The 70301-nt window shown below is 46.7% G+C and overlaps 7 protein-coding genes and 5 pseudogenes across 7 annotated transcripts; 7 read left to right on the top strand and 5 right to left on the bottom strand.

Moving 5' to 3' along the window:
* Positions 1-19787: 19787 nt before the first annotated feature.
* LOC125534055 (FCS-Like Zinc finger 3) lies at positions 19788-20525 on the bottom strand. Its single transcript, XM_048697356.2, has one exon. It carries the CDS (start codon positions 20440-20442, stop codon positions 20149-20151), a length of 294 nt encoding a protein of 97 aa, XP_048553313.1. The 5' UTR covers positions 20443-20525; the 3' UTR covers positions 19788-20148.
* Positions 20526-24410: 3885 nt separating this feature from the next.
* LOC147986682 (uncharacterized) lies at positions 24411-24934 on the bottom strand (annotated as a pseudogene).
* Positions 24935-25614: 680 nt separating this feature from the next.
* LOC125534052 (uncharacterized) lies at positions 25615-27491 on the top strand (annotated as a pseudogene).
* A 5290-nt stretch (positions 27492-32781) lies between these two features.
* Positions 32782-34690, top strand: LOC147986681 (uncharacterized). Its single transcript, XM_087542110.1, has 3 exons — positions 32782-32839; positions 32935-33849; positions 33939-34690. Exons 1-3 carry the CDS (start codon positions 32782-32784, stop codon positions 34688-34690), a joined length of 1725 nt encoding a protein of 574 aa, XP_087398236.1.
* A 180-nt stretch (positions 34691-34870) lies between these two features.
* On the top strand, positions 34871-36324 carry LOC147986680 (uncharacterized). The gene is made up of 2 exons (XM_087542109.1): positions 34871-36184; positions 36277-36324. The coding sequence occupies exons 1-2, from the start codon at positions 34871-34873 to the stop codon at positions 36322-36324; spliced, it is 1362 nt and encodes a 453-aa protein (XP_087398235.1).
* Positions 36325-36358: 34 nt separating this feature from the next.
* Positions 36359-37282, top strand: LOC147986679 (uncharacterized). The gene has a single exon (XM_087540118.1). The coding sequence runs from the start codon at positions 36359-36361 to the stop codon at positions 37280-37282; it is 924 nt and encodes a 307-aa protein (XP_087396244.1).
* A 2391-nt stretch (positions 37283-39673) lies between these two features.
* On the top strand, positions 39674-42329 carry LOC147986678 (uncharacterized). Its single transcript, XM_087540117.1, has 11 exons — positions 39674-39829; positions 39909-40085; positions 40175-40300; positions 40383-40516; positions 40749-40824; positions 40901-41205; positions 41283-41469; positions 41541-41672; positions 41739-41980; positions 42064-42139; positions 42216-42329. The coding sequence occupies exons 1-11, from the start codon at positions 39674-39676 to the stop codon at positions 42327-42329; spliced, it is 1725 nt and encodes a 574-aa protein (XP_087396243.1).
* Positions 42330-44428: 2099 nt separating this feature from the next.
* Positions 44429-45881, top strand: LOC125537832 (uncharacterized). Its single transcript, XM_048701146.2, has 7 exons — positions 44429-44496; positions 44571-44700; positions 44779-45046; positions 45126-45222; positions 45331-45455; positions 45549-45620; positions 45736-45881. The coding sequence occupies exons 1-7, from the start codon at positions 44429-44431 to the stop codon at positions 45879-45881; spliced, it is 906 nt and encodes a 301-aa protein (XP_048557103.2).
* Positions 45882-48849: 2968 nt separating this feature from the next.
* LOC125537831 (pectinesterase/pectinesterase inhibitor PPE8B pseudogene) lies at positions 48850-49581 on the top strand (annotated as a pseudogene).
* A 614-nt stretch (positions 49582-50195) lies between these two features.
* Positions 50196-50534, bottom strand: LOC147986677 (uncharacterized; annotated as a pseudogene).
* A 6547-nt stretch (positions 50535-57081) lies between these two features.
* On the bottom strand, positions 57082-57890 carry LOC125539669 (FCS-Like Zinc finger 2 pseudogene; annotated as a pseudogene).
* A 5052-nt stretch (positions 57891-62942) lies between these two features.
* LOC125539667 (FCS-Like Zinc finger 8-like) lies at positions 62943-63752 on the bottom strand. The gene has a single exon (XM_048703173.2). The coding sequence runs from the start codon at positions 63575-63577 to the stop codon at positions 63287-63289; it is 291 nt and encodes a 96-aa protein (XP_048559130.1). The 5' UTR covers positions 63578-63752; the 3' UTR covers positions 62943-63286.
* Between the last annotated feature and the right edge of the window lie 6549 nt (positions 63753-70301).

Below are 70301 nucleotides of genomic sequence, written 5' to 3'. Positions count from 1 at the left end.
CGTAGCATCACTCTTAAGCTGTGTTCTGCGAATGTGGCTGAAGGTGACAAAGTCACCTATGCTACCTATCACCTGGAATGTCCTGCTAGTATTTGGTGGCAGAGCTATGAGGCTATGCTTCTAGCTGGCCAGATTCCTACCTGGAAGGATTTCATCGAGGCTTTTCGTGAGCACCACATTCCTCAGGCTCTCATTGACCGCAAGAGGGAAGATTTCTGTAGTTTTACCTAGGGTAAGCTGCCTGTTGATGCTTACAGTAGAGAGTTTGGAAACCTCGCCCGCTATGCTACAGAAGAAGTGTCCACGGATGTCAAGAAGCAGGCTAGATTCCGGAAGGGTCTCAGCCCCAAGCTGCGTCGTGATCTCCACCCGCACCATTGTGATACATTCCAGGCTCTCATGAACAAGGCCATCAATGTAGAGACAGCTCAGCTCACTTACGAGGAGTCTCGTAAGCACAACCGTGATATGGGTTCTTCCTCCCGCTCTGGCTCTCAGAAGCGGCGGATTTGGATTCCGAACTCAGCTCTTCCACCTGGTTATGCACCGAGGCCATCTGATGTGGCGCCTCACCCAGCTCAGCAACGTGCTCCGCCCAGGCCTATTAGTGGACCACTTACCAAAGTAGGTCCACGTCCTACCTCAGGAACTTGCTTCACCTGCGGAGAACCAGGACACTATGAACGTGACTGCCCTCAGTTTAGTTATACTCCACCCCAGTCTGAGAGGTCTGTTGGCCGTGAAAAGCCATTAGGCAAGATGATCAGTACCAAGCCAGCCACCACTGAACGAGCATGTGTGCACCACGTCTCAGCTATAGAAGCTCAAGATGATCACAACGTCGTATTGGGAACGCTTCTTGTCAATTGTCACCCAGCTTCAGTTCTGTTCGATAATGGAGCATCTCACTCCTTCATATCTGAAGGTTATGCTCGGTTGGATGACATGTCATTTTGTGATATGCCAACTCCACTAATAATCCAGACTCCTGGTTCCAAATGGCAAACCTCCAAGGTAAGCCATGGTAATGAAATCCTTGTTGATAGACTGGTATTCCTTCCTTCTTTTATATCTCTCAAGTCTTCAGATATTAACATCATCTTGGGCATGGACTGGATGACAGCTCATCATGCCAAGATCGATTGTTACACTAGATCTGTTCAACTTACACATCCATCTGGCAAAATAGTCACTGTCTCCACTAGAGTTGCAAGGCGTCAACTTTATTCTCTTAATGCCAGCCCTCTTCCAGACCTTGAAGATATTCCGGTAGTCCGTGACTTCCCGGATATCTTTCCAGAAGAACTGTCAAGTGTCCCACCTGACAGAGATGTAGAGTTTGTCATAGAACTTATCCCAGGAACTGTTCCAATCTCTAGGAGAACATACAAGATGGCACCTTTGGAGTTAGCCGAGCTTAAGAAACAGCTTGATGAGTTCTTGCAAAAGGGTTTCATCTGTCCCAGTTCTTCTCCTTGGGCTTGTCTTGTCCTCTTCGTCAAGAACAAGGATGGTACGGATCGGATGGTTGTAGATTATCGTTCCGTTAATTTGGTCACGATAAAGAACAAGTATCCGCTCCCCAGGATCAACGACCTGTATGATCAGCTCGCTGGATCCTCAGTCTTTTCCAAGATGGATTTGAGGTTAGGCTACCACCAAATCAAAATCAGAAACGGGGACATCCCCAAAACGGCCTTTGTCACTCGTTATGGTCAATACGAGTACACCGTGATGTCTTTCGGCCTAACCAATGCTCCAGCTACTTTGTCCCGCTTGATGAACTCGATTTTTATGGAGTACTTAGATAAGTTCTTCGTGGTTTACCTCGATGATATTCTTATTTACTCTAAGAACGAGGAATAGCATGCTGAACATCTTAGACTTGTGTTAGAAAAACTCAGAGAGCACCGCCTTTATGCCAAGTTCTCCAAGTGTGAATTTTGGTTGCCAGAAGTGACCTATCTAGGCCACGTGATCTCTGGTAAGGGCACTGTTGTCAATCCCGACAGAGTTAAATCCGTTCTTGATTGGACTCCACCCGAAACGGTCAAACAAGTTAGGAGTTTCCTTGGTCTAGCCAGTTATTGTCGTCGCTTCATTGAAAACTTCTCCAAAGTGGCCAAACCCCTCACGGAACTTCTCAAGAAAGATAAAAGGTTTGAGTGGACCCCACAGTGTGAGCACAGTTTTCAGGAACTGAAAAGACGCCTGACTTCTGCGCCCATACTCGTGCCACCGGATTTCACTAAAGACTATGTTATCTATTGCGACGCTTCGCATCAAGGACTAGGTTGCATTCTTATGCGGGATCGTCATGTGATTGCCTATGCATCTCGACAATTGCATCCACATGAGGAAAATTATCCTACACATGATCTAGAGCTTGCAGCCGTAGCCTATGCACTTAAGACTTGGCGACATTACCTTCTTGGTAACCATTGCGAAATCTACACTAACCTTCAGAGTCTCAAGTATATCTTCACCCAACCGGATCTGAATCTCAGACAGAGACGTTGGTTGGAGTTGATCTCGGATTACGACTTAGGAATCACCTACACCCCAGGCAAAGCCAATGTCATGGCTGATGCTTTAAGTCATAAATCCTATTGCAACAACCTCATGTTGCAACAATTTCAGCCACCCCTCCATGAGCAATTCTGTAAGCTTAACCTTCACATAGCTCCTCATGGTTCCCTTTCTACCTTGGTGGCGAAACCTACTGAGGGAGTCCTGGATTATGGGGTGTTCGGGTAGCCGGACTATACCTTCAGCCGAACTCCTGGACTATAAAGATACAAGATTGAAGACTTCGTCCCGTGTCCGTATGGGACTTACCTTGGCGTGGAAGGCAAGCTTGGCGATGCGGATATTCAAGATCTCCTACCATTGTAACTGACTTTATGTAACCCTAACCCTATCCAGTGTCTATATAAACCGGAGGGGTGTAGTCCGTAGGCAATCAACTCCATATACAACAATCATACCATAGGCTAGCTTCTAGGGTTTAGCCTCCTTGATCTCGTGGTAGATCTACTCTTGTACTACCTATATCATCAATATTAATCAAGCAGGACGTAGGGTTTTACCTCCATCAAGAGGGCCCGAACCTGGGTAAAACATCGTGTTCCCTGCCTCCTGTTACCATCCGGCCTAGACGCACAGTTCGGGACCCACTACCCGAGATCCGCCGGTTTTGACACCGACATTGGTGCTTTCATTGAGAGTTCCTCTGTGTCGTCACCTTTAGGCCCGATGGCTCCTTTGATCATCAACAACGATACGGTCCAGGGTGAGACTTTTCTCCCCGGACAGATCTTTGTCTTCGGCGGCTTCGCTCTGCGGGCCAATTCGCTCGGCCACCTGGAGCAGATCGAAAGCTACGCCCCTGGCCATCAAGTCAGGTTTGGAAGCTTAAACTACATGGCTGACATCCGCGGAGACTTGATCTTCGACGGGTTCGAGCCACGGCCAAGCGCGCCGCACTATCTCGAGGGGCATGACCTAGCTCTGCCTCCGGACAGTGTCCTGGAGGCCGCACACGCATCGGTTCCGACCCCTAACTCGGAGCCTATTGCGCCAATCGAGGATGAGTGGTTGTACGTCACCTCGGGGGCTTCGATCTCAAAGGCGATCGAGCCGAACGCTAGCCCCGCACTCTGCATGATCCGTGACTCCGAGGATCCGGACTCCTTTCCGAACTCCGAACCCCCCGCGCCCCTGCCGATCGAATCCGATTGGGCGCCGATAATAGAGTTCACCGCCGCAGACATCTTTCAGCACTCGCCTTGTGGCGATATCCTGAACCCTCTCAAGTCTCTCTCCTTATCAGGAGAGCCCTGGCCGAACTACGGTCAGCGAGGATGGGATACGGACGATGAAGAAATTCAAAGCCCACCCACCACCCACTTGGTAGCCACTGTCGACAATTTAAACGACGTGCTCAACTTCGACTCCGGGGACATTGACAGCATGGATGACGATGCAGGAGATACCGACGAACCAACGCCCATAGGGCATTGGACAGCCACCTCATCTCATGATGTGTACATGGTGGATACCCCTAAAGGAAGCGACAACGAGGAAAAAGGGGATGGGACGGGAGATCGACCCCCCGAAAAGCAATCAAAGCGTCAGCGTAAACGCCGACCCAAGCCCCGCCTCGACACAAACCCAGCCATAGAGCAGGACGAGCCGGTAGACGATGAGCAGGCCTTAGAGCAATCGTCCGAACAGGGCAACACGGATAGAGAAACCGAACGTCCCTCCTCTGACGAAAACGGCATTCCAGACGACCTCACGCCGAATAAACCTATGGAGCAGAAGAATCTCCACGAGAGGCTCGTTGCAACTGCACGCAGCCTAAAAAAGCAGAAGCGGAAGCTAAAACAGCAGAAGATGCACTCCAGATTAGATGGAGCAAAGTAATCAATACCACAGATAAGTACGGCGACAGTCGCCGCACTAAAAGCTATCCGAAAAGAAAGCTACTGCCTGAATTCCACGAAGAGGCCCTAGAGCCCTCACATTCAAAAAATGAAAAAGCCACACGGTCGGATAGATGACCCCATAAAGCGGCAAGCGGCGCCGCACCTAAATCGGCATGCGACCCACTTAAGGATTCGCATCATGGCCCAGTCAGGTCCATTATGGGCCAAGAAAGCAAGCTCTCGTAAGCAACGCTATGAAGCCGTCATCAGAATCCGGCACACCCAAATACAGGGGCGCCGCACACCCCCTATGTTTCACCGATGAGGTCCTGGACTATGAATTCCCAGAGGGATTCAAACCCGTAAACATAGAGGCATATGATGGAACAACAGACCCTGGAGTTTGGATCGAGGATTATATCCTCCACATACACATGGCTAGAGGAGATGATCTCCACGCCATAAAATATCTACCCCTTAAGCTTAAAGGGCCAGCCCGGCATTGGCTTAAAAGCCTTCCCGAAAACACAATTGGAAGCTGGGAAGAGCTCGAGGATGCTTTCCGAGCAAACTTTCAAGGGACCTATGTCCGCCCTCCGGATGCAGACGATCTTAGTCACATAACTCAACAACCCGGAGAATCAGCTCGGCAGTTCTGGAATAGATTCCTCACTAAAAAGAATCAGATAGTCGACTGTCCGGACGCCGAAGCCTTAGTAGCTTTCAGGCATAACGTCCGAGACGAATGGCTCGCCAGACACCTCGGCCAAGAAAAGCCAAGAACAATGGCCGCACTAACAAGCCTCATGACCCGCTTTTGTGCAGGGGAAGACAGCTGGTTAGCAAGGTGCAGCCCCAGCGACCCAAGTACATCCGAAACTAGGGATGGAAACGGAAAACCGCGACGCAACAAGGACCGTCGCGGGACTAAGGACAAAAGTCCGAAGAGCACGGCAGTCAATGCCGGATTCAAAGGCTCACGACAAAATCAGGAAAAATCGCCCCCCCCCCAGGATAACAGGGACGATCCATCCAACCTAAATAAAATCCTGGACAGGATATGTCAGATACACAGTACTCCCGGGAAGCCTGCTAACCATACCCATAGAGATTGTTGGGTTTTCAAACAATCCGGCAGACTCAATGCCGAACACAAGGGGCTCGACACACCAAGCGAAGACGAGGACGAACCCCAAAAGCAGAGCACCAGGAAACAAAAGAACTTCCCACAAGAAGTAAAAACAGTGAACTCACTTCACATAACAAAACGTGCGGCGCCCGTAAAGGTACGCACCACACGGCCCATCCCCAAAGGGTCCTGCCACTGGTTGTCAAAACCGATCATCTTCGATCAGCTAGATTATTCTAGGAATATCAAGAATGTAGGCTGGACTGCCTTGATACTCGATCCAATAATCGGCGGACTCCAGTTTTCAAATGTCCTTATGGACGGCGGCAGTGGACTAAACCTGATATATCAGGATACAATCCAGCATATGGGGATAAACCCAGCAAGAATCCGCCGCAGCAAAACCTCCTTTCTAGGGGTAATACCTGGTCCGGACACCCATTGTATGGGTTTTCTCCGGCTCTGCCGATAACCTCCGCCGCGAAAAGCTGACCTTCCATATCGTCCCATTCTCAAGTCGCTATCAAGCACTACTGGGACGCGAAGCTTTCGCTCGCTTTAACGCAATACCGCATTATGCATCTCTTATGCTTAAGAGGCCCGGTCCACGAGGCATCATCTCTTTGAAGGGGAAGCACTAAAGTGCACCTCCCCAAGCGGAGGACTATGCGGCCGCTTTGACAGCCCCACAGCAAAATGGCCTCACCGGCCAAAAAACTTCGAAATAGGTCATTCAAGACCACGAACGCGGATAGACGAGTTCGGTGCAAAATCATCATTGATGCAGGCCTAGAAGCCATATACCCCCGCACTAGGGGATCCACGCATATACAATAAGAGACAAAAAAGCTCAATATTATATATCTTACTTTATACTTTGCTTATTTTAAACTTTTTCGGCACGACCCGTTTTCAACTCAGTTCCTCTCTTTTACAGATGGACGTCGTGCGGCCCCTGTCCAGGATACGGCACAACGGAGACACGGGCACAGACGTGCAATAGGGACCCGTCCTAAAGGATTGTTTTTAGATTAAGACCCTGCGTAAACCTTTTTTTACTGTCTCTTGTTGCTACACATCCCCTGGTTTTTTCTTTCTGATATAACCAAGGAGGAGGCTGGCGTCTTGGCATGTGGCCACGTCAGAATTTTTGCACGTACCTAGACACTAGGGGCTTTTTTAATAAAGAGTGTTGTTTCGCCCGCACTCATAAAGACCGAGCACCTTAGGGAGTGTTCGGCGTCGCGAGTTTTGGCATTATATGCATCAGCTCCGAATCATGTCTTTGGTCAAATGTTGGGTTGCCCGGCTCCTGAGTTCGGCTACCTTACGTTCCGCTCTATCGGCTAAGGTAGCACCAGGAGAACTACTGCGATTGTGCCCCGGTTCGGCCGGGCGAGCACCTCAGTAGAGAAAGCCGAAAACTGACTGTCATGATGTAGCGTGAGACTAGTCAGCCACTCGATGACCTATCGGAATCTATCGGATTCCTCCGCTTTAACGAAGGGCCACTTCCCGGTCAGGCACATACGCGCCCCGAACTCGGACGAGCGCAGTTGCCACCAAGGGGCTACCTAAATAGTCTCACCGTCAAACTCATATGGCTAAGTGAAAGTGTTAAAGCATTATAGTCCGGTTGCCTGGCCTGCTGCGCTATCACCTCCTTTGTAGGACCAAGACGTTGGGTTAAGTGTGAAAATGCGTCTTCTGCGAGCACCCCCGCACTATGTGCGTGGGGGCTGAAGCCAACGATTGCCATCTTTCAGATTCTATATATATCTTAAAACGGCCGCACAGGAGGTGTTCCCAGTACTTGGAGGCACAAGTATAAAAAAGGCCACTACAATTTATCAAAATACTACTTTATAATTACATATGCTATCATAACATAGCATCTTTCGGGCACTGCGTCTCTATTACACGAGCGCCTTCAAGAACTTCCAGAAAATAGTGCTCGGAGGGTACTCGGCTTTTGTCCGAATCTCGGGACGCAACAACGGTGGTCTCCATCTCTGCCCAGTATGTCTTAACATGGGCAAGAGCCATCCTAGCGCCCTCTATGCATGCTGACCTCTTCATTGCATTTATACGCGGCACCGCGTCAAGGAATTGCTGCACCAAGCTGAAATAACTCTTCGGCTCCGATCTCCCCGGCCACAGGTGACCCATGACGTACTTCATGGCGAGTCCAGACAACCTATTCAGTTCGGCCCATTGAGCCAAACGATCATCCACTGCCAGTGGATGCTCTGGATTGTGAAACTGCGACTAGAAAAGCTTTTCCACTTCGCGATCTTTCTGATCTCGAAAGTGTTCGGTCGCATCAGCAGCACTCGCTGCCAAGTCCAGATAGGTATCCTCCACACTCCACATCCGGTCCAACGGAGCAAACTTCGGATCACAAAATTTCCTTCGCAGCATAAAGGGCTTTCCAGCCACAATCTGTTCGGCCTGACGCAGCTCCTCCTTCGCATCTCTCATCGCAGAGCGCGCGTCCTTGGCATTAGCAATGGCCTTCTCTAAATCCGTCTGTTTCGCCTGGTCTTCTTTTTCAAGAAGTCTGCAACGGTCTGTAGCGCTTTTTAACTTTTCGGCCATCTCTTCCTTGCTTTGGCAATGAGCAGCCTGTTCGGCTCTCAGCTCTTCAAGGGCTTTCCTGGTGGCCGCATCACTTTCGCTGGCTTGTTCTTTAGCTCGGGCAAGTTCTGCCCTAAGACTCTCCACGGCGGCCGCACCATCTGCGTCAAGCACACACATCGTAAGACACAGGCATAAAACAGTTCTTACCTGATGCTGCCCGAGGAATTACATACCTTGAGCCTCATCAAGCCGCTTATTGACAAGCGTGATGTCGGCATCTGCCACGTCCAGTTGCCGCTTTAGTTCGGCAAAATCGTCAGTTTGGCTCGATTCCGGACACCCTGCCGCCTACATTTAAAGGCGACATCTTAGACCTGGGATTATGATCCTCCGCGTGCCGTCATTTCTTGACGACGCGCAGAGTCTCAGGGGCTACTATCTACACAGGGCGCATCTTACTCATGCGCAACTGACAAAATTATACATTATCTAATGTACCTCGAAACCCGTCAGTAAACTTTTGACGGCCTCATACAATCCGCTCTCTACGGATGAAATCCTTTCAATCACCGTGCCCAACAATGCGCGGTGCTCCTCTGAGATAGAAGCTCGCCCCAGCAGAATCTTTAGCTCCTCCGGCCGAGCACCAGACGGTGCTGGGCTCATCCCATGACCTCTTTCGAAGGCCGGACGCGGAGAACCTCGGGGGGCCGCATAGCCACCTTCCGCCCCTGCCGGATTTGGAGAAACCCTCCGCGACGACACCTCAGGGTCGCCCGCCTCACTAGGCGGCACGGCAGGGGGAGGCGTCCCGCTCTCCATCATCTCCGGAAGGAGATCCCCCGAAGACAAGCTCTGCTGAGAAGGGCTGAGGTCCGAGCTACAAGATAAAGGTTTGGTTATCTTCTCAGATATAAATCAAGGACTTCCCTCATCCCTCAAAAGGAAAATCTTTTCTCCACTTACGGCTTGCTGGAGGGCTGATCCCCTTGAGGGCGTAGTCCGGCCGAGGAACTCCCCGACGTCGGACCCTCTGACGAGGATTTTCTCCCCCGTTTCGAGGCCATGGTTTCCGAGTCGTCAGAGGCGGCTCTCTTCTTCCCCTTAGGGGAGGAATTGTCGGTTCCTCCCTTCGGAGCAGCCTCCTTCGAGGAGGCCATAGCTTCCTTGTCCTCCCCCTCCAAAGGCATTATCTCCAGCATCCTGACCAGCACAGGATCCGGCCTGGTTTCAGGAAGGGGAGCCGGACACCTGATCAGCTTTGCCTTCGCTATCCACTCCTATTTAAAAGGACGGCTCTTTTAGGGGCAAGTTTATGACAATTATACGGATAGAAGGTCCAGGCACAAGGTTGCTTACTTGAGTATCCGGGCGATTGCAGCTTAGGCCTGCGTCCTCAGTTAAATCCGGACACATCTCTTGTGATCCGAAGAACAGTCTATACATCTCCGCGGGCATTGCGCCCATAAAGTTCTGGAGAGCTCGCGGTCCCTCTCGATTAAACTCCTATAGGTGAAGGGGGCGACGTTTGCCGGGCAATATTCGGCGAATCAGCATGACCTGCGTCACCTTGACCAAGCTGAGGTCTCCTTCCAAGAGATCCTTAATTCGGCCCTGTAACAGGGGCACGTCTTTGGGAAAACCCCAATCTAACCCTCTGTAAACCCATGACGCTAGCCGTGGTGGGGGACCCGAGCGAAAGGCAGGAAGCGCCACCCACTTGGTGCTCCGGGAAGCGGTGATATAAAACCACTCTCGTTGCCACAAGCCTAGATCCTCTTGAAAAGAGCCCTCGGGCCATGGAGCATCAGCATTTTTGCTTATAACAGCGCCTCCGCACTCTGCGTGCCGTCCTTTGATCATCTTCGGCTCCACTTTGAAAGTCTTGAGCCATAATCCGAAGTGAGGGGTAACACGGAGGAACGCTTCGCATACAACGATAAACGAGGAGATATGGAGGATGGACTCCGGAGCTAAGTCGTGGAATTCCAGCCGGTAATAAAACAGCAGTCCCCTCACAAAGGGGTCCATCGGGAAGCCTAACCCCCGAAGGAAGTGAGAAACGAACACTACGCTCTCACCGGGCTGGGGACTAGGGATAGCCTGCCTTTGAGCAGGCAACCTGTGCGAAATTTCGGCGGTCAAGAACTTAGCCTCTCTCAACTTTAGCACGTCCTCCTCCGGGCATCCATCGGCCTTGAAGGTCGGAACCGGACATTGTCGAAGGTCTGAGGCGCCCGGAATCTGGAGCCTAGGGTGTTGGAACTCGAGGCGACGGGCGAACTTGTTTTGGGATTGGAGAAAAGGAGTAAGGCCCTGGTCTCTTTATAAGAGGTTGAATACCAGGAGCCCTGCCCATAACCGTTTGGGACTCGCCTTTAATCGAGAAAACATGCTAACGGGCACGATTGGGTTACCCACGTCCGTATTGATGAGAATCCCGTAAAAGGGGGGCACACGATCTTTGCTTTGACAAGACGTGCCAAGGAAACCGCCTCGCAAAACACGCTCAGGTGGAAAAGTGAAAACGATTCGAATGAAGGACTTGGCTGTAGTGTGATGACGCACTGCGGAATACGTCAGCAGATTTGATTTGTGTTAATATTATTCTCTCTAGGGCAATATGCGGAAGCTTATTTTGCAGAGCCGGACACTACTCCTGGTGTTTACAATCTTCTATGAAGGACTTGCAGGAGGAACCCGCCTTGCAATGCCGAAGACAATTTGTGCGCCGGACTCGTCGTCATTGAAGCCTGGTTCAGGGGCTACTGAGGGAGTCCTGGATTATGGGGTGTTCGAGTAGCCGGACTATACCTTCAGCCGGACTCCTGGACTATGAAGATACAAGATTGAAGACTTCGTCCCGTGTCCGGATGGGACTTTCCTTGGCGTGGAAGGCAAGCTTGGTGATGCGGATATTCAAGATCTCCTACCATTATAACCGACTTTATGTAACCCTAACCCTATCCGGTGTCTATATAAACCGGAGGGTTGTAGTCCGTAGGCAATCAACTCCATATACAACAATCATACCATAGGCTAGCTTCTAGGGTTTAGCCTCCTTGATCTCGTGGTAGATCTACTCTTGTACTACCTATATCATCAATATTAATCAAGCAGGACATAGGGTTTTACCTCCATCAAGAGGGCCCGAACCTGGGTAAAACATCGTGTTCCCTGCCTCTTGTTACCATCCGGCCTAGACGCACAGTTCGGGACCCACTACCCGAGATCCGCCGGTTTTGACACCGACACCTACCCTTACGGATCAGATCATAGAGGCTCAAAAGCATGATACGGGAATCTCCTGGATCAAGAAAAATATTTCCAAGGGATTTGCTGGTTGTTTCTCTATGGATGAACGAGGTGTTGTTTAGTTTGGAAACCGTTTGGTGGTTCCCAAATGTCAACAGATGCAGCAACTAATCCTTAAGGAGGCACATGAATCTCCTCTCACGATTCATCCCGGTAGTACAAAGATGTATCAGGACCTACGCCAGAGGTTCTGGTGGACTAGGATGAAGAGAGAAATCGCTCAATATATTGCCAACTGTGACGTTTGTCGTCGCGTTAAGGCAGAGCATCAAAGACCAAGTGGAAATGGGACAAAGTTGGTATGGACTTCATCACCGGCTTTCCCAGGACCAAGAAAGGAAATAATGCTATCTTCGTAGTCATTGATCATCTTTCCAAAGTGGCTCACTTCCTACCTGTTCGAGAGAGTATCACTGCTAGTCAGCTCGCTGACTTATATATCTCCCGAATAGTGTCACTCCATGGTGTTCCACTAGAGATCAATTCAGACCGTGGCAGTTTTTTCACCTCTCATTTCTGGGAAAGTTTCCAGAATGCCATGGGAACCCATCTTTCTTTCAGTACCGCTTTCCACCCTCAGTCAAGTGGTCAGGTGGAAAGGGTCAACCAAATTCTCGAAGACATGCTTAGAGCTTGTGTTATCTCATTCGGTATGGATTGGGAGAAGTGTCTTACTTTCGCCAAGTTTGGTTATAACAATAGCTATCAATCCAGTCTTAAGAAAGCTCCTTTTGAGAGTCTCTATGGACGAAGATGTCGAACACCTTTGAACTGGTCAGAAACCGGTGAAAGACAATTCTTTGGACCGGATATGATTCAGGAAGCAGAAGAGCAAGTTCACATCATTCGTGAGAATTTGAAAACAGCCCAATCTCGTCAAAAGAGCCAGTATGACCGTCATCATAAGGAAGTGGCTTATGAAGTTGACGACAAGGCTTACCTTCGGGTTACTCATTTAAAGGGTACCCATCGTTTCGGTATCAAGGGCAAGTTGGCTCCTCGTTACATTGGCCTTTTTCACATTCTCGCTAAACGAGGAGAGGTTGCCTACCAGTTGGAACTACCCCCACATCTTTCTCGAGTTCATGATGTCTTTCACGTCTCCCAACTCAGGCGTTGCTTCTCGGATCCCAGCCGCGGAGTGGACCACGAAACGCTTGACCTCCAAGATAACCTCACATATCGAGAGCACCCTGTTCGCATTCTTGATCAAGCAGAGCGTGTCACTCGACGTCATAACATCAAGTTTCTCAAGGTTCAGTGGTCTCATCATTCCGAGAGAGAAGCTATCTGGGAGCGAGAAGATCGTCTTTGACTTGAGTACCCCGCTTTCTTTCCGCCGACTCCTGAATCTCGGGACGAGATCCTTCCGAGTGGGGGCGAGTTGTCACATCCCTAGTTCTGGTATGATCTAGGCTTGCTTTGTGCATCATGTTTAAGTTTCAAATGAAATTGAAATGGGGAATGTTTCAAACCCTAGCACCAAAGCAAATTCAAATAGATTCAAATTAAAAATGGAATTTCAATGAACCCAAAATGCTTTTCAAAAATGTTCATGATCTTTGGAAAATGTTGGAAACAAATACCAGAGGTGCTGCACATTTTTGCTAAACATTTTGGATTTTTGAATGAACCCATATGTATCTGAATTGGAGCTGTTTAAAATAATATAAATATTTTAAAGGCTCCAAAAATGTTGGAAATTGGTGAGGGCCTCTGGTATATTATAACTAGTGGTCACAAGGAATCCCAACATTTTTAGATTTGTGCTAGTATTATTTTAAGTCAAAAACAAATGTCGGAAATAGAAAAGAAAACAAAAAAAGGGAAAACCCCTTACCTGGTTCTTACCTGGCCCAGACTGTAGCAGCCCACTCCACCGGGCTCGTGCCAGTCATCTCCCTCCTCTCGCCAGGAGGACGAGAGGCGTGTGCCCAGCGCCTGCGGCCACGCGCGCGCCGTGGCCACCTCCTCTCTCCCTGCCTGCTTGTCCCCTTCCCGATGCCACTATGGACGCCACAACCCCCTGCACCTCTCCCTCTCTCTCCCTCGAGCGCCCTCCCTCCTCTCTCTCTCTCATGCGCGACCAGCCGAACGCGCCTGTCGCCGCCGTTCGCTGCCCACGTGCTCCCCGCCGTCCCCTCGACCGCCCATCATGCCCAGAAGCTCCGCCACGTCGCCGGCTATCTCTCCGTCAAGCCACGCGCCTCGGGAGGCCCTAGAGCGCCTCCATCAACGTCGTCTTCATCCCCGGCCACCGGAGATCGTCTTCGCCGCCCCGCCGTCTCCAGTGCGTCCCCGAGCTCGCCAAGACCACCGTCGACTCCGCCGTGAGCTCCTCTTCGTTTCCCCCTTTCTCCCCGCGCGTTTTGCTCTCCCTAGCCACGTCAATCGCCAGAGCCGTGAGCTTCCAGCCGCCGTCCATGCCGCCGCCGTGGCCACCGTAACCGAGCGCGCCACCGTGCTCAGCACGTTCCCAGGAGTCGACCGCGACCACCCGCGGCTCCTACTGTTCCCTGCAACGTCGTTTCGCTCGACAGCCGAACTCCGGCCTCCGCACTCGTCGTCGCCGACGCCACTCCGGCCACTCCCCGGCCGCGCCACCACCATGGTTGGATGCGGACGAGCGTTCGCACCCCATAGTTGCGCTCCGCGTGCCAAATGGCGCCCTGTAGGCAAAACCCGCAGCGCACCGCCGCGTCTGGACTCGCCGGCGGCTAAACGCCGGCAACCACTGACCGTTGACCGGCATGGGTTGACCCCACTGCCCAGTTTGACCTCGCCCTCTCTCTCTCACTAACTTGCGGGCCTCGCCCGACTAATTACTCTAGTTAGCACTAATTAACTAGTTAGGTTAGTTATTACAGTCACTGACTAGTGGGCCCTGCCCAGTTAGTTAGGACTAACTAACTCAGTTGACTGGGTCACTGACCAGTGGGACCCATTGGTCAGGTTTGACCTGGTCAGCCATGTTGACTCGCTTACGTCATGCTGACGTAGTGCTGACGCAGTTATTTATTTTCTGGTATTAAAATAAATTAGGAAAATCTAGAAAATGATATAAACTTCTAAAATTCATAGAAATTCAACCGTAGCTCAGAATGAAATAATTTATATATGAAAAATGATCAGAAAAATGCAAGGAATCCATTTATGCCAGTTTCGTGCATGAAAAATCAACTTATACATGCTGTATAAGTGAAAACATAATATGGGCATGTTAAATGCTTCATTTTGAATTGCATTTGAATCTTTGATTCAAATGGGCATCAACCAACTTGGTAGCATCTTGCATTAGCCCAAACACTAGCATTTGCACATGTCATGTTCATGCATCATATTGTTGCATTTGTTTGTGTATTGATTGCCGGCACCGTTTCTTCTTGATAGGTTCCACTCCGGAAGGTGTTCCTGAGTACCTGTCAGAGGAGCAGTGCCCCTTCGTTGATCTATCAGGCAAGCAACCCCCTTGAGCATTTCGATAAAATCCCACTCTCTCGCTCCTGCTCCTTATACTGCATTAGGACAACAATGATTCAACTGCTACTTTTCTGCTGCGGTAGTTGAACCCATTCCTCTGCATGACCTGTCATTGCCACAGTAAATAGTTGAAACCCACTAGCATGAGTAGGAGTTGTTTGAGCCTTGATGTGCCTGCTCATCCATGCTTGTTTTCTTTATGCCAGCTATGCTTAGAGTTGTGTCAGGTCTGATTCATCGGGAATGAATCGGAGTGGTGAACATGTCCTACTGATAAAGGCTAAGTGTGTGAACACGTTTTGGTAAAGGTAGCGATGAGAGGCCATGTAGGAGTACATGGTGGATTGTCTCATTGGAACTGTCCCTATGCACTGAGTTCTGTGTATGTTATCCAAGTCCAGTTACTACCACACATTGGGTTCCGGTTATCCGGCCCCTCTCGGCTTATTAATCTACTTGATCTCTGTCCAGGAGTTGCAACTAGTTTCTGGCGTTTGTAGGTAGTGCTAGTTGTCTACCAGGTGGTGTCCGACGGGACGGGCTTAGGACAGACTAGGCACCGTGGCACGGTGTACCAAGTGGCACCCGGATGGTGGGCTTGGGAACCCTGCACACATCGTTTGGGGCCGTACTGGAGACTTCGGCCGAAACTCCTTGCGGATGGAACTCGAATAGGCGATAAACCTGGACGAGAGACTTGTGTGGTTAGTCAGGTCGTGCCCAACACCCTTGCCCGGCTTCCGCTTGAAGGTTGCCGAGGTACATGACGTGTACATGGCGATAAGTGGCGAGAGCGTGTGTGAAGAAGTACACCCCTGCAGGGTTATCATTATCTATTGGAATAGCCGTTTCCTCGGATATGGAAAGTGGAGGACTTATATAGTACATAGACAACTTGAAGTTGATACTCTAAAATACGCAATATAAGCGTGAGTGCTATGGATGGCCTTCTTGTAGGGAGACGGGAACGGATCCATAGTGGAGTTTTGACATGGTGAATATGTGGACTCGTGTGCGTCTTCTCACCTCAAAGAAGTTTCTGATACTCGTAGTATAGGTTAGCCACTCAGTCAAAGCTGGCTTGCTGCTGTTAAAACTCCACCACCCCCTTTGTTGATAATGTTGCATATGTAGATAGTTCTGATGTAAGACTTGCGGAGTACCTTCGTACTCACGTTTGCTTATTTATGTTTTGCAGTTGGTTACACTAGTGACTTCGACGAGTAGCTTGTATCCCAGCTACGATCTTGTACCCTTGGGAGGGTCTTATAGATAGTCAGGCTTCTCAGCCTTTTTCTTTTGTAGTTGTCTATACTCAGACATGTAATGCTTCCGTTGTTTGTATGCTCTGAATGATGGGTCATGAGACCCCTGTTTGTATTGAATGCTATGTGGCTCTTCTAGGCCTTTATCTATATGAGTTGGAGTTATGTTGTGATGCCATGTTGTACAGCACATACTTGCATGTTATGCGTACGTGTAACGTGTATTGCTATGTGTGGGATCCGACAATCTAGTTGTTTATCCTTGGTAGCCTCTCTTATGGGAAAATGTAGTCTAGTGCTTTCACTGAGCCTTGGTAGTCCGCTACAGCCCGGTTTACCAGAGTCCTGCTAGCCCAGCACTACTGCTTCGGAACACTTAGACTCGCCGGCATGTGATTCACTTCGTTCATGTGTCTGTCCCTTCGGGGAAATGTCACGCGGAGACATCCGGAGTCCTGTTAGCCTGCTACAGCCCGGGTTCCCGGAGTCCCGTTAGCCCAGTTGCTATAGCCCGGATTCATACGTTGTTGACCGACATGCTCGAGGTTGATTCATATATGCATGTCCCTGTAAGTTAGTGCCACTTTGGGTTCACGACTAGTCATGTCGCCCTGGATTCTCTGTCATATGGATGCTAGCGACACTATCATATACGTGAGCCAAAAGGCGCAAACGGTCCCGGGCCAGGTAAGGTGGCACCCGTGGGGATACCGTGCGTGAGGCCGCAAAGTGATATGATGTGTTACATGCTAGATCGGTGTGACTTAGGATCAGGGTCCCGACAGGAGAATATCAGGTGCTACGGGAGTTGCTAAGCTCGTGTGCTGCAGGGCGAGCTCAGCCGTGGATGTGAGATTCAACGGTCAAAACACAAATAAATGAATACTAACATTTTGACTTTTGCTTTTTGTGACACCATTTATGCTGATTTTTTTCCGTTTCTTCTTTCGTGTTTCAAATCTTGATTTGAATTTTTCACAATTTGTAGAGACATGTCTTGTGAACACTCATAATTTTTTTGGAATTATTTGAAACATTTAGATGTGTTTATGGAAAAGTGATAGCATGATAGCACCTAATGTGTGGTAGCACCTGATATTCCCCCAAGGAGGCTAGACGTCCACTTTTTTGGTTATGGCAAGGGAAGTATACAAGGTTGTATACTGTGTAGTATCAATAGGATACAAAACACGATGAGCACATACCTGACCTCTGCACGACTAGAATGACCACAACTAGCATTAACGGAACATAGAAAGTACTACACCGGTAAAAATAAAGTTATACATGGCTGATGGAATGCTTTGACGTGCAAAGAAAAGAGCAATGATGATCCACATCGAGCAATTACAGCTAACGGAACTACTTGTGTGATGTGTTGCTTTGGCTCTAGGGTAGATAGAGATCATTTGTTCTTTCAATTTAATTTTAGTATTAGAGCCTGGAACTACTTGCAAGTGGATTTGCAGTCAGAAGATGATATGAGGAGTATTGCTAGTTAGGCAAGGAAGGATTTCGATAACAAAAGTGCCCTTCTGGTCCCAGGCGCAAATGCACTTGCACTTGTTCGAACAGTAAATTCTGAAAAATGGCAAAAATATCACAAAAAATTGTAGACAAACATTCTTGAGTGTTCTTCCTATGTATAAATTTTCTTGAAGAGATCACATTCACAGAATTTTCAGTAGAAAAACAAAACAAGCAGCCCAAAATGCTTAAAAAACACCTTTTCATGCTACTGTTTTTTTTTTCTGTTATGTGCACATGGAATGTTATTTCTTCGCGAAAATTTGCGTGGGAGTAGAACATTCCTAGATGTGTGTTGTAAAAAGAACCAGATTTTTTAAATTTATATTAGTATTGTTTAGCAATTTACTGTTCATCCAAAACTGCATATGCTCCAGGCAGCAAATATTGCATGTCCTTAAAAAACCTTTCTTTCCTGAAGTGGTTTTCCTATCTTGCTGGAATATCTGGATCGCTAGGAATGCAAAAATCTTCAGAAAAAAGAGGCCCGCTTTCTATAAGTGGAAGAGGGGATTTGTGCATGACACAACCTTGCTGGCGCATAGAATTAAGTCTAGGTTCAGGGATAATTTGTTGAAATGGGTTTCTCACCTTCCACCTTAAAGCGTCAGTTGCACTGTAGTTCTTGCTCTTATTCCTTTTTCTGATATAAAGTTGTATACTATGTACCGTTTCATGCTCTACATTAAATAAAGTTGCAAGGCTGTGAGCCTGTGAGGTTTTTGCCCTATGGTTCATAGTCACAAAAATAAATGCTGACCAGCAAAGACGATGTAAGTGCATACAATGCAAACTGAAATCGTCCGAACACCAAGCAGACAGTCCAACCACCGAGAGTCAACTTTGGAGACAAGAGCATCCGTCGACACTTGTCCATAGTTCGCATATGAATTGTCGAGAGAGCTGACCACTAAAATCACTAATTGGGAAAGCTTACGCAATCTCGTGCCTACATCGCAAATGTACGCCGGTGGTAAATCTGGACATGACAACCTAAGTGTGCCATGTTGTATGTTCATTACTTTTCCAGCATGGAAACTTGGCTCGAGTGGGTGGTGTCTAAACCCAAACGTTCCACTGAGTTGATATTAGAGTGATACAGATAATATGATTTAGTTGAATAGGCGACGACAAGCTTCATCATTTCCTTTCACTTGTTATGCCTCAAAGTGCATTAACTCAACTGCGAGTAGATCAGGGTTAGACTTCATCGGCTCATATCTAACTTTTAGGAACCTCGTTGGCGGGCAACCATTTTTGTAATTTTCATTGGAGGAAGCGAGTCGGTCCAGTTTATGAGGAAAATAACAATCTAACCTTAAAACTTAACAAAATTTGTTTGTTTTAGTAAACTTGAGCAAAAACCACCCACACACTCTCACTAATGGGTGAGGAAGGGGGGACTGACAACACAGGACGGATGGAGCAGCAAGATCCAATGTGAATCGGTTCTAGGCCTTGTCGACCCATCAAGAAAGACAGATCGCCATGAAAATGTTCGACGTTTAGCCTAGGCATGACAAGATCGTTCTCAATCTTAAAATTGAAATTGTGATTAATTATTGCACCCAAATTGGGTAAGTTTGACTTATATTCCAAAGGAAGAAAAATCACAATGGTAGAAATTTTCGGGAAATATCCTTGAGATATAGTAAAACTGTAAGGTTCACCCATGTGGGAAGCTCAAGGTAGAAGCACCAAACCGGCCAATTCACTTACACACAATCACTTCCCCCATTCACAAATATAAGATGTTTTGAATATTTTCATATATAGGCTACACACGGAATGAAATGAGTAAACGAACAGACTAAAATTATATGGATAAAATCCCGGCCGAAATCATATTGGCATATCACTAGCAACATTAGAGACGCTATAAATCCAAAAAAGCATAACAACAATTAGAGGCAAGATAATCTGTAGGTCGATTGCCATGTTGTTTTTACAGTGACAGTGCTGTTGCACAGTGTCCCTAACATGTGGTACCCAAAACCAAACAGCATTCAATCATTAAGCGAAACAAAACAAGAGGGCGCTGAAGAGCGACCCGAATAGAAGTTAAAACAAAATGTGAATCATGTTTGATTGCTTTCTTCAGATCCATGGCCTTTTCTATTCCGGTTCGAACCAAATCAAATTCATGGGCACAGCGCAGACCGGCCGAGAACAAGTACAGATTTCCCACCATCCGCGCAGCTTAATCAGCTTGCGATGGAAAGATATGGGAGGCTACAGACACCTATGCTTGGTGCCGCCTGATGATGCTGCCTTGCCTTGCCTCCGTAGCTAGTGGCTAGGCTAGAGCACCAGCCGGAGAGACGGAGACATCGATGGTTCTTCAGAATACAGATGTTGTTTCTTCAGAATTCCGATCTTGTCGATTCAAACAACACTTTCCTCGCCCACGCGCTCCGGCCAGTTAGCTTGCGACGGACACCTTCTTCCTGGAGTGCCGCTGCCCACGGTGGGATTCCGTCTCCGCCGAGAACCTCTGCAGCCTCCGGGCGGCCTGCCTGGCGCAGACGGCGTCGAGGTGCATCTCCTCGTGGCGGCACTCCTCGCTACAGTAGGGTGTGTCCCCTCTGTACATGAAGACGTCGCTGTCGCGCGCCAGCGGCTTGGCGCAGAGCGCGCACGCGTCCATCGCCGGCATGCCGGGCTCGCCGAGCTGCTCGGCGTCGAAGAAGAAGGAGCAGGCCGCTGATGCCGCCATGGTACGTGTGTGCAGGTGGCTTTCGAGCAAAAATGCTTCTTTTGGTGCTGCGGGAGAGGGAAGAATATAGGGGAGCGAGCGAGTTGGGTGGAGAAAAGAGTGGGAGGCTCAGGTATATATGGTGCGTCGGGCAAATATCTTATCGCGCGTCGGACGGCCGTCCCGGGAGGAAAACGACGGGCAATCATCGTGCTATTTCCGGGCGAGGTCGACCAGGAGACATCGCTCTTGAAGGTCACTGTTGACGCAAGTTGTGCTATTTTCTTCCTGCAAGACATAAAAATTGTGCTATTTTCTGAAGAGTGGAAATGTAGCTGTACTTGAAAACTCTCAAAAATGCTACAATTATCAAGCTATAGAAAAGTTAGTAAATTCTAGGAGTGTTTTGTAATGTGACAGCTTGTCATTCTATAGCCGATTTGTGAACTGTCAGCTTCTACTAGACTGGCACCTTATCATACCAAAACATGATACATGCCCCGCCTTTTAGTATTCGCGTCTATAAGCATTGCAGTAGACTCCGTCGTGCATCTAGTCGGAAACTTGGGCACCAATATATTCCGGCTGTACTTGTGTGAGTAATAAGATGAAGATTAGGAAGATGTTTGGATACTCTCTAGTCATGTGACTAGTAGTAGTCAGACTAAAAGTTTTTAGTTAGGCCCTGTTTGAAGGTGACTATTACTAGTCAGCATTAAATGTCTCAGTATTAAATTCTTCTCTCTCCCTTTCATTTATCTCTCTTCTCTTCCTTGTGCAACAGCAACTACCACTATACTCCCACGCAAGGAAGGAAAGCAGCAAAGTCCTGTTCCTTTTCTCCCTCACGCCATGCAACAGCAGCTCTCAATACCTTTTTTTTCTCTCCTCACGCAAGCAACACAAGCACCAGACTATCCCTCACGAAATTGTCCTATAAGGAAATCAAAACTGTCCACACATAAGAAAACTAAAATTGTCCCATAACGTTACATGTTGGAAACGAAATAAATAACATCAGAAATTTCTCAACGCCTGTTGAACAAACCATCAGCAATCGTATCTCTCACTCGATTCATATCCACTGAATCTAGCTCCATTTCTTCACCCCTAGTGTTACGACGCCTCCTCCTCCTTGTTTCCTCAAGGAGAGGTTGATAACTCTCATCATTGTCACACCTATCGAATTCCTTGTCCGCCAAATGACTTTCACGAATAAAATTGTGCAAGGCCATGCATGCCACAATAATTTTTGTTTGCTTGCGTAGAGGATAACTTGGTACTTTGAAAAGAATCCTCCACTTATTTTTCAAGACTCCAAAACAACGCTCAATGACATTGCGTAGTCTAGAATGAGTATAATTGAAGTGCTCCTTTTTACCTCTCGGCATGGTGCCTTGATGGAACTCTTGAAAATGATGCTTTTGGCCCCTATACGGTGCAAGATAACCCTGTTTGTTGGGGTAGCCCGAGTCAACAAGATAAAATTTCCCTGTTCATGGCAATGCATTTTAGCAAATGTCAATGTAAGGCATAAAACTATTGTACTGAGTATCAAGTTTCGTACCTGAAGGTGGATGTGGAAACTTGTGATCAAACCGGCTAAGAGCATCCTTGAATGGCCTCATATCATGGACCGATCCAGGCCACCCCGCAAGCACAAAAGTGAATCTCATGTCGAAATCACACACAGCCATAACATTCTGACTACAGTAACCATGTCTGCTTAAATACTGTGGAACCCTGTTTGGTGGCACCACAACCGGCACATGAGTCCCATCTATTGCTCCAATGCAATCATTGAACCATGGGTACCACTGAGCACCTCTTAACCTTTCATGGACAACTCTAAATTCAGGATCTCGTGGCTTAATGATGTCAATGGAAAGCTTAACCATACATTCCAAAACTTTGTTAAACTTTCTACTGACTGTCTCCATGGACCTGATAAACCGATTCTCAGCATGTCTAACAGATTGGGGAGATCCAACTATATATAAAAAGAGAGCTAAACTCTCAACTGATGACATTTTCTTGGTTGACTTCAGTCCATAAGACTCCACTAGCAGATTATGTAGTTTATCAAACACCGGTGGGTACATCCTAAACATTTTGTAGCAATCTGTTCTGTTTCCTAGAGTTCTCACTACCCATTCATATCCAGACTCTTTAGCTTTTAAAATTCTCCTTTCCCCTTTGACCATGAAACGATCCATGTAGTACATACCAAACATGTGAGCGACCATACCTAGTTTGTTGAGCCTCTGCCGCCTCAACTGAAGTAGTGCTAGCACTCTATTGGTCCTTGTATATTCTTCTTCCTCATCACTAGAGTCATCATCTTCATCAGTCCTGTCCTCATCACTAGACTCATCATCTTGGTCTGTACTGTCCTCATCACTAGATTCATCCTCATTCTGCAAGAAAAGCACAAACAAATAGAAATCATGAAGTCTACAGACATAATGAACATATCATCAACACATGCAAATACACAGATCGGTAGATAATAATTTGTCTAGAAACATAATGATTAAGGCCACATTAGTCCACAAATCATGTCATCCACGACTCAAGACACAAGAGGACACACATGACTCAAGACACAAGACTAGCTGACACAGATCATTCTGCCTTCATATCTCGCCATCTGCTGCATACATGTTCTTTGCCCTGCACCATCTCTTCAACCATATCAACCTAGCTTCAGGGGTCTTCATGTTCTAGAAGACAGTTCTGTTGTGTTTCTCCTTGAATAAATCACAAGCAACAAAGTACTCAACTGACTCTTCTGATGCTCCACACTCAATGGCAAGGTTCTGACAGTTTTTTACTGACTGAGCACGTTCCTCACTTCTCCTAACCTTTTCATTGCCTTGGTTCACAAGAGCCTGCAAAATAGAGTCTGTTTTCTCACTTTCCTTCTCCAACTTAGTTTCAATGTCCTTCATATATTTTACAAATGGACCCCGAGTTTTGCCTTGAGTACGAGGCATGTTGTCTAAAGTTTTGCTTCTCTTTGAAGGACTACTAGCTGTACTCCTTAACTCTGAGCGGCTCCCTCTCTTTTGAGTGTTGGTACTCATAGGGCTAGACACAAAGCCTTCATTGCCATCCAGGTCATCATCATTATTTAACTCCAAACAATCTTCTGTCCCAGGAACATAAGCAGATGAACCATCCACAGCGACCTCATGAAATATCTCATGTAACAGGGGCATATACTCAGGGTTACCATTTCTAAATTTCTTGAGATTTGGTATTATCCTGAAAAGAAATAATAGAAATAAATCAGCATATATATCTTCTGTCATTGGAACATAAGCAAAAATGAACACTTGAAGGAGAGGGAGCAAGAATATAAGCAAAAATACCTTGATTTCTTTCTCCCACTAATCTGCAGTTGCCGTCACTTCGCCATCTAAGCCGCGGCCGCAGCCGGTTTGCTGCTGCAACCATACCCAATCATTGTACAAGCCCTTCAAGTTAGTTATTTTGTTCCTAAATTCCCTGCCTGGATGCCACAGCTTTGCCCTTTCCCAATATTTCTCCCTCATATTCTTGTACGCCTGAGGGCTCCAAACTCTACCAGCGTAATTGCCAGCATCTATTTCCTTACAAGCTATTTCACATAAAGTCAATGTATTTATGTCTGTCCAGTTAGCCTTGCTTTTTGGCCTCTATTAAAAAAAATATGAGAAAACAGAACAAGTACTATTTCAGATATTGTACTATTTTTGATAAATATGACGGAACAAGTAGCATGAACAAGTATTTCTTTCATTTGTCCAAACTGAACACCTTGCTGTAGTTTCTACTTTCTACTTTCCACTTAACAAGCTGTAGTTTCTACTTTCTACTTTCCACTTAACATACATTCATTCAAGCAAACACAACAATTGGAAAAATATTGTACCTGGATATGCTGGTTCAGCATGCTGTCGTCTTCCTCTGCCTGAACATCTTCTTCAGCTGGTTCATCTTCTTCCTCAACATCTTCTACCATGATCGGTGTTGCCTGCCGCTGCCTGCCGCTGCCTGAGCGACTTGAACCAGCACCACCTCGTCCCGACGTCGCGACGACCTGCTTGGCACGACGATCTGGGGCCCTCACTGGGGGGAGACCTTGGCGACGTGGACGACCCTGCCGCTGCGCCACGCCGTCCGATCTGGTCCGCTGGAGGGGCACACCATGGCCGGCCGCACTCCCGGGATGAAAAAGGTGCATGTACATGCCCATGTTGGGGTAGGAGGCGGCGACGGCGGAGTTGCCGTTGAGGTCGATGTTCTCCAACCCGATGGGAGCGCGGAGCCCCCCGGCCACCGAGCCGCGGCCGAGCCCCCCTGCCACCGAGCCGCGCTCGAGCCCCCCTGCCACCAAGCCGCGGCCGGCGGATCCCCGGAGACGAGGGGGCGTCATCCCCCACCCGTCCTCGTCGATGTGGTGCACCGCAGCACCGGAAGACGCCGTCTGCGAGAAGAACTCGAAGGGGAGTTCGCCGTCGCCGTCCATGGTACGGACGCGGGAGCGCGGCGCGGCGGAGCGCTGCGGGCGCGGCGGGAGTACGGACGCGGGAGCGGCGCGGCGGAGTGCTGCCGCGGCGGCGGAGTGCGGCGACGGCGGTGGAAAGGGAAGCGGTGGAGTGGAAAGGGGAGCGGCTGCCCCCTGCCTACGTGCGAAGGGGATGGGGCGGCAGATGCGTCGCCCGCAACAGGATGGGCCCGCCAATTAATTAGAGGAGAGACTTTAGTCACTTTTAGTTGGGGTGGGGTGACTAGGGACTAAACTAGTTTTAGTCACCCATTAGTCAGGGGTGTTTGGAGGTTTACTGACTAAAAGTGAGTACTACTAGTCTCTAGTCTCTAGTCACTAGTGATCCAAACACCCTCCTAGTTTAGTCCCTAGTCACCCCACCCCCAACTAAAAGTGACTAAAGTCTCTCCTCTAATTAATTGGCGGGCCCATCCTGTTGCAGGCGACGCCTCTGCCGCCCCATCCCCTTCGCACGCAGGCAGGGGGCAGCCGCTCCCCTTTCCACTCTGCCGCTTCCCTTTCCACCGCCGCCGCCGCACTCCGCCGCCGCGGCAGAACTCCGCCGCGCCGCTCCCGCGTCCGTACTCCCACCGCGCCCGCAGCACTCCACCGCGCCGCGCCCGCAGCACTCCGCCGCGCCACGCTCCCGCGTCCATACCATGGACGGCGACGGCGAACTCCCCTTCGATTTCTTCTCGCGGACGGCGTCTTCCGGTGCTGCGGTGCACCACATCGACGAGGACGGGTGGGGGATGACGCCCCCTCGTCTCCGGGGATCCGCCGGCCGCGGCTTGGTGGTAGGGGGGCTCGAGCGCGGCTCGGTGGCCGGGGGGCTCGGCCGCGGCTCGGTGGCCGGGGGCTCCACGCTCCCATCAGGTTGGAGAACATCGACCTCAACGGCAACTCCGCCGTCGCCGCCTCCTACCCCAACATGGGCATGTACACGCACCTTTTTCATCCTGGGAGTGCGGCCGGCCATGGTGTGCCCCTCCAGCGGACCAGATCGGACGGCGTGGCGCAGCGGCAGGGTCGTCCACCTCGCCAAGGTCTCCCCCCAGTGAGGGCCCCAGATCGTCGTGCCAAGCAGGTCGTCACGACGTCGGGACGAGGTGGTGCTGGTTCAAGTCGCTCAGGCAGCGGCAGGCAGCGGCAGGCAACACCTATCATGGTAGAAGATGTTGAGGAAGAAGATGAACCAGCTGAAGAAGATGTTCAGGCAGAGGAAGACGACAGCATGCTGAACCATCATATCCAGGTACAATATTTGTCCAATTGTTGTGTTTGCTTGAATGAATGTATGTTAAGTGGAAAGTAGAAAGTAGAAACTACAGCTTGTTAAGTGGAAAGTAGAAAGTAGAAACTACAGCAAGGTGTTCAGTTTGGACAAATGAAAGAAAATACTTGTTCATGCTACTTGTTCTGTCATATTTATCAAAAATAGTACAGTATCTGAAATAGTACTCGTTCTGTTTTCTCATACATTTTTTTAATAGAGGCCAAAAAGCAAGGCTAACTGGACAGACAGAAATACATTGACTTTATGTGAAATAGCTTGTGAGGAAATAGATGCTGGCAATTATGCTGGTAGAGTTTGGAGCCCTCAGGCGTACAAGAATATGAGGGAGAAATATTGGGAAAGGGCAAAGCTGTGGCATCCAGGCAGGGAATTCAGGAACAAAATAACTAACTTGAAGGGCTTGTACAATGATTGGGTATGGTTGCAGCAGCAAACCGGCTGCGGCCGCGGCTTAGATGGCGAAGTGACGGCAACTGCAGATTGGTGGGAGAAAGAAATCAAGGTATTTTTGCTTATATTCTTGCTCCCTCTCCTTCAAGTGTTCATTTTTGCTTATGTTCCAATGACAGAAGATATATATGCTGATTTCTTTCTATTATTTCTTTGCAGGACAGACCAAATCTCAAGAAATTTAGAAATGGTAACCCTGAGTATATGCCCCTGTTACATGAGATATTTCATGAGGTCGCTGTGGATGGTTCATCTGCTTATGTTCCTGGGACAGAAGATTGTTTGGAGTTAAATAATGATGATGACCTGGATGGCAATGAAGGCTTTGTGTCCAGCCCTATGAGTACCAACACTCAAAAGAGAGGGAGCCGCTCAGAGTTAAGGAGTACAGCTAGTAGTCCTTCAAAGAGAAGCAAAACTTTAGACAAGATGCCTCGTACTCAAGGAAAAACTCGGGGTCCATTTGTAAAATATATGAAGGACATTGAAACTAAGTTGGAGAAGGAAAGTGAGAAAACAAACTCTATTTTGCAGGCTCTTGTGAACCAAGGCAATGAAAAGGTTAGGAGAAGTGAGGAACGTGCTCAGTCAGTAAAAAACTGTCAGAACCTTGCCATTGAGTGTGGAGCATCAGAAGAGTCAGTTGAGTACTTTGTTGCTTGTGATTTATTCAAGGAGAAACACAACAGAACTGTCTTCCAAAACATGAAGGCCCCTGAAGCTAGGTTGATATGGTTGAAGAGATGGTGCAGGGCAAAGAACATGTATGCAGCAGATGGCGAGATATGAAGGCAGAATGATCTGTGTCAGCTAGTCTTGTGTCTTGAGTCATGTGTGTCCTCTTGTGTCTTGAGTCATGGATGACATGATTTGTGGACTAATGTGGCCTTAATCATTATGTTTCTGGACAAATTATTATCTACCGATCTGTGTATTTGCATGTGTTGATGATATGTTCATTATGTCTGTAGACTTCATGATTTCTATTTGTTTGTGCTTTTCTTGCAGAATGAGGATGAATCTAGTGATGAGGACAGTACAGACCAAGATGATGAGTCTAGTGATGAGGACATGACTGATGAAGATGATGATTCTAGTGATGAGGAAGAAGAATATACAAGGACCAATAGAGTGCTAGCACTACTTCAGTTGAGGCGGCAGAGGCTCAACAAACTAGGTATGGTCGCCCACATGTTTGGTATGTACTACATGGATCGTTTCATGGTCAAAGGGGAAAGGAGAATTTTAAAAGCTAAAGAGTCTGGATATGAATGGGTAGTGAGAACTCTAGGAAACAGAACAGATTGCTACAAAATGTTTAGGATGTACCCACCGGTGTTTGATAAACTACATAATCTGCTAGTGGAGTCTTATGGACTGAGGTCAACCAAGAAAATGTCATCAGTTGAGAGTTTAGCTCTCTTTTTATATATAGTTGGATCTCCCCAATCTGTTAGACATGCTGAGAATCGGTTTATCAGGTCCATGGAGACAGTCAGTAGAAAGTTTAACAAAGTTTTGGAATGTATGGTCAAGCTTTCCATTGACATCATTAAGCCACGAGATCCTAAATTTAGAGTTGTCCATGAAAGTTTAAGAGGTGCTCAGTGGTACCCATGGTTCAATGATTGCATTGGAGCAATAGATGGGACTCATGTGCCGGTTGTGGTGCCACCAAACAAGTTTCCACAGTATTTAAGCAGACATGGTTACTGTAGTCAGAATGTTATGGCTATGTGTGATTTCGACATGAGATTCACTTTTGTGCTTGCGGGGTGGCCTGGATCGGTCCATGATATGAGGCCATTCAAGGATGCTCTTAGCCGGTTTGATCACAAGTTTCCACATCCACCTTCAGGTACGAAACTTGATACTCAGTACAATAGTTTTATGCCTTACATTGACATTTGCTAAAATGCATTGCCATGAACAGGGAAATTTTATCTTGTTGACTCGGGCTACCCCAACAAACAGGGTTATCGTGCACCGTATAGGGGCCAAAAGTATCATTTTCAAGAGTTCCATCAAGGCACCATGCCGAGAGGTAAAAAGGAGCACTTCAATTATACTCATTCTAGACTATGCAATGTCATTGAGCGTTGTTTTGGAGTCTTGAAAAATAAGTGGAGGATTCTTTTCAAAGTACCAAGTTATCCTCTACGCAAGCAAACAAAAATTGTTGTGGCATGCATGGCCTTGCACAATTTTATTCGTGAAAGTCATTTGGCGGACAAGGAATTCGATAGGTGTGACAATGATGAGAGTTATCAACCTCTCCTTGAGGAAAAAAGGAGGAGGAGGCGTCGTAACACTAGGGGTGAAGAAATGGAGCTAGATTCAGTGGATATGAATCGAGTGAGAGATACGATTGTTGATGTTTTGTTCAACAGGCGTTGAGAAATTTCTGATGTTATTTATTTCGTTTCCAACATGTAACGTTATGGGAAAATTTTAGTTTTCTTATGTGTGGACAGTTTTGATTTCCTTATGGGACAATTTCGTGAGGGATAGTCTGGTGCTTGTGTTGCTTGCGTGAGGAGAGAAAAAAAAGGTATTGAGAGCTGCTGTTGCATGGCGTGAGGGAGAAAAGGAACAGGACTTTGCTGCTTTCCTTCCTTGCGCGGGAGTATAGCGGTAGTTGCTGTTGCACAAGGGAGAGAAGAGAGATAAATGGAAGGGAGAGAGAAGAATTTAATACTGAGACATTTAATGCTGACTAGTAGTAGTCACCTTCCAAACAGGGCCTGACTAAAAACTTTTAGTCTGACTACTACTAGTCACATGACTAGAGAGTATCCAAACAACTTCTAGTTTTAGTCACCCATTAGTCAGGGGTGTTTAGAGGTTTACTGACTAAAAGTGACTACTACTAATCTCTAGTCTCTAGCGATCCAAACATCCTCTAGGTAGTGTATACGCTTAGTGCTGATAATTAGCGCGCCAGGCTTTTTGCCAACATACGAGACAGGTGCCCCACATGGTTAGCCCGCGCAATCTCTACTATTAAAGGGGGATCGAACGTCGTGATGGTTCGACCTCGATCGATCCCCCCTCCCTTCGTCGCCCAAACTCCCACGCGCACGCAGCAGCCCACCAACTCAGCCCACGTACGAAAAATCACCAACTCACTCAGCCCACGTACGAAAAATCACCAACTCACTCAGCCCACGTACGAGGTCCACAGTTCTACACACGAACGACAAGTCTATGGAACCCCACGATCGCGCCCAGTCAATAAAATCGTGATGGTTCGACCTCGATCGATCCCCCCTCCCTTCGTCGCCCGAACTCCCACGCGCACGCAGCAGCCCACCAACTCAGCCCACGTACGAAAAATCACCAACTCACTCAGCCCACGTACGAAAAATCACCAACTCACTCAGCCCACGTACGAGGTCCACAGTTCTACACACGAACGACAAGTCTATGGAACCCCACGATCGCGCCCAGTCAATAAAAAAACAGCTCCACAACCCACGAACGAGGACGAGGTCCATCAACCAAAAATCAAACTTCTTCGACCCGACGAACGCCAGTTCTTCCTGGCCGACGTCCATCGAGACGCCACGCGAGCTGTGGGAGCTGCAGACCTCTGCTGATCGCCTCGCTCGACGGCTCTTGCTGCCTCATCTCCTGAGCCCGCCTACCGTCTTCTTCCTCTCCGACGGCAAAAGGACGGATATCCGCCCTAGGTTTGCCATCCTAGACTCCTGTTCAAAACTTCATAATGTTAGTACTCAGACTTCTGTTCGCACGGTTCCGTAATGCAAAAAGACTGCAGATTCATTTTAGTAAGAACATGTGTTGAAATTGCAGTATAAGATTAGGTAACCAAGACCATGTTTAGTTGGTTTGCCATCCTAGACTCCTGTTCAAAACTTCATAATGTTAGTACTCAGACTTCTGTTCGCACGGTTCCGTAATGCAAAAAGACTGCAGGTTCATTTTAGTAAGAAGAACATGTGTTGAAATTGCAGTAAGATTAGGTAACCAAGACCATGTTTAGTTTTACATCATGGGAACAAACATGCCTCGGGACAGGAATAGTGATAGAAGGAAATACTTTCATTTAAGCTCACCTCCAGAATCCTTTATATTCCAGAATCCTGTATAGTCTTTTTTGCACCACGTGGAGACAGACATCTTTCTCTCCACTCCTTCCCCTCCACCTTCATTCTTGTCGCCATGTCTGAGCCCTCTTTTACTCTGTTGAACTTCTAAAAAATCTGGCACTTTATAAACTGAAATATACAAACTTCAGCCGTCAACACATAATAGTACAATCATTTTACTTTGGAAGAAAACCATATGCGAAGAACATGTCTATGAAAATGAACAAGTGAGACCTAAAAGCCTGTTAAATGAGTCACCAGAGGTCATATCATTTTTGTAATTCAACTGCAGGTTTATTTAAGCTTCTATAGGACAGAAAGATGTCACAGGACAGAGAGCATCTCTATGATAAAGGAAAACAAGGTATGTGTATGCCAATCACATGTCTGCACATAAGGTACTCAATAAGCTTCACAACATAACTTACATTGATCTTATCAGTTGTCGAATATGAGAGGACACCCAGATCACAACTCACCAATACACACCGACCACCATCTGGTTTTTTCATACGCGAACAAACAGGCACTACTAACTACAGTGTTTCGTCTTCCGATGATGATGACAATGTGCCCACGCAACTGCCTATGATGATTCCTATAGCCGGCAATCTCAAGGCCTTTCAGCCAGTGCCGCATGTGGAAACATCAATCGGTATCGCCCTTACACACGACTTTTTTCAGTTTGCATTTATACATTTGTTAAACAAAATGGTTCTTCAGGAAATCATTCTCGTGAAGGCACTTACTATGATCACCATGCATCACTTCGAGGAACAGACAGAAGCATTGATCATAATATTGGTTCAGACATAGCACTTGGACTCGACACTGAAGACACTGTCCCCGAGCACATTGCTTCAAATGATATCATTAAATCAGATAGAAAACAGAAAAGGCGAGACCAATATATGGCACGGCGAAATAGATTAACACCTGAACAGATGGAGGAAATCAATGCATGTCGCAGAGAAGCTAGGAAAAAAACAGAGGAGGAGAGGACTGCCCGTCAAAGAGAAGCCAGGCAACGAATGACACCAGAGGAGAAGCAACAGAGTAACACCCTTAGAAGAGCGGCCTACCAAAATATGTCAGTCCATGACAACCAACAGACAAACACCCGCCGAAGAACACGTCTGCAAAACAAATCACCTAAGGAGAAGCAGAACATGCTAGCTCAGCGCAAGAAGAGACTCGCGGCTAGGCGCAACACCCCTTGCGCTGAATCCATCGCAATGCCCCGCCCTGATGCAGGTACCTTAGCTACACCCAACCTGATGTCGAGCACTCATGCGTTGGCATTCAGAGAATCCGAAGCTTCAGCTCCTGCCCCTGCCCCCCGGTTTGCGAGTAAGGCTGGGAACAACTTTGAATCAGACGGTAATCCTTCCATCTTTACTCTACTTGTTCTGTACATGTGCATTGGACCAGTATTTAACGGCTCCACAACGGTGCAGGCGAGTACCTTAGTCGTACCCTGGATGATAATGATGCCCCGAGCGAACTCATAAATCCCTCGCAGCAAACCAATGATCACCAAATAGACGACCAGCAGAATCAAGCCCGGGAGCAGAGGCAGGAGAGCAGAGCACAGCGTAGGGCTTGGGAGCGAGCTCACAAACAAAGTATTACAGCAAAGAACATTCAAGGGAGTGCCTTAAAACGAACAGCGCGCGGGAAAAGCATACCAGAAGGTGAGAAGTCAGCTTTGCTAGATCGTCGTAATGCAAGCTTTCAAAAAAAGCGGAGGCCTCCAGGCCCAGATGCAAGTACCTTAGATGTGAACAGAGCAGCAACAAGCTCAGAAGCACCGCCCACAGGAGTTGCTTCACCGGCTTCCTCCCCTTCATCAAGCATGCCATCGTACACCATCGGAACCAATGGTAACCCTCTCATGTTTACTCCCCTCCTGGTGTGCACTCACAATAAAAACCATTACTTACCGGCTCAACAATGTTACAGCTGACATGGATGCCTTCCTTAGCGGCATCATGGATGATGAGTACTACCTATTTGCCGGTGAAGGTACTCCGAGGCGCCTTTCGCTACTCATCCCTCTATATTATTGGTTTATGATGTGCATCCCATCGTGACTTGTTATATCTCCACAATGCTTGCAGCATCCGACACTGATAGCACGGACCTCGATGAGCCCGTAGAATCCTCCAACACAGGATCTATCGACCTAGATCCTTTCGACTATGTCTACTCGAACATCCCAGACAACACACACATCCTGAAGCACGCTGCAAACTGCGAGCATTGCAAGGCCAAGAAGTTCCAGTACGAGACTGACGGCTTCTGCTGTCGGAACGGGGAGATTGAGCTAGCTGAACCCGAGCCTATCCCAGAGCTGATGAGGTTATGGTCTAGCACGGATGCAGAATCTTGGCATTTCCGGGAGAGCATTCGGTTCTTCAACGGGCACTTTGCCTTCACTACCCTTGGCGTCAGCCTAGACAACAACTACACAAACATGAAGTCCGGGGTGTACACGTTTCGGGCACATGGCACTATGTACCACAGGGTGCACTCGTTCGGTCCAAGATCTCGCCCTGAACATCTGCAGTTGTACTTCTACGATGACGATCCCAGCTTAAGCCATCGAAAGGAGGCCACCAAGCAATTGGACCAGCACGTTGTCAGCAAGTTAGTGGACGTCCTCAGGGAAAACCCCTACTCCCAACAGTTTAGGAGTTTGGGTGCCCACAAGGAAAACCTCGAGGAGTACCGGATAGACCTCAACATTGACCAGAAGCTAGACCAACGAAGATATAATAGACCCATGTCATCCGAGGTGGCTGCGATTTGGGTCGAGGGAAGCGATCTAGCAAACAGGTTCAACCGCAGCATTACACTCTATGGGGACAACAACGAGAAGTATAGTATACATGCCACAGATGGCTGTTATGACCCGCTCTCGTATCCCCTCTTTTTTCCAAGGGGGGAGCTTGGTTGGCATCCAAATATCCCTAAGCACAATGTCCCTTGGGAGGTTGCACAACAACCAAGAGGAAACCGTGATAACGATTCAGGTGCGCCTGGTTGGTATGCTTATATGCCAGAAAAAGTTCTCTATCCTTCCATATGGTACCTAACCTTCTTCTTTCATGTCTTTCCACAGAGGGGAACAGCCGGTTGTGTGTCTCTGTCAGGGACTACTACTGTTACCGGCTACAGACGCGCCCTACGATATTCAACCCCATACTACACGGAGCACGCCTGTTTCAGCAGTGGGGTGTCGACATGTTCATCAAGATTGAGGGATGTAGGCTGAAGTGGATCAGGGACCACCAGAGAGAGATACGTGCCGATCTATACCAAGGCCTTGTGGATAGCATCGCGGTTGGGGAGATGCGAGCGAGCGCTGTTGGGAAGAGGATCGTGCTGCCAGGGACGCATCAAGGAAGCAACCGAGACATGAAGCGGAGGCAGATGGACGCCATGGCACTGGTGCAGACATATGGGAAGCCTGACATCTTTTTGACTATGACATGCAATCCTAGCTGGGAGGAGATACTGAATGAGCTGCTTCCTGGCCAGACACCCCAGGACCGACCAGATCTTGTTGCACGCGTGTTCAGGGCCAAGCTGGAGACCATGAAAGAGATGTTGTTCAAAAAGCACATCCTTGGTGTTGTGGTAGCGCATGTGTATGTCGTCGAGTTCCAGAAGAAGGGCCTCCCCCATGCACACTTCCTGCTGATCATGAATTCAAATTATAAACTCGTGGTGCCAGAGCAGTATGACCGCATCATATCTGCAGAGCTCCCGGACAGGCATAAGTATCCAGAGCTCTATGCCATGGTCGTGAAGCATATGATGCACGGCCCATGTGGCAATCTTAATCCCAAAATGTGTGCATGCAAGACTTGAAGTGCAAGAGCAAGTACCCACGACCGTTCAACCAGAACACCTTACAGGGGAAGGATTCATACCCGGTTTATCGACGGAGGGACGATGGTCGTCAGGCTAAGGTCCGCCGTCAAATGCTGGATAATAGATGGGTCGTGCCTTACAACCCTTATTTGTTGCGGATGTTCAACTGCCACATAAATGTCGAGGACCAGCATCAAGGCCGTCAAGTACCTTTACAAATATGTATACAAGGGTCATGATCGAGCTTCATTCAGCATTGACCAGCCTGATAGCAATGGGGTTGTAGACGAGATTAAAAGGTACGTTGATGCAAGATGGGTTACTCCACCGGAGGCGATGTGGAGGATATTCGGCTTCAACCTTTCTGAGAGTTTCCCGTCGGTCCTACAGTTGCCGCTTCATCTCCCTAATATGAATAGTGTCACGTTCAAAGCAGGAGAGGACCTGATCGATGTCGTCGCCCGTGATACTGCATCTAAGTCAATGCTGACAGAGTATTTCCTCGCTAATCAGCAGCACGTGTGGGCTCGGGATATCCTGTACAAGGACTTTCCGGGAAGTTTCACATGGCAGAGACAGAAATACTGGAAGCGGAGAGAAAAGCAGCACCAAGTAGGTCGAATCGTGTCAGCCCATCCAGCCGAGGGGGAGCGGTACTTTCTGCGAGTGCTGCTTAACCACGTACCAGGCAAGACATCCTTCGAGGACCTGCGGACCGTGGACGGAGTGCTATGTGATAGCTTCCGTGAGGCTGCCGAGAGATTGGGCCTCATTGAGGCCGACAACACACTTGACGAGTGTCTTACAGAGTCAACACAGTTTGCAATGCCAGCCTCACTCAGGAGGCTCTTTGCAACTATCTTGGTATTCTGCGAGCCAGGTGACGTGCGCGGTCTATGGGATAGGCACCTAGACGCGATGTCTGATGACTACCGTCGAACACACGCGTGCTCAAAAGCAGTGGAGCAGATGGTGTTGCTTGACATCAGGGGCATGCTACAGTCCATGGGCAAAGACATAGCGTTGTTCCCTCTTCCGGACATCGACCAGACCTATGACACTACTGGAGGTGAGGCCAGAGAAGTCACCGAGGAGTCCGCCATCGAGGTTGACGCGAACGACGCTGATTTGGCGTCCTCGCTAAACCCTGAGCAGAGGCTTGCATACGATGAGATACTGGCAGCAGTTGATGCTGGTGATGGTGGTGTATTCTTTGTCGATGGCCCGGGAGGCACCGGGAAGACCTTCCTATACAGGTCACTTCTCGCAAAGGTTCGAGGCGAGGGCAAGATCGCGCTAGCTACAGCGACGTCAGGCGTCGCGGCTTCCATCATGCCTGGAGGAAGGACAGCCCACTCGAGGTTCAAGATCCCACTCAACATTGAAGATGGGGGGTCGTGCAGCTTCACGAAGCAAAGTGGGACGGCCAAGCTCCTGCACATGGCTTCACTCATCCTATGGGACGAGGCCACCATGACGAAGCGGCAAGCGGTTGAGGCACTAGACAATAGCATGCGGGACATCATGGGACGATGGGACCGACCATTCAGGGGAAAGATAGTTGTGTTCGGTGGGGACTTCAGGCAGGTGCTTCCGGTCGTCAGGAAGGGGTCACGGGGTCAGATAATTGATGCGACCCTGCGGAGTTCGTACCTTTGGAACGGCATGCGCCAGCTAAGGCTCGTCACCAACATGAGGGCGCATAACGACCCGTGGTTCGCAGATTACTTGCTACGGGTAGGTAACGGGACCGAGGAAACTGACGAGGAAGGCAACATAAGGCTCCCCGAAGATATTTGTGTGCCGCCAACAGGAGACGGCGCTGACCTAGAGAAGCTAATCGACCATGTATTTCCTGCTCTGGACGACAACATGGCTGATCCAAATTACATGACATCTCGAGCGATCCTCTCCACCAAGAACGACAACGTTGATAAGATAAATACGCGCATGATAGAGTGCTTCCAGGGCGAAGAGAAGATCTACCACAGTTTTGATAGTGCAGAGGATGATCCACACGGCTACTATGCCCCCGAATTCCTTAATAACCTGACTCCCAACGGGCTGCCTCCGCATGCACTCAAACTAAAGATAAATTGCCCTGTTATACTGTTGAGAAACATTGATCCAGCTAATGGGTTGTGTAACGGCACAAGGCTTGTGGTCCGGGGTTTTCAGAGGAATTCCATTGATGCAGAAATCGTGCTAGGACAACATGCTGGTAGGAGGGTGTTCCTTCCTCGGATACCTCTCTGCCCATCCGATGACGATATATTCCCTTTCAAGTTCAAGAGGAAGCAGTTCCCTATTAGGCTCAGCTTTGCCATGACAATCAACAAGGCGCAAGGGCAGACCATCCCAATTGTCGGGGTGTACCTACCGGACCCGGTTTTCTCTCACGGTCAGCTCTACGTCGCATTGTCTAGAGCCACAGCGAAGAGGAACATTAAGATTCTCGCCATCAAGGACAATGGCAAGGGTAAGGGCAAGGGTAAGGAAGAAAGCAAGAATTCAAAGAAGCGAAAAAGATTTGAGCCCTTATTAACGACCATGAAGAACATAGTGTACAAGGAAGTCCTTAGCACATGAAGTCACCGGATCAAATTATAGCAAGTCAAGGTAAAGTATGTTCATTTCTGCATTACAACCACATAACTATTGTAGATTTTATTAATGCACACTAACCTGAGTTTGTTGCTGTGTAGTACTCAGGCATAGTCAGTCTTCAGAAACCATGAGTATTCCTTTCGCGACATCTACCCGTCCTGTACCTGTTTAAGCTGGAAATAACAAGAGACAGCGTGAAATTTCAAACAGATGCAGGAGGAAGATGTTTCGATAGTGACTTGCTAAAGAAGAACAAAAATACTAAGGTGTCGTATTTCTTTCTAATGCATATGTTCTTTAATATGATCAAAACCTGTGGCATCTAATCTCATATATAGCAATATAAAAACTGACTTAAACTTCAATTGCATAGAATCTCTTGTTAGAAATACATGGACAAGGAACTATGTATCTGATAACTAATGAAGAACCCAAGCTGAGTGAAGCCATCAGTGATCTCCTCATATCTCTACTATCTCAACTATTAAAGGATGAGTTTTTCTAGGCGACAGATACTTCGATATGAAGTCTAGGAACATAATCCGTTGATCTGCTTTTTTCTATACCTCTGTGATAAGATTTAGCACGCAGCTGTCCTTAATTTCTAACACGTTCTTAAACATCAATTTCAGGCCTCAAAATTCAATGAAGAAGGTGATTCCAAAGTACCATGTACAGGATTAGTAACATCAACCTTAAGCTATTTGCCAAAAGATGCAGACCAAGCTTTGCATTCGATTTTTACAAATGGTACATTAGTATGACTGTCACCATTGTAGAGTACTGACTTTTATGTCAGGTTACCTTGCATAAATCTGTATGATTCTGACATTGTGTTTGGCTTTGTTTAAATGCATTGCGGGTCTGTACAATTCGAAATTTGGTCAGGATTGGCAGATCGAATCTCCAGGAAGAGGAAGCTAGCATCCTTGACCACAGTTCTTTGCCTGTTCTACTAAAACCAAGTTTTACTAATTCTGTTCCTAAAAAAACTATAATTTTGGGTACGCTAACAAATTTCATGTGAAACAGAATTGGCAAAAAGTCCGTATCCAATCCAAACAACCCCAAGAAAGGTTTAATCCTCATCTCACTAAATAAACAACCTTATCCTAACCGTATACCGATACTACACATCTAGCTAGCCTTATATATATAGGAGAGATTCAATCTACCTCCAGTTTTTTGCTTCACCGGCGGTGCCAATCCAACAGACCTACCAATGCAGAACGCGGAGGGAGAAAGGGGAGTCGACCGTGACAAGGTAAGATTCGTGAGCACCTTCATCCTGATGCACAGGGAGGGGAGCAGAGCTCGGTGGCGAAGAGAAGCCGTCGACGTCGTGGTGCACCACGGAATCCACTCCTGCTCGTACTCCGCCCATCCGGGCGAGCACGGCTTGCTCAGGGTCTCCTCGAGCTGCACGGCGCGCGCCGGTCGTCGGGCGTTGCCAGCAGAAGATTCCGACCGGCGTGTCGCCGTGGGGGGGGCAGGGGGACGCGGGGCAGGGGGCGCTGCGCGGTGGATGCCGCCGCCCAGACTGCGCGCGCGTCCGCGAGAGCCCTGCCTGGCGGATCTGGCCGGACACCAGGGAGTGATGGGAGTGGGTGTGGGATGCTCGCGAGGGCGCAGCCAGGCCGTAAGAATGGTTCGGAGGCGGGGGCATGGGAGGTTGGGCCAGGGATTGGTGCCTCGCACCGTCGCGCGCCGTGCGGATGCGCCCCATGACGCGCCGGCGGCTGCACAGGGGAGCTGGGTAGGTGGTAGCTGAAGGGAAAAGGGATAAGCGGTGAGGAGAAAGTGAGAGCGGTGAGGAGAGAGTGAGACTGAGAGTCACGGCTGCACTTCCTTGGTTCCTAAATACGAAGTATACTTTTTTATAGAGATTTTAATAAAAGATTACATACAGATGTATAAGACATACTTTAGAGTGTAGAATTACTCATTTCGCTTCGTATGTAGTCGATGTTTGAACCGAGATATTTAAGAACGGAAGGAATAGAACTAAGGTATTTAGACAGTCTGTCACTGCTATCAAATTTCTTAGATGTCTGTCTTTTTAATCTTTTATTTTGCATGTTGCATATGAATTATTATACTATTCCTAAAAATAATATGGCAGAACTATATTTAATTCATATATTTCACTATGCAGAATGTGCCGCTGACAGATATGGATATTGTTAACCATGAAAAAGAACCTATCAACAAGATCGGTGTGCAGATAGAAATAATAGCAAATTCGCGTCATAACAAACCAAGAAGAGCAAATACAAATATTACACCACAAGGTATTTACTTTCACAGTGATTATCAGCCTTATCATTTCATTGACCTTTTTTATATGTAACTAATTTGGCTTCATGTTGTCCCATGACAGATTATATTTGCACAGCGGACGATATTTCCATTATTAAATCAATCATGTCCTTACATGAAAAAACAAAATTGGTGCACATCAGTGATGCATTATTAACGAACGCTGAGATGAGATGCCTTACGCATGATACTGTGTTTTTGCATGATGATGTAAGTCAAACCACACAAACTCTCGTAATTAAACATCAGTGTCTCAAAATTTAAATGTATTATATCTTTGAAATTATAGGTAATAAATGCATACATATACTGCATAAGTGCCCAGGAGCATCTGCAAAATAGAGCGGATGGAAAGGTACACATAGCAAGCACGTTTGTGTCTTCCCTGTTTAAGAAAGATAAGATAGACCCGGCAACACATCGCCACATTGTAAAACGAGTGAATACTTTTCTGGAGCATGACATGGTCAGTCTTAACTCACTACACTTATAATATATGAAGCACATCTTTTTACCTGAAAGTGGTTACGTGATATATAATATTTATTACTTCAGGTATTCCTTCCAGTTAACATCAGAAAATGCCACTGGTATCTATCAGTAATCAATGCGAAGAAACGAGAGATACAGGTACTGGACTCGCTTGGAGTTGGAATGGGCCGCAGTGACCTCACTATGACGGTAAATGTCTGCTTCTTGTGTTTTCCTCTATACATTACATTCTCTTTGCTCTAATATGTAGTGACAATTTTCCATTTAATAGTTACAAGGACTTGACAAGCATTTAAAAATCGCATGTGATATGCCGGAGTTTAAGAGAGGTGATAGGTGGCAGGACCTCGATATTATGAATTGGACAGTCGTAGACAAGTTCCAAAAGCCAATCCAAACAGATAGGTATGATGAACACATCTCATAATCTGAACTGAATTATAGAGAAATTTATGATAGAATAGTCTTGTGAAAACATTATTGATGCAAAAATATGGTCTTATTTGTTAGCCAAAACATTGAGGTAATAGATATACATTGGACAATAAATGGAGACATGTACAATGAACATTATTACTTGTTTAAATACTTTATTTATATTGAGATGAAAGCCTAAGGAAATATTTTGATATTGTAGCGCGTCATGTGGATTGTTTATGTTAAATTGTATGGAGTATTGGACTGGAGATATTTTGTCTGATAATTTCACTCAGGTATCTCTTTTTTCATAATAGCAGATTTCATCTCAATGGTGCTTTTTAACAAATTATTTTTAATTACTATATGTAGAAGGACATGAAAGAATTTCGACGAAAATTAGCTGTCATATTGTTGGAGACAGAACTTAATAAGTTAAAAGGAAGTCCAATATATTATCGGGCTGACAATGAAGAAAATGTATCTGACAATGAAGAAAATGTATCTGATTCTGATGTTGAGTTTTTGGAGGACCGAAAGCGTAAGCGGCAAGATTCCCATGATGGAGCCGAAGACAAAAGCCCCCTTCGGAACCCCATCATGGCCGCGGACCCGCAAGATTTAGTTGATGAACTATGCCACCACATCATGTCAATTAATGATGCTACTTCCTTGGAGTAAGGAGCATGTCTAAGAAGTATAAAGTTTCAATATACACTATTACAATGTTACAATTATTAACTTTTATCTACAGGAAGGAGTGGGTGCGAAGTTCTAAACCACATCTGATAGGATTAAGTCTTAGAAGGATCCAAGGTATACTCCGCAGGGACCAGCCGTTGGACATTGATTGTTTCAACATGGCTATACGTATACTTGCAAATGACGAGGCCTTACTGACAAGAGATCCTCCTGTGCGCTTTATGGATCTACAATTTTGTGTAAGTTACTGCACATCACAAATTATTATTATCATTGTCACCATCATGTTCCTTAACCATTTTTTACCCAGACGGCCGTGATTGAAGCTGCCCTCGCTTCCGCACGAGATTTAGATTCGCGGGTACAACCAGATATTCAGGCGCTAGCATCATTGCTTCGTAGCTCGACTGAGATAGACCACACCATCTCATCATGCAATTGGGTAAGTTTGGTCTATTTTATATGGTAGTCGTGATTAACATTTATTCTAAATGAGTGTTGCTTGTAGATATTGCTTCCTCATGCATTCCTCGGCCACTTCATCTTGTTCGCAATCAACAAACATGCCCGTCAAGTATCTATTTTGGACCCACTTATTCCGTCCTTATCTTCAGAGAGATATGCATTAAAATTTCAGAGGGTTGTATTCTACCTGAATGATGCACTCGAATTAGCACAACCGGGTTGGAAGTCTGATACATTTTTCTGGCCACGTAAATCACCAATTGATGTTCCGACGAGCGTAGACCGGTAAGTTACTCTGAAAATCAATATGTACATTTTATATTTATTGTCATAACCTCCCAAGATAATGATAGTGTATTCATCTACAGGAATGAATCTGGTTATTTTGTTTTCAATTTTATGCTCTCATGGCATGGTAACAAATTTGTTCGTCCAATTTGCACGGTGGGTATTCTATATTACACGTTCATAAAAAGTTTGAAGCGAAATTGCATGCTAACATCATACATTGCACATGCAGGATGGTTATGAGTTGAGAAAGAATTTGTTGATACACTTGCTCGAGTATCATGCGAATGAAGCTGAAGACAACATCCCGTATGATGTACGAGAAATTCTCAAGTGCCTCAAGTAGGAAGTTAATAAGAGATAATAAACTGGACTTGATCTCTACGCATCGGTGGTCAGACTATAGTTTTTTTATCAGAATTTATTTGTTCATCTCCATGGATTTGTTTTCCGTATTTGCCATATGTTGTGGCTATTTATTTATAAGCTTTTGCGATGCAATATGTATTGGAGGGGGAAAAGGTTAAGCTTCGTCTGAATACAGATGCACTCATTATCTTATTTTCAATTTTATGCTCTCTGGGATGGTAACAAATATATGCAAAGGCATGTAATTTTTTTCCCTCTGTTATAAAACTCTCCGACACAATATTTACTCTTTGAAAAAAAAGTCTTGGGGAATATATGCACTTAGCCTACAAATCGCCCGCAAAATGCAAAGGAAAACCGAAACAGCTTTACGCATGATACTTGTGCCCGACCTGTGCACGACAAGCAAATCCAGTTACTACTGCTGTTCTCAGTCGTGTGCGGCTGGATTCCATCGTCGTCCAGCTATCGTGTAATTTTTGTCGTGTGTAGCACCTCTAAAAAAAGGCTCGGCCTGCGAACCGATTAAAAAAAGCCCGTCTGCCGCCGCATGGCGATACGCGTCCCGGTCTGCTTCCCCGTCCGCCGCCGCAGGCCGATCTGCTTCCCCTCCGCCGCGGCCCCTCTTTCCCCGCCCACCCCCCTCCCCCGATTTCCTCCATGGCAACTGACGGTCAGCTCGAAACTGGCAACCGCCGGTCAGCGTTGTTATGTGATCGTGGAGATCGTCGATGGTGGAGCTATGGCAGTTATCTCCCCACCCCGCATGATAAAAAGGTGCAAACCTCCCTTGTCTTGAGTTCTCCCTCATTCTCTCTTCCTTTTTACTCATCGGGCCACCGCTGCCGTCTTCACCTCGCGCCGGCATCAGCGGCGGCAGTGGAGCGGACGACGGCTTCGTGCCTGCCCTCGGTGCGTGGTGAAGGGGCGGTGGCGGTCGACGTGATTCGGCTGGGTGCGCGCGACACCGCGTGTGGCGCTGCTCCGACTCGGCGGCGCGTGGACCAGGCCAGACTCGCCGCATTCCGGTCACGACGCGCATCCAGCTCTGCTGCAACTGCCGCTTTTTATCATCCACGGTCACCTGCGACATTCCACATACAGGCCAGGTCTGAACAGAGAAGTTACCTGCCACACAACAAGGTAACATACATTCCCGCCAATCAGTTTCTTTGGATGTAATGGAAACAAATAATGCATGAGAGAGATATGGAGCTCAACTCCTTCCTTTAGCAATCTATGCTTCTCCCAGTAAATCCTTGCATCTTAGAGGCTTGAACCAACGTTGCTTCATTTCTTGATAGCAGTTTTCTTTTAAATATTATACTACCTGAATGCCCGTGGTTCAGTCGTTATATTCATACTATGCATACATAAATTCAGCCATTAAAAAAATTAATCTGAGAGCCAGCATGTGCATACCTTAACAATTATTCATTGATTCTTCCTGCTAAGCTTTATTAGCTGCAAGTGAAATGGTGGGAGAGCACTTGTCGCCATGGCCGAATCTAGCGACAAAAGAACAATTTTCACTTCTCAAAGAGCAATTTTCACTTCTCAAAGATGTTCTTTTACTTTGGCAGCTGCAGGCCACATATATATTAGTAGTCCTGTTGTACAACTTTGATGAATTTTCCTTTTCCAAGTTATTGTTGGTCCAGTTATTGGCCTCTCTAAAAACATTTGTTTTCACATGTCCTTTGCTCCCAGGAAATCTGGTTCAAGCTCTACTGTTGTTTTATAGAAGAAAGTTGGAGGCGGCATTTGAAAATCCAGCAGGTTCTTCTTCTGGGTATGAAAAAAAAATGACTATAGATTTCGTGGTCTGCCATTGCTTTTCTATTTCTTTGTGTTCTTGTTGTATCGGATGGCATGATTGGCATCTATTTCAAAAAGTCCATATACTTCAGCAATTGACAGATTTTGCTATCATACAAGTCAATAACAATAGGCATCGATTGCAAACTTTAGAGGTACTATGCATGTGTGTTAGAATTTTATTGATTTGTATCTATCCTTATTGCCACTCTGTTGCTTCCAAATTTAAATGTGACATATTTTGTTAAACTGTATTAGATGGCGCCAATTAACCTTAGACGTCAGCGGACATTTGCAAACTTCACAAAAAAACCAGTTGAGCCTAGGTAAGTTTAACATGCTTTCTCATATTTGAAAGAAAAGGAAAACCCTGTTAGCTAATTTAAGCTATTTGTTATAGATTCATAGACTTCGACGACATCGAATATTCTGATACATTCAGGACTTGTAGCATCTGCGTGAGGGTAGATGTCAAATTCCCGGTTAATCCGAGTGGTGATAAGCTTCACTTCATTCTTATGGACAAAACTGTAAGTCTCAAGCATGTTAGATTGCTAAAATAGACATTTGTTTTATCATCATCTAACATTTCCTAAAACAATTCTAAGGGTGCCAAAATCGAGGCTATAGTTGCCGGAAAAGATTTAGTGAATAGATTCAATATTACATTGCACATGGGTCGTAAGTACATCATTCATGGTGTTACTATGCGGCCTAACTTTGAAGAACTGGAGTGTAGATACATTCAACACACATATGAGTGTTCCTTCAGCGCAAGGACATTTGTTGAGTCTCTCTCACTTCAATTTCCAACATATCCCAAGCATTTGATGTCGTTCCAAGAAGTTCAGAGGTGTCCAAGAAACACTTTCGTAGGTATGCATTCAAGCATATAATACTTACTAACATAGAGATAATCTTGGTATATAATTTTGACTAATGATAATTGACACAGACATAATTGGCATAGTCGTTCATTATGATGGACATGAACGCATTGGGGGATACCCAGGTGCTGAAATATATAGAGAGGTCACCTTCATGGATATGTGGTATGTGTACTTGGTACATAATAGTTCCAACTCTTTTATACCGAATAATCGAAATTAGTTCAAAAAGTCCTTGACATGGTTACCATTTTAAAAAATTCCACATTGTAGGGGCAAACTTATAGTTGTTGGGATTTGGGGTGGCAACTTGATTCAGAACTCATATAGGTGGTCAACAACTGAAGGCAATAAATCTATTGTCCTTGCCACTATGCTTCGTAAGGATTGCAAATACGGTAATTGAAGCATCTATACCAATACATGTATTGCATATTCTAAGGAAGTGTATTGTTATGTCAACCTAAATATATTTTTTATCTTGGCAATAGGAAATCTGGAAACTTCAAATTACACCACCCTTGCATTCAACCCGGATCATACTGCAGCACGCGCACTTGATGGTGAGTAGTTATGACTTTTATTAACTAAAAATCAATTACTTACGATTGTTATTAACATATGTAGACAAATTTTAAATATTATTAAATGCAACATTTATAATATATATTTTTGCAGATATTCACCAGAAAATAATAGGTGGGTTGATTGATATGAAGTTTGTTCAGCAATTTATTGAGTGGAGGTGGGCTTTCCTAGCAAGCAAGTTGTCTACAAAGGATCCCCGACACAGGATGTATACAAAGAAAGCTCGGCGCATGTAGTAGAGATAGTAGACATTGGTTATGCCTATTACGCATAATTGTGTGTTTCAATTTGTAAGTGTAGTTATCACGTACTTGGTTTGTATGTACTATGTAGGTGACTGTTTCGTCATATTTGTTTGTGTCTATGGTGTTTTAAGGGATGTGCTAATTTCACGGATGATTTAGTTATTATCTACATTTAAATGCAAGTTTGTCCATGTTCATAGATTTTGAATTACCTATGACATTGTTTTTTTGTCAAAATATATTCTATAAAAAGCACTCATTTAAAATATCCAAGTCCATGCTATCACTTTGTCGAGTAATCTTTTCACATCATATACTTCATATTTTGTGTGTCCGTGACAACGCACGGGCATTCAACTAGTAATAGACATAAATGCCTATCGTGCAGTGTACTGTGTGTTATTTTGTTTATACTATCAGACAGGAGATGAAGAAAAGAAAATAAGAAAAAAAAACAAAATCTCAAGGTCCCCTCTTTAAGTTAGTGTCATCAACTCATCATACGGGAGGGAATGTTGAGGGAGGCGTGTGAGCGTGCATGCACGCCACAGCAGCAACTTGTGGAGAGTGGACTGGCGCACACACTTGCAGATACTGTATACGCTCATGCCCGTGCGCCGCTGAAGCGCGTGCACCAGCTTGCGGCAGCTGCAAGCGATGCGTGCAGCCATTTGCAGTCTTAAAAACTTCAGGCTGGAGGATGCTGCCAGCCAGTTGCAGTTGCGGTTGAGCGTTGAAAGGATCAACTCAAGGATTCCGTTGGCACTCACCTCGCAGTCCACCGTTGTTTTCTGCCGGCGAGGCAGGCAGGCAGGCTTCGTCCCGGGGTGCAGCTTTTCTCCAGATCTGCGCGCAGTTTGTTTTTACAGCTTCCTTCCTCGAGTAGTAATCATCGGAGTACGCGAACATCGGGAGACGGTCGACATCTTTCTCTTTCTCCGGGAGAAGAGTGAAAATATTGGAGTACAAATCACTGGCACGCACGGCGATCTCTTGGAAGTATTCGCGGTCGACTGCTGATGGAGAGCCGGACACAGCCAACCTCGGCTGCGGAGTGTGGAGTACGAGCAACGTATTGGAGGCTTCCGAAGAAAAGAGAGGACGTGCACGATATCTCTTGCTGCAGATTACTCAGTGAGTCACGCACGGGCTACTTGATGGTGAGTGGTGACGCGGCACATCATTGCTCGTCGTATGCCGACACCAACGAGTGCGCCAAGCAGCCATGGTGCATCATCTCCTGGTGGCTCTGACTCAGCGATGGGTGGCGAGAGAGACGTACACAAAAGAAAAAGAACATACGGACGCACGCGCTCAGCCAATCTGACGTGTGAATTTGTGATATATTTCTCCCCTCGGCCCTTCAGGGCCTGTTTGGTTCCAATAAATCACCTAACTTATAAGTCAGGTGATTTAAAACCAGTGATTTATAAGTCACGCCTGTTTGGTTGTCAACTGACTTATAAGTCACCTGACCACATCTTTTCATTTTGTTTTTTTATATAAAGATGATGTGACCCACGTAAAAAGGGGTGACTTATAAGTTTTAAGTTGGGGTGGAGCAACTTATGACTTATAAGTTTGGATGATTTATAAGTTCGGTCTGTTTGGCAAAATAAATCAATTTTTTTCACTTTTCGACTTATAAGTTGATGACTTATTTGAAATCAAACAGACCCTCAGCTTGCTCGACCCACGCATTGCAAGACTTGCTTCGATTAGCTTTCCACAAGTGATTGGTAGTGACGTACGAACTTGCTTTTACCAAAGGTATAGTTGTTGTTAACTCGTGAGTAATATGAAAACATGAAGGACAGGGTCAGAATGCTTTCCTTTAGAGCATGAGCACAATCAAATTCAAGCACAAACATGGAACAGTAAATTTCATTTTGTTAGCGAAAAGTTGAGTTGTTCTTACTGACGGTGCCAGGACTCACTTGTTGCGATGTCAATTCTCCACTGTGATTCAAACATGCGACAATTAATCGCCAAAATTTAAAAGGAATCAAGATTCTTCTGCAACGCGTCACAGCTTTGTGCGTAGCACCGCCACTCACAACAAAGTTTACAAGATTTAAATTCAATAGTATGAAGGGACACCAATGAGGCTAGACCTCCATTTATGTAGACTGGCTAAATGCCAGTGCGTTGCCAGGGTATATAAAAAGTATACAGACACACAAACGTTTATTATACTCCTCCCGTTTCTAAATATTTGTCTCATTAGAGATGTCAAATGGACTACCACATATGTATTGTATATAGACATATTTTTTAGAGTAGATTCATTTATTTTGTTCCGTCTGTAGTTACTTGTTGAAATCTCTAGAAATATAAATATTTAAGGACGGAGGGAGTAGTTCAGGAATATGTCTTGAACATGACAATATGATTTCAGTTCCGAAGATTTACCTTCACTCTAGCATCTTGTTTCCCTTGTTGGACTGTATGACACTTCCAAAAACAACAAGGTTAGCTACAGATTTTTCTGATACGATGGTTGCAACGTCCTAGTGCAAAATACTTAAACTATAGGCACGGAGCATCTAAGGCCATCTCCAACGGCAACCCGTAAATTTCTCCCGCATCCGTCCGCGGATATAGATGCAGGAGACCGCCATCCAACCTTAGTCGCATACATTTTGACAACTACTTGAACCAATTGGACGAAATTGATCAAACCAGGTGAATTTTCATATAAGCGCGGCCGGTTTCATTGAAACTGAAATAATTTGTACATAAAACCAAACGATATTTCGTCCAGTGAAACTTATGACCTTAAAACAAAACCCTGGAGTACAAAAAAGATGATTTCCTTAACAAAAAATCAACATGGACAGGGGGCATATGCCCCCCCCCCCTTTTCTAGGTCTATTTGTACCTCAATCGCACTAGGGCCTCCATAATGCTAGGGCCGGCCCTATCAACATTGTAACCCAGTCATTTCATATTCATAGGTATGATTAAACACCTGACCGGCCTGACGTATGCATGCATTGCAGCGGTGGTTGGTCCGGGGTTCATCACGCGAGACTTGACGTTCGAGAACACGGCGGGGCCGGAGAGACACCAGGCGGTGGCGCCACGGAGCGACTCGGACCTCTCCGTCTTCTGCCGCTGTGCCTTCGAGGGCCACCATGACACGTTATACCAGCACACGCTCCGCCAGTTCTACTACGACTGTCGCGTCACCGGCACCGCCCACTTCATCTTCGAAGATGTCATGGCCGTTTTCCAGATCTGCCTCCTCCTGGTCCTCGACCCGCTCCCGGGCCAGAAGAACACCGTCAAGGCCCAGAGATGCGTCAACGGCTCCTTCAACAACGGCTTCTCCTTTCAGTTTTGCAACGTCTTCGTGCAGGACGACCTCCTACGTGCGCAGGCCAACCAGACCGACAAGGCCACCGCCACGCATACTTTCCTGGGCCGGCCATGGAAGACGTACTCGTAGGTGGTGTTCATGTAGATGGAGTCCTACATCGCCGCCGTGGTGCAGCCCGAGGGGCGGCTCGCGTGGGACAAAAACCAAACCACGCTCAGCACGCTCTGCTTCAAGGAGTACATGAACACGGGCAACAGCGCCGACGTCTACGGCAGGATGAGGTGGACGGGCTACCACGTGAATATGAGACAGGCCGAGGCCAACAACTTCACCGTGGTACAGCTCATCGGCATGAATGCGGGCAGGTGACGAAGGGCGAGAGCGCGCACGGGAAAGGGGAGGGCTTTTTTCGGGGGTCAGAAGCGGGCTTGGGAGCGGTCCGGATTCCCGCAAACCTCCCTCGTTTTTGTCTCCGATTTCCGGGAGAAATCGCGTCCGGACCGCTCAGCGGACAGATATAAGTCGGCGTTGGATGGTTTTTCCGATCCAGACTGTTGCGAGAGGTTTGCGGGTCCGTGTGGAGATGCCCTAATAACATTAGACAGCTTTGCTTAAACTAGTGTATACACGTAATGCTGATAATCAGCGCTCCAGGCTTTTTGCCAATACACGAGACAGGTGCCCCACATGGCTAATAATAGACAGAAATGCCCATCAAACACGAGACGAAGAAAAGGAAAGAAAAGAATAACAAAACGTAAAAAACTAGAGGTCACCTTATAAGTTAGTGTCATAAGAGCATCTACAACTGGATATGTCAAATATGACTCTCAAACGCCTCCGAATGCACCTGGGCGCTTGCGGGCAATGACCAGACATGTCTCAAATTTTAGTAGTTGCACCCGGACATCTCATAACAAATTCTTAAATCCATACAAGGACATGCAAATGAACTAAACCTACATACTACATCGATCACCTAACTACTCATCGTCGGAGATATTGACGATCTCTGTGTCCGGCACCGGCAGTATGGGCGGCAGCTGCAGCTCCGGCTCCTCCCGTGCCTCCGACTGCTCCGCTCCAGCCTCCTCCGCCTCTATCTCTGCGTCGAGTTCGGCGAAGAGCGCGTCGGACGCCATTTGCTCCTGCCGGAGGAACGCCCGGTTGGCCTCCACATAGGCGTCATCTTGGATGGACTCCAGGATGGCCTGCTGCTCCGCCATCTCCCCTGACTAGGCAACGGCGAACTCCGCCTCCACCTGCTCCATGTTGAAGCCTGGTAGCTCCTGCTCCAGCTGCTCCGCCTCCTCCACCTCCATCTGAGCCAGCTCCTCTTCCTCCTCTTCCCCCGGCTGCTCCTCCTCCTCCTTCGGCTCCAGCGAGTCCGGAGGCAGCCCGATAGCGATGACGGTGGCGCGTGCAGCTTGTCTCGCTCGGATCTCCTCCTGGATCTCGTACCGACGCTCTGGCGTGAGCATTGCGTAGTAGGTGATCTTGCTCTGACCATGGTGGAGCGCCGGAGCATGGACAGAGCACCGGAGCGGGAGAGGAAGGAGGTGGCTGATTTCAGACTAGCAACGCTGAGAGGGGGGTGGATGTGCTTCGGTTGCGGGACGCCAGTCGGGTTAAATAGGCGGACTCGGTCTCAGGCGGTGAGCCGGAGCGGCGCCACACGACGACGAAGGAGGCGTCCATCAGACCATCGGGTTTCCGAGCGAGTCCACATGAGACCCCTTCGTCTGTCCTACATGCCTTATATTTAGACTAGATATGAGGGGTACTGGTCAATCCGGGCGTTTGCGGCCCGTTTAAGGGGTCATCTGAATCGAAAAATCATGTGACTGGTGAGTGACTGGCGGCCCGCCCAGCTATAGGTGCTCTCACATGGGAGGCAATCTTTTTTTTAACAGCCACACGAGAGGCAATCTTAGGGTGTGTTTGGTAGCATGTATGAACCTAGCCTAGTTGTTCTCATTTCATACATGCTGAGTGTAGACATGCTGAGTCCATGTAGTTGCTGTTGTTTGACCATGATGTATGCGCTGAGACATGCTGAACTGAGATTTTGTTTGGCAGCCTGCATGTGTTTAGACATACTGAACAATTTCGAATTCTGAATATTTTTTTTGAATGATGAACAAAATCGAAAAAATGTCAACACAAATTTAAACATATTTTGAAAATTTAAATAAAATTTGATATTCTAAACTTTTTTGTAAAATTAAAATAAATTTCGAAATTCTGTTTTTTTATTTGACCATATCTGAAATTACGAGCTTTTTTGAAAATTTAAACAAATTTTGAAAAAAATTAAAATTCTATTTTTTTCAAAATTCAAACAAATTTTGATTTCCTTTTGAAATTCCGAACATTTATGATTTTTTTAGAAAAACTGAATTTCAAATATTTATTGAAAATTCAAACAAATTTTGAAATTGTGTTTTTTTAATTTAAAAAATTTTGAAATTCAATTTTTTTTCATTTTTCTGAAATTCTAAAGTTTCCCGAAAATTTAAACAAATTTTGAAATTCTGATTCTTTTTGAAAAAATAAACATATTTGGATGTGGTCTGGTCGGTGGGAATGAGTGTCAGGGCCAGCATAGCTGCCTCCATGCACCCTGTGTGGGGTGCATGAGATGAGCATGGCTGAGGGCACTTTTATGCATCAGATGAGCATAGCTCAGGTGAGCCCATGCACCCTACCAAATAAGCAAAAGTGGGTCGGATTGAGAACTTTTGCCCTCATGCATCCTTCATGCATCCTAAAACACACCCTTAGATATGGTGCCGATCCGTGCGAGTGTGCATGCAGCCATATACGCACAGCAGCGACTTGTAAAGAGTGGACTCGCGCACACACTTGCAGATCTTGTCCAGGCTCTCGGCCCGTGCCCCACTCAAGCGCGTGCACCAGCTTGCGGCCGCTGGAAGCAATGCGTGCAGCCATTTGCAGTCTTAAAAACTTCAGGCTGGAGGATGCTGGTAGTCTGGTAGATAAAAAACAAGAGATGCTGCCAGCCAGTTGCAGTTGCGGTTGCCGTTGAGCGTTGAAGGGATCAACTCAAGATTTCATTGGCACTCACATCGTAGTCCACCGGTCTTTCTTGCCGGTGAGCTTTTCTCAAGATCTGCGTGCAATTTGTTTTTACAGCTTCCTCGAGTAGTAACACTGACGCATCGGACGTAATCATCGGAGCATCGGGACAAGGTCGACGACATCTTTCTGTTCCTCCAGGAGAAGAGTGAAAATTGCGGGCACGCACGCACGGCGATCTCTTGGAATTATTCGCGGTCGACCGCTGATCGAGTACGAGCAACGTATTGGAGGCTTCCGAAGAAAAAGAGAGGACGTGCACGATATCTCTTGCTGCATAGTACTCAGTGAGTCACGGGCTACTTGGTGGTGACGGGGCACATCATTGCTCGTACTACTAGTATGTCGACACCAACGAGTGCGCCAGGCTTTTTTTTTCGAAAAGAAGGTTATTCCCGGTCTCTGCATTATAATAATGTATGCGGTTATTTTATTAATAAACAAACAGTTTAACAAAGTCTTTAAATCTCAAAAAATAAAAGGGCTCATAAAGAGCTAAAAATATGAGGACGGGATAGCCACAACCGGCGGAATAAAAATAGATAGAAAACTAAACATATATCCTATTACATGACCGTCATCTAAACCGGTTGAAGATAGCCCGCGCTACTGTCTTTCAACGGATAGACCGAGTAACCATACGCTCCCTGAAATCCGCCAGAGTGAGTAGCGATCACATATGGATCAATGTACTGGCCCGAAAAATAACATGTAAGAAATGAATATGTGTTATTCTGTTAAAAATCAAATCGTTCCTGCAGTTTCATATAGCCCATAATAAAGCACATACTCCTACGCGATATGTTTCGTTATTTCGATCTTAACTCTATTTAGCCACGTCCCAAATAATGTGTGCGCCGGGCCTTGCTCTACTCAGCGATGAGTGTGGACAGAGAAGTACAGAAAAAAGAGCGTACGGCCAGCCAGTCTAACGTGTGAATGTGTGATATTTTTCTCCGATCTGGCGTCTAGCTTGCTCGGCTCACGCATTGAACACCTTGCTTCGATCACCCTCTCCAGTGATTGCTGGCGACGTACGAATTTGTTTTTAGCATATGTATATAGTTGTTGTTAACTTGCGAGTAATATGAAACCAGGAAGGACAGGGTAAGAGTGCTTTCCTTTAGAGCATGAGCACAGTCAAATTCAAGCCTAAACATGAAGGGGCAAATTTCATTTTGTTGCCGTAAAGTTGAGTCATTGTTATGACGGTTCGAGGACTCACTTGTTGCGATGTCAATTCTCCACCGTGATTCAAACATGCAGCAATTAGTCTCCAAAAACAAAAAAAGAATCAAGATTCTTCTGCAATGTGTCACAGCTTTGTGCGTAGCACCGCCACTCGCAACAAAGTTTACAAGATTTATATTTAGTAGTATGAAGGGACACCAATGAGGCTAGACCTCCATTTATGTAGATGTGTAAAGGGGAATATAGGTGTTGTGCACCATGTTGGCTGTACATTACTTTTTGGACATGGTGAACTTGGCTCGACTAGGTGCTGTTTAATCCCAAACTTTGCCTTCCTCATCAGCTGAGTTGACATTACAGTGACAACGAAAAAGCATGATGGTTTTCAGTTGGGGAAGTCATCAGTGGAAAGAGAGTGATGTATGGTTTAGCATAAAAGGCTTCGTCATGCCCTCCCACTCCGGCTTGAAAGTGCACTAATTCAACTATGAGTAAGTAAGGATTGGATTCCATCCGCTCAATCATCCTTTTACGAAACTTGTCATGAGGCAACTGCGGTTTTTATTAAAAGAAGAAAGATGATCTACTTTAGATGGAATACTAAACCTTATATTAATTTCATGAAACTCGAGCTAAAACCACCAGTGTCCCACACTACCTCGCCAAACTATATCTAGGGCGCCAACTGACAACATAAACACACTAAAAAAGAGCGCAATAATCGTTAAACGGTGAAGCCAAAGCCAATGGGAAGTGGTTCTGCGCACTGTCGATACATAAGAAAGACAAATCGTCACACCCTCTAGCGATGCAACGAAGTTAAGATTGTACCGTGCTTACCGTGTAGACTATGCATGAAGATCAGCATCATCCTTAATTTTATAATATAAAGAATGTGAAAAGGCCAAAGGCCTTATATTAAGTAGCACACGACTTTACAAAAACACCTTTAAAGAAATTGAAAAACACATTCAAGTTATTGGTGCCTCTATGCTTGTCCAACATGTTCCTTGTGTTTGTTTGTTATAGTGTTGGAACCCTAATTATCGGCACTAAGACGTCCCGTTACTTTAGTAGCCAAAGTCTTTTTCCTCTCGCATACATCAGCGGCACGCCATGGGCAAAGCTTGTTGCCAAATCTAGGCCCCCGTCTGAGCGGGGCAAACTTTTGAAATCAAGGAGCCTATAGAAGCAACGATCGGGAATCATCAATGTAGACTAGAAAATGCCATTGGCCACAATTCGCAAAGGCAAATCGCCGCCCTGGGAAAGAAAACGTCAAACATGGACTATAGAGCGCCCTTGATCCGGCAAGAGGGAGTTGCACGCCTCGACCCGGGCGAGGCTGGCGAACTATCATCAGTTGGAACTAGAGACGGAGGGCCAAAATACACGATGACATTCTTTTTTTTGGAACAAAGGCTCCAGAGGAGCCCGACTTTGAATTAACAAAGCGATAAACCGGCCAGGAGTACAAGAGCAGACCACGAACAAAGCAACGGCTAAAGGATACAAGGGAGAAAGAAGAACAGCGTACTAAGCTACACCTACAACTAGCAAACAGAAAAGAACAACTAATTGAGGTTAAGCCCTCTACACAAAGGCCCTGAAACGACTATGAAGAAGCCACGAGGATCTGGAGCCGCCAAAATCGGTCGGGCACATGGCTGAAACCCGAAACTGGAGATGACACAACACATGCCTTCTCTAACACCGAAGGGGATCCCTTTCCCTCGTCTAGGCTCGAAGGCGCCGCACCATCAAAGTGTAGAGACGCTCACCCGAGAGCTAGAGCATAGGTTGGTCTCAAGACCGGGCCAGCAATGGGGCCAACCACATCATGCCGGAGCACACACACGCAAGCTGCAACGCAGGCGCCGAAGGAGACCGATGGAAGAGGGTAAGCCGCCGGGAGAGTCGCCGAAAGGAAGAAGCTGTCGAGCCACATGGCAAAGATTAGGAACAAGGAACTCAAGAACCAGCCGAATCGGCACCTGCGGCGTTGCTGCTGCCGAGAAGGGGAACCCGATCCCATTCCGCCCATACTCGAGGGCGCCGACCCGCCGGGACATCGCAAACACCACCGCAGAGCACTTGTGGCTGGATCTGAGACCTGCACAGAAGGGACGCCACGGAATCCACAGACGCCAGGCACCCACCTACAACTGCTACACGCCCCCAAAGCACCAAACCTCCCCAGACGGCGCCTCCAAGGAGGGCACGACGCACCAAGCGTCGCCGCTGCCCATCCCAGGCCGGGATTTGAGCTTTCGCCCGGGAGGCATGGCCGGGGTGTGGAGGAGAGCCCACGGCTACGACTCCAACGAGTAGAACGACGCAAAAGGGCGCTGCCGCCGCCGCGTTGAAAATACCAACAAGGGTTTCCCCCGGGCTCGTCCAGCACTACCTGCTCGGGGTTCACCCTACCGGCACCAGATCCGGCGACCAGAGGCTCGGAATCAGGCGAATCCAGCGAGGAGAGCAGAGAGGGGGGAAAACCTGACCTTTAGATCTGGAGCAGAGGAGGAGGAACCTCGCCGCGCCGCGACCACTACCCGTCGGGACCTCGCTGCCCGAGCAGCCAAGGGGGCCGGCCGTCACCTCCCGCGCGCGCCGCCAGCGAAAGGACAGCGCCGCCTCACCGACCGGGCCGCCGCCCAGGTTTCTAAGGTCCAATGCCACAACGGGCGAAGCAACGAAGCCCCGCCGCCACCGTCATCGGCAGTCGCCCAGGCGACGCCCGACGACTCCCTTGGGTGACGGCAGGGGGGGTGGGGGGGCGGCGCCTAGGGAAACCCTAGGAGCCCTCGGGTCGCCCCGGGGAGGACGATGCGAGGGGGGGAGGCTCAGATACGGTGGCATTCTTCACTCCGCGCGATAGCGTCAGTGATACAAACAAATCTGCAGAAAAAAGGCGAGACTCGAAGAATCGGAGCTAGGGACTCATAATCCACCACACATTTCGACGAGGACGAGGAGGAAGACGTTATTCCACGTCGAGAACGACACTATCGTATCGCCATTGCCGATCAAAGACAAACTTAAATTTATTCCTAACCCCAGCAAAGCCTTGAAGTCGCAGCCCCCTCCCATCGTGGGAACGACTGAGGTGGAACGACAGAGGAAGAAGAGGGGGCACGTGCCTAGTGTGGGAGTCACTGAAGATGGGTCGTCGTGTGCTCCTTTGATACTTTGAGCAACTATTGCACCTTATTGGGGTAAGTTGGCATCTCTCTCGATAGAAAAAGAAACATCACAATGGTACAATTTGTTGGGAATGGTCAGTAATATCGTAAGATTCCTCAATCACCCATGTGGGAAGCCAAAGGCAGAAGCATCAAACTGGTCATCACGCTTACACATAATAAAAAATCTCAAAAGATTTAGAGCGAAATCATAAAATTCAGGGCTCATTCAGGGAAACATGATAATTTATATCCTAGTTTTGTATCAATTCCATTTTAACAGTGCAGTGCTGTTGCAGAGTGTCCCTAGCATGTCGTACCAAAAACCAAACAGGATCCAATCATTCAGGGAAACGAAATAAGAGACGGCGCACACGGGTGGCCCACACTGAAGTTGAACAAATTGTGAATCATGTTTGATTGCCTCCTTCAGATCCATGGCCTTTTCTATTTTCTTTCCAACAAAATCAAATCAACGGCACAGCACAGATCAACCAAGAATCTTCAGGCACCCGGCCAGCTTAATTAGCTTGCCATGGACACATACGGGAAGCTGCAGGCACCTGCCACCTGATGCTGCCGTGCCCTGCACTGCCTTCCAAAACAACAACGATGGTTCTTCAGAATACAGATGTTGTTTTCTTCAGAATACAGATATTGTAGATCCAAACAAAACTTTCCGCGGCTAGCTGGCGATGGACACCTTCCTGGACTGCCGCTGCCCACGGTGGGACTGGGACTCCGTCTCCGGCGAGAAGCGCTGCAGCCTCCGCGCGGCCTGCCTGGCGGAGACGGCGTCGAGGTGCATCTGCTCGTGGCGGCACTCCTCGCTGCAGAAGGGCGTGTCCCCTCGGTACATGAAGACGTCGCTGTCGCGCGCCAGCCGCTTGGCGCAGAGCGCGCACGCGTCCAGCGCGTGCTTGCCGGGCTCGCCGGCCGGCTCGGCGTCGAAGAAGAAGGCGCAGGCCACCGATGCCGCCATGGTATTGCTACGTGGCTCTGCTAGCAAGCTCGAGCTTGAGCTTCAGAGCTAGAGCTCACAGGTTGCGTTCGCTGCTGCTCTTGGCGGGAGGAAGGAAAGTGGGTGAGTTTGGTGCAGCGGTGCGATGCGGGAGGGTGGGTATATATGGGGGAAATGGAGGAAGGGGAGGCCATTATTGGTGCACTGGAGCTGGCGGCCTGGGAAACCATGGTCCGGTGCGCGGTCTGGGTCTGTCTAACCATGGACGATGGGAGTAGTTCATTCCAGCATGCTTGGGTGTACTGCGGTGGTTGGCTCGATGGCTAAGGTGGGCCACGCAGTCGGCTCCACCGCGACGAGAACCACAACGGGAGGAGTTATGAGGGACGTGGATGTGTTCTTTATCTATAAAACGAAGAGGACATATGAGTCTCTGCAAAATATCCATGTCGACGTATAGAAAACCAGACGATTGATCAGGACTGAAAATACTGTGAAAGCCTACATATGGATGTATACATATTTTAAAGTGAGAATTCACTCATTTTACTTCGTATGGAGTAGTTTGCATGAAACCTCCGAGAAGACTAATTATTTTGGAACGAAGGGAATAGCAAAAGAAGGAGCAGGGGTAAGTATGGGCGTCAATAATTTACGCACAAGCATCCGCTGTGCCACTTGTCGGGAACGAGGGCATCAAATCTACCGATGGATTTCTTAAAAAATAAAATCCACCTTTGGATTAAACTAATGCAAACGTCTTAGTGCTGGTAACTAGGGTTCCAGCACTGCATAATGGAGGCGCACATGGTCAGGATGCTATAATGACGAGAGATGTCACAAAACAAGCTTGGCGGTGTACTATCATTCGTGTCCTTTTTCAGAAGAAGAAAAATAAGCACAGAAGAAAACCAGAAAATATGTGGGTGCACTTTTTCACCGGTCGGTGCTCCGTACACAGGAGGGACGTGCCGTGCATGCGCGCCACGGCGCCAGGCCGCACCCTGGTACCACCAGCCGAGACGCCGGGAGCTTGGCACGCGTACACGTCTTGTCTGCGCAATCAAACGAATCATCATCAGCCTGTCACGCAGCAGCGCCCACATGCAATAGTACAAGCCGTGCATCCGGCCGCTGGAGATTTGGCACGCTCAAAACTTTGGGGAGAGGGGTGCGGCTCGGCTCACGGGATGCGCGTTGTTTAACCGGGACCGGGAGGCTGCCAGATGGTCTCACAATCGGGGCTGCCGTGCACGCTTCGGTCCAAGGGGGATGCACCTTGCAGGCTGCAATTACAGTCGCACGCGCCTCAAGATTCCACTGGTGGTAGGAGTGTGCGAATATACTAGGGGAAAATGGCATCAGGCGGGCAGGCTTCGCTCGAGGGAGCAGCTTTGTCCAGATCTGGAGATACTTTGTTTAGCAGTGAAGCATTTGCAGGTAACCTTGGAGTCTGCAAGTAATCTTGCTTCAGACTAGCCACAATGGGTAATAACATAGAGTAGTAACATGCGTACGTTATTAGTCTATGTTACTATCTCTACAGTGGGGAGTAATATATGTGTGATAACATGTAATACTTCATTTATTACACTATAGACTCATCTTGCCTTGATATATGTGATATTACTCATACTAGTAGTAACTAGTTATGTTACTATTTTTCTCTCTTTCTTCATTCATTGTTTGCCACATCATCTATTTTATGTAGAAATATGTGATGTTATTATATATTGTACGTTACTCACAGACGGTGGCTGGTTTACTAGAATGGTCCTACGCCTGCGAAGCTCACACAATCTCCGGTGACTCGGCGATGACTAGTCACACAAACGTGATCAATGATCATCAAAGAAATTGATGTGTCATCATTTTAAGGTAAATACACATACACTGACAGTGCTAGAACTTGCACGCAACAATCAATTTGGTACCAAAACTAGAAGAACTTGCATAGATGACCATTTTGGCGCATCAACACCTCAAAATAGGGTGCTTTCTTTGGATGAGCGGATCTCACGGAAGGACTAAAACCGAAAGTCTTTGGTTTAACGACTTTGGAGAGGGATCACATGAGGCAAGGCTTCAGTATTACCAATCTAAAAGAGGGCAATATTTCCACCTCTGCATCAACCATAGAAGAAGGGGAAAAAATATCCACCAACTCAACCATAACCCAGGATGGGTTACCATTCATGAACACAAGACAGTTATCGTACAGAGGCATTCACCACCATCATGAAGAAAGGAGCTCCCATGCGATCTTTCGGAGCTTGGGGCTGCTTTCACTGAGGAGGAAGAAAAGGCTGTTGTTTTCGCCCTCCCGGGAGACAAGGCTCCGGGGCTGAATGGGTTCACCGGTGTGTTCTTTAAGGTCTGTTGGTATATTGTCAAGCCGGAGATCATCATGGACATGCTTCGTCACAATGGCTTCCCTAGTCGGTTCCTATAATGGGTTTCAACACTCCTCTCCTTGGCCACATCTAGGGTCTTGCTCAATGGGTTGGCCGAAGACCCGATCAAGCATGGCAAGGGGTTGCAGCAAGGAGACGCTCTCTTCCCGCTGCCTTTTGTTCTCACCACTAACACGCTCCATCACATCCTCCCCAAGGCCACAACGCAAGAAAGTTGCGCCTGATTGGTGGTAGAACCCCTGCTACTCGTGCCTCCTTTTTATGTGGATGATGTGACGATCTTTGTACTCCCAATCAATAATGACAATCAGTTTCTGGCTTCCACCATGCAATCCTTTGGCGAGGTCATCGATTCGATTACCAATTGTCAAAAAAGCAGTGTCGTGCCAATCCGGTGTGGCGGAGTGGACCTTGATGAGATCCTTCACGTCTTTCCTACATGTAGAGTTACTTTCTTGAAGAAATACATTGGTTTGCCTCTTTCGGTCACCCGCCTTAAAAGCGGTCTATTTGTAGCACCTCAAAGACAAAGCTTTGGCAGGTTCACTCTGTGGTTCAGCAAGCATGTCTCTATTGCTGGTTGTGGCGTTCTGGCCAAAGCGGTCCTCACTGCAATCTCCATCTACCATAGGACACTGCTTGAGCTTCCGGTGGAGGTCCTGGAATATATTGACAAGCTTCGTTGTGCATATCTTTGGGCTGGATGTGACAAGGTACACTACTGGGAAAAGGCTTATTGATGGGCTCAATTTAGTGGTGGGCGTACAGATACCCACCACTGCAATTCTAGAAAAGTAGCAGTGAAGCGTAAGAACGGGTGTCGGCCACCGCCATGTGGATAGCAGTGGCGGGTACCGCTCGTAAATTTTAACAAATTTAGCCGTGGGATAAAAGCAGCAGCGGCAGATGAAAAATCAGTGACCGCCACTGATTTGTCATGCACCGGTGACGAGTAAAAAGATTAGCCGCCACAGCAAAGTTTCACTAACCTGCACACATATTTCCTAACTTTTCAAAAGTTAGAAATTGACAGTGTCCACCGCCCGCCACACATATAGGAAGTTCACGAAGTGCATCAAGTTTTGTCGTGACGCTTTCAAATTTTTCAGCACACCCTACAGGGGTCCTTTGAAGATACCATGCCAAGTTTATCCTCTTTTGCACGCTATGTTGAACTAAAGGGCATTTTGCCCTTTTGATTGGCCAGAATATCCGTCCTTGCATCGAAAATAGCAACCCAACTAAAAAATGTGACCAAATTTAAGCGTGATACTTGGAATGGTGTTCACTACCATATAAAAAGTTTGAAGTGGAAATGATGTGGAAAAATTCAGTTGTGTGTGGCGGTAAGTTGTTTCCTTTCGAAACCTTGACACTTCACTAGAGAGTATCCAATTTGTACATAAAGTGCATGAATTTTGTGATGTAACACTCTCAACTTTTTATAAATACCCTACAAGGGTCCTATATAGATATCATGCCAAGTTTCATCCATTTCGGAGCTTGTTTGCACTCTATGTTGAACCAAAGAGCGTCTTGCCCTTTTTGATGACCGAAATAATCAGTCAATTCTTTGAAAATGGCAGACCAACTCAAAATGTGGTCAAATTTGTGCATGGGACTTGTAATGGGGTGTGTTAGAGACAAAAAAAAGCTTGAAGTGTAAATGATGTAGAAAAATTATGTTGTGTGTGGTAGTAGGTGGTTTTCGTTCGAAACTCTCATACTTCGCAGAAGACAGTTTAGTTTGTACACGAAATGAATCAAGTTTTTGACATAACAGTCTCAAAATTTTAACACACCATACTTCGCAGAAGACAGTTTAGTTTGTACACGAAATGAAGACACCACGTTAAGTTTAATGTATTTTGGAGCCCGTTGCACGTTATGTTGAACCGAATTTAAGCAAATCAACTCAAAAAGTGGCGAATTTAAGCATGAAACTTGCAATGGTGTGTACTTAAAAGCTAGTAAAAGATTGAACCTACTTCGTCCTCGTTTGGATGTTATTTTGAACCAAAAATGTGGAAACAAAAGTGGCGGACCCTCAATGTCGCCTGTCACAGCTAAACATTGCAGCGGGCAGCACCCGCCACTTCAACAACACGCATAGTCCATTTGGCGGTTTCTCAATTTTAATTCGTCCCCTTTCTCCTCGCGCCCCAACCGCCGGCTACACCGCTCTCGCGGCCATCGCCAAGGTGTTTCTTGGCCTCTTCACCGTTGCGACCATCACGCACCATCCTCTCCAACACCTTTGCACGTCGTCGTCGTCCATCGTCGTTGCCCTCGTTGGCATCCCCGTGCACCGACCGCTCTCCATCGCCTCATCTGCTCCGCCACCATCGCGATACTCAAATCCAAAGGGTGAAAACCGACAAATCATGTACTCCCTCCGTTCCTAAATACTACATCCGTTCCAAAATTCTTATCTTAGATTTGTCTAGATACGAATATATATAAAACTAAAACTTAATTAGATACATTTGTATTTAGACAAATATAAAAAACAAAAATTTGGGACGGAGGAAGTATTTGTCTTTCTAGAGATTTCAATAATTAACAACTTACGTAGCAAAATGAGTAAATCTGCACTTTAAAATATGTCTATATATATCCGTACATGGTAGTCCATTTGAAAACAGTAAAAAGTCAAATTTTTAGGACCGGAGGGGGTATACGTTTAGGTTTGCCGGTTGGAGTTAGTCCTTACCGATTGCCATGAAGTGTTTACAGTGACAGTGCTCTATAGCACAGTGTGCACGCAAAAGGACAAAACCAAACAGGATCCAATCATTTAGGGGTAAGAAATAAGAGAGTGGGCAGACATGCGACCCAAATTGAAGATAAACAAATTGGGAATCAAGTCTGATTGCTCTCTTCGGTGTTTACTTTTCTGTTTTCATTTCTAATCAAATAACACTTCATCGGCACAGCACAGATCGATCAAGAACAAGTAGAATTTCCTCCTATCCGGGCAGCTTAATTAGCTTGCCATGGACACATGGGGGAAAGCTACAGTCTCCTATGATGCTTGGTGCCGCCTGATGCTGCCCTGCCTGGCTGCCTTGCCTCTCGTAGGCGGCGCCAGGCTGCATCTGGTACCCGGAGAGACGGAAACATCAGACGCCTCCCAAAAGACATCGATGGTTCTTCAGAATACAGAGGTTGTTTTCTTCAGAATTCATTCAGATCTTGTCGATCCAAACAAAGACTTTCCGCGGCTAGCTGGCGATGGACACCTTCCTGGACTGCCGCTGCCCACGGTGGCACTCCGCCTCCGCCGAGAACCGCTGCACCCTCCGGGCGGCCTGCCTGGCGGAGACGGCGTCGAGGTGCATCTGCTCGTGGCGGCACTCCTCGCTGCAGAAGGGCGTGTCCCCTCTGTACATGAAGACGTCGCTGTCACGCGCCAGCGGCTTGGCGCAGAGCGCGCACGCGTCCAGCGCCGGCATGCCGGGCTCGCCCACCGGCTCGGCGTCGAAGAAGAAGGCGCAGGCCACCGATGCCGCCATGGTACTGCTATATGGCAGACTGGGAAGAGATGCTTCTTCTAGCAAGCTCGCGCTTGAGCTTCAGAGCTAGCAAGAACACACAGCTCGTTGCTGCTCTTGGCGGGGGAAAGAGATGGGTGAGTTTGGTGCAGCGGTGCGAAGCTGGAGAGCCGGTATATATGGGGGAGGGAGCACCGGATGACCGGAAGGCCATTATTGGTGCCTGGGAAACCATGGTCCGGTGCGCGGTATGGGTCATGGACGAAGGGAAACCATGGTTGGACTTGTATATTCCGGCATGCTCGGGTGTACTGCGGTGGTTGGTTCGATGCTTACCGTGGGCCACCGCGACGAGAACGACAACGGCGGAGTTATGCTTGACGTCGACGGCGTGGTCCCGACGAACGGAGAGGGCTCGAGGAGTCTCTGTAGAGTGTCCATGTCGACCTAGAGAAAAACAGGCGATCGATCGGGACAGGAAATACTACGAGCAATTGCTCCGCTTTTCCCTGCAGAAGAACGCTGTGGATAAGAGCAAGCATTGGCGTCAATAGTTACCGCACAAGCGTCCGCCGTGCCACTTGTCGGGAACGAGGGCGTCAAATCTACTCTAGCTTTGGATTAAAGTAACTTCAACGTCTTGGTGTCGATAATTAGGGTTCCAGCGCTAGAACAAACAAATGCAAATGACAGGCACGGAGACACCGCACATGGTTTAGCCACGCTAATGACAAGGGACAGCGAATGCTCACGATTCGTGTACTTTTCAGAAAAGAAATAAAACCAGAAAAGAGTTCGATGCCACTTCTTTTTCAACAGTCGGGTGCTCCATCCGGGAATCTGTGGGGCTGTGCAGGTGCATGCTCGCCAGGTCGCACCTTGTGCACAGTAGCCGAGACACTGGGAGCTCGGCACGCGTAAAGTTCTTGTCTGCTCAATCAATCAAACGAACCACCTTGTCACACACGACACTTTTTCAACACTTGAGATCCACTCCTAGTAGTACGCTGAACACTTTGGGGAGAAGGATGCACCGAGAGAAGCTGCAGGCCAGCTGGTCTCATCGCCGGGGCCGCCGTGCACGTTCCGGAGCAAGGGGTGCACCTTGCAGTTGCAGGCCGTAATTAACAGTCGCACGCCTCAAGATTCCTCCATACCACGGGGTAGATGCATCTCGCATCGCCGATCTCGGGCAGGCGGGCAGGCTTCGTCCTAGGGGGCAGCTCCGTCGAGATCTGCGCGCACAATTTGTTTAGTGCCTGGCTTAGCAGTGAACCAGTTGCACGTAATCCCGTTCGGCAGACTGTGACGACGCATGACAATGGTGGCACGCTCGCCTCTGGAATTTTCTGAAGAAGTCTTTTCCCTGTGATGACGACGACTCCAGAGTCTGATTGGTGTTGGTTGCAGGGTGGGGGCTACAACTAGTCTGCTAAAAGCGGTTGGGTTTTGGTTGAAGCGGCGAGTGTCGACACTCGACACAATGATACGACGTGCTCCGTATGCAACCGGGTCACGGCACATCTCTTCCGTTGCACGTCTACGTCTACCAGCCTCAGCCCATCATTGCTCGCTCACCCAATTTCCAATGACTCGGCGATGACTAGAGGACACCTGATACACCGCCAAAGAAAACAAATGATTCAAATAATCTGGAAATTGCAGTGTCATCATTTTTCACTTGGACATTCGGCCTTCTTGGGGTCTCTTGACTCAAAGGATTTCCATACAATTTTTTTGGAGAATTGCAATCCTTTGATTTTTTTTCTATGCTGGTCATTCGATCCATAGGAGTAAATCATACAGTATTGGAGTTATTTTTTAAGGATTCCATTATAATACATTTCATTGAATTTTTTTATCGACTCGAACATCTTGTAAAGAATCCTTTGCTTTTCTATGAAGCAATGGGAAAAACTGTAAAGGATTAATTCAATCCTAATCATCGATGCTTAAGTCGGTTGTATAGTTTGGCAACCGTGACTTTGTACATAGGGTATAATTTTCGATCAATAAATCAGTAGTTCATTCCCATCAATTACTTTTCGCTTTCACATGCTGTGAGCACGCCTCTACCGAGAGCACATGCCACAAAGAGAAGAAGAGAACACCAGCGGCAGTGACACATTGCGTTGGCGCACGAGGCGCCCTCCGTTGAGGCGGCATCCCAGGTCACGACCCTCAGTCGGTCCTCAACGGCGGCGGTCACAGAATGGAAATTTTGGATCTTTCTGAGGAATGACTATTTATCCGTCAAACATAAATATATTGACCCCCTAACATGGGAGTTATTATCAGCAATAAGGACATTTTACGGCGTAGGGGGGAAAAGTACCACAAAGAATGATGAGAAAATAAATTATAAATGCCATTGACATTCGGTCCTTGTGTCCGCGTACTTAAGTATCTGAACTAGAAGTTCAGTGAATCGTCTATTTGCAACACACTGCAAATCGGCCACATAAATTTACTGATAACAAAGGTGTCACTACATGTTAAATTCATGCAGTGAAATGTTAGAGAGAGTGAAGGTACCTAATAAACCACTCTTCTCCCCAAATGAGAGCATAAGGGGAAGAAGATTGACTACATGAGATATAATTTATCACAAGCTTCCGTGGAACAAGAGGGAATTAGATCCTCAACTAGTAAATGGAATTCAACATCAAATTTAAAGACACCTCATAGGATGCTTATCATCCAAAGCCCGACATAAATATGAACAATATTTTTCTTGTTGGGGCTCTGAAACACCTTGACTCCATTCTCGCAGAAATCACAAGATGTTAAAACGGAATACATACATTTTGGCAAAATTCCACCGATTCCACCGGAATCATGCAACATAAAGACTACTTTTTTCTACATATATTTCTTCTCAAATTTGCTAAAACCTTTTGGGCCCTGAACCAAAATCCATGGTAGAGTACCTCTTGCACTCATATGGTTCACATAAAAGGAAGCATGTAAGGAAGTATAACACTCGCTTAACAAAAGAATGGTACTTACCACAGTAATGCCTACTCCTCATAAGTATTTTCCATATAAATACAAATGACTTCTCATTTATAAATAAAACAAATGAGGTGGTGAGATGGAGAGGCTTGTAGCAAAAAGGCTTTCATGCAGAGACCTGACATCAATCATGTTGGTGCATACACTCTTGGTATGAGTGGAATTACGTTTTTTATAATAAATATCTTTGGCGATGCAAATAATATTATTCATGCAGTTAATGGAAGTAGTGACTACATACTCTTATGAGCCATTCATTTCCTAAATCTATATTGAAGTACCTGAAGAGCTTACAATTCTGAATCCAATAATAAATCGTAACTTCTACTGTGTAAAATTACAGAAGTCACTTTATGACTCAATATGGTTGGAAAATTATCGGTACTAGGACTAAATGGGTTACTTCTTCAAAGAATTACTAAAAAAGATTATTGTTTATGTGTACTTATAAAGAAACCCCAAACTTTGGTTTTCTTACATCACCTCAGTGCATATTGATGACCTCATTATCCATGTGTTTACAAGACCTAAACATACACAAAATGATCTTAACATGAAAGTTTGGGTTCAAGCAAATTTTACATAAGTTCAGAACTAGAGCATTCCCCTAAGAATGCATATATATACGAGTCTACATATATCCAAATCATACATGAGAAGTTCAATATGGATATATTATATCAGTCAAAGACAACTATGGTCAAATTATCCCTCATAGGGATACAAATCCATTCAAACCTTGGGTGATAATTAAGTGATATTAGGACCTAAAGTTCCATATCTTACTAGCACCAAAGCACTTGTATAATTGCAAACTATGTCAGGCCTAAAACTATATTTGCAATAAATTCATTCAGAGTGTAAACTCTTAACAAAGGTATATGGTTGATGTAAGGGTTGTCCTCGCACATATCTGTTGGGTTTCGTAGTAATTTCAAAAAAATTCCTACACACACGCAAGATCATGGTGATGCATAGCAACGAGAGGGGGAGAGTGTGATCTACGTACCCTTGTAGATCGACAACGGAAGCGTTTGGTTGATGTAGTCGTACGTCTCCACGGCCCGACCGATCAAGCACTGAAACTACGGCACCTCTGAGTTCTAGCACACGTTCAGCTCGATGACGATCCCCGGACTCCGATCCAGCAAAGTGTCGGGGAAGAGTTCCGTCAGCACGACGGCGTGGTGACGATCTTGATGCACTACTATCGCAGGGCTTCGCCTAAGCACCGCTACAATATTATCGAGGACTATGGTGGAAAGGGGCACCGCACACGGCTAACAATATGATCACGTGGATCAACTTGTGTCTCTAGGGGGTGCCCCTGCCTCCGTATATAAAGGTTCAAGGGAGGGGGGCCGGCAGGCCAGGAGAGGCGCGCCAGGAGGAGTCCTACTCCATCTGGGAGTAGGACTCCCCCCTTTCCTAGTTGGAATAGGATTCGTGAGGTGGGAAAAGAGAGAGAGAGAAGGAGGGGGCGCCGGCCCCCTCTCTCCTTGTCCTATTCGGACTAGGGGTTGAGGGGCGCGCGGCCCAGCACTGGCTGCCTCTTCTCTTCTTCCACTAAGGCCCACTAAGGCCCATATACCTCCCGGGGGGTTCCGGTAACCTCCCGGTACTCCGGTAAAATCCCGATTTCACCCGGAACACTTCCGTTATCCAAACATAGGCTTCCAATATATCAATCTTTATGTCTCGACCATTTCGAGACTCCTCGTCATGTCCGTGATCACATCCGGGACTCCGAACAACCTTCGGTACATCAAAATGCATAAACTCATAATATAACTGTCATCGTAACCTTAAGCGTGCCGACCCTACGGGTTCGAGAACAATGTAGACATGACCGAGACACGTCTCCGGTCAATAACCAATAGCGGAACCTGGATGCTCATATTGGCTCCTACATATTCTACGAAGATCTTTATCGGTCAGATCGCATAACAACATACGTTGTTCCCTTTGTCATCGGTATGTTACTTGCCCGGGTTTCGATCGTCGGTATCCCATACCTAGTTCAATCTCGTTACCGGCAAGTCTCTTTACTCATTCTGTAATACATCATCCCGCAACTAACTCATTAGTTGCAATGCTTGCAAGGCTTAAGTGATGTGCATTACCGAGAGGGCCCAGAGATACCTCTCCGACAATCGGAGTGACAAATCCTAATCTCGAAATACGCCAACCCAACATGTTCCTTTGGAGACACCTGTAGAGCTCCTTTATAATCACCCAGTTGCGTTGTGACGTTTGGTAGCACACAAAGTGTTCCTCTGGCAAACGGGAGTTGCATAATCTCATAGTCATAGGAACATGTATAAGTCATGAAGAAAGCAATAGCAACATACTAAACGATCGGGTGCTAAGCTAATGGAATGGGTCATGTCAATCAGATCATTCAACTAATGATGTGATCCTATTAATCAAATGACAACTCTTTGTCCATGGTTAGGAAACATAACCATCTTTGATTAACAAGCTAGTCTAGTAGAGGCATACTAGTGACACTCTGTTTGTCTATGTATTCACACATGTATCATGTTTCCGGTTTAATACAATTCTAGCATGAATAATAAACTTTTATCATGATATATAAGGAAATAAATAATAACTTTATTATTGCCTCTAGGGCATATTTCCTTCAATATCAAATTCACAAAGTGTCTTAATTAATACTATCATGAAAATCATGATATGACTGTGATATGATATAATGATATTGGCTACTTATTTGATCTCAACAATGCCATATCAATGGCTGAATTTGCTGGAATATCCTTCTTATGAAAGTCATCTAAATAGACTTTAAAAACTACTTTCACTTATCATTCTAACATAATTGTTTTATCCGTAGCATTGCAAAATATGCATGTCTTAGCAAAATGATTGACCACACTCAATATCATGTGGTTAAGATTCATTTGAAGCCTATATTGTTATCTGTTAAGATAATATCACTTGTATCATTAAAATACATTTGGGATGTATGAAGAGTAATATCATAGACAAATTGCACATAAGTTATTTTATCCACAATAATTATTGGAAAGAGTGGAAACGGTTTTGCAAACAAAATACTTTGAAAATCCAATGAATTATTCACAATGTCAATACCAACTTTTACATTACATAATCATATCCGTGGAATTGGTATGAGACAATCTTAAAATTTGCAAAGTTTAAGGGGAGTAAACTCCTACTGTATAACCTATTAACTATCATCAAGTTGCATATATTATACTCTTTCTTCGTTCATGAGTGTTTACATAATGATTTCTCATAAAAGGTTAATTATGAGACAATATAGATACAAGTGTTCACATATTTCATATCAATTTCTCCTTATATTTCCCCCCATTGAGTTTTAAAGGAGTTTTCAATGGCATATCAGATATCAGTCTTTTCCCTTATGAGTTTTCTGTCAAAATTTCTCATAATAGTTTTTAATAAGGCAAATATATTTTCAAGAACATATGCGACACTTTCAAGATTTCTCCATCGGGTTTTCTAAAGGAATATATAAAAATCATATTTATTATTCTCCAAACTCACCAATGACTTTTCTCCATGCTCAAAGGTTTTTTTTCATTTGAGTTACCAAGAAGACAATAATCATTATATTTTGCATCGTTTTCTTCTCATTATTTTTCCTACTGGGTTTAAATGAGTTTTATCAACATATGTGTCAAATTTTCGTCATATTTTTCCCACAGGGTTTATAGAGGAG

This window comes from Triticum urartu, chromosome 2A, assembly GCF_056163025.1.
Source record: "Triticum urartu cultivar PI428250 chromosome 2A, HENAU_Tu73, whole genome shotgun sequence".
Lineage (NCBI taxonomy): Eukaryota > Viridiplantae > Streptophyta > Magnoliopsida > Poales > Poaceae > Triticum > Triticum urartu.
The sequence above is the reverse complement of the archived record's forward strand: the minus strand, read 5'-3'. Positions and strand labels throughout refer to the sequence as shown.

What these genes read in the sequence shown, in the direction of transcription:
- LOC125534055 (XM_048697356.2), bottom strand. Translation starts at nt 20,442, where the DNA reads ATGGCGGCATCAGCGGCCTGCTCCTTCTTCTTCGACGCCGAGCAGCTC.
- LOC147986681 (XM_087542110.1), top strand. Translation starts at nt 32,782, where the DNA reads ATGGATGCCTTCCTTAGCGGCATCATGGATGATGAGTACTACCTATTT. An exon ending in CTACCTATTTGCCGGTGAAG is followed by an intron (nt 32,840 to 32,934) that starts GTACTCCGAGGC and finishes CAATGCTTGCAG; the next exon opens with CATCCGACACTGATAGCACG. An exon ending in AAACCGTGATAACGATTCAG is followed by an intron (nt 33,850 to 33,938) that starts GTGCGCCTGGTT and finishes GTCTTTCCACAG; the next exon opens with AGGGGAACAGCCGGTTGTGT.
- LOC147986680 (XM_087542109.1), top strand. Translation starts at nt 34,871, where the DNA reads ATGTCGAGGACCAGCATCAAGGCCGTCAAGTACCTTTACAAATATGTA. An exon ending in CCATGACGAAGCGGCAAGCG is followed by an intron (nt 36,185 to 36,276) that starts GTTGAGGCACTA and finishes TGGGGACTTCAG; the next exon opens with GCAGGTGCTTCCGGTCGTCA.
- LOC147986679 (XM_087540118.1), top strand. Translation starts at nt 36,359, where the DNA reads ATGCGCCAGCTAAGGCTCGTCACCAACATGAGGGCGCATAACGACCCG.
- LOC147986678 (XM_087540117.1), top strand. Translation starts at nt 39,674, where the DNA reads ATGACAGATTATATTTGCACAGCGGACGATATTTCCATTATTAAATCA. An exon ending in AAGCCAATCCAAACAGATAG is followed by an intron (nt 40,517 to 40,748) that starts GTATGATGAACA and finishes TTGATATTGTAG; the next exon opens with CGCGTCATGTGGATTGTTTA. An exon ending in CCATCTCATCATGCAATTGG is followed by an intron (nt 41,673 to 41,738) that starts GTAAGTTTGGTC and finishes TGTTGCTTGTAG; the next exon opens with ATATTGCTTCCTCATGCATT.
- LOC125537832 (XM_048701146.2), top strand. Translation starts at nt 44,429, where the DNA reads ATGGCGCCAATTAACCTTAGACGTCAGCGGACATTTGCAAACTTCACA. An exon ending in TCCAAGAAACACTTTCGTAG is followed by an intron (nt 45,047 to 45,125) that starts GTATGCATTCAA and finishes TAATTGACACAG; the next exon opens with ACATAATTGGCATAGTCGTT. An exon ending in GTCACCTTCATGGATATGTG is followed by an intron (nt 45,223 to 45,330) that starts GTATGTGTACTT and finishes TCCACATTGTAG; the next exon opens with GGGCAAACTTATAGTTGTTG.
- LOC125539667 (XM_048703173.2), bottom strand. Translation starts at nt 63,577, where the DNA reads ATGGCGGCATCGGTGGCCTGCGCCTTCTTCTTCGACGCCGAGCCGGTG.